General features: G+C 34.8%; 3 protein-coding genes across 3 annotated transcripts in view; 2 read left to right on the top strand and 1 right to left on the bottom strand.

The window, feature by feature from the left end:
* Nucleotides 1-10,332: 10,332 nt before the first annotated feature.
* Nucleotides 10,333-30,833, bottom strand: LOC121369199 (LHFPL tetraspan subfamily member 3 protein-like). The gene is made up of 3 exons (XM_041494120.1): nucleotides 30,193-30,833; nucleotides 19,534-19,773; nucleotides 10,333-14,453 (listed from the first exon to the last, which is right to left on the bottom strand). The coding sequence occupies exons 1-3, from the start codon at nucleotides 30,599-30,601 to the stop codon at nucleotides 14,296-14,298; spliced, it is 807 nt and encodes a 268-aa protein (XP_041350054.1). The 5' UTR covers nucleotides 30,602-30,833; the 3' UTR covers nucleotides 10,333-14,295.
* Nucleotides 30,834-31,010: 177 nt separating this feature from the next.
* On the top strand, nucleotides 31,011-45,824 carry LOC121366349 (origin recognition complex subunit 5-like). The gene is made up of 15 exons (XM_041490834.1): nucleotides 31,011-31,126; nucleotides 32,733-32,866; nucleotides 34,247-34,339; nucleotides 35,191-35,385; nucleotides 36,418-36,492; nucleotides 37,075-37,186; nucleotides 37,739-37,869; nucleotides 38,286-38,334; nucleotides 38,781-38,871; nucleotides 39,234-39,295; nucleotides 40,423-40,535; nucleotides 41,491-41,541; nucleotides 42,799-42,909; nucleotides 43,343-43,455; nucleotides 44,347-45,824. Exons 2-15 carry the CDS (start codon nucleotides 32,750-32,752, stop codon nucleotides 44,390-44,392), a joined length of 1,359 nt encoding a protein of 452 aa, XP_041346768.1. The 5' UTR covers nucleotides 31,011-31,126; nucleotides 32,733-32,749; the 3' UTR covers nucleotides 44,393-45,824.
* A 12,325-nt stretch (nucleotides 45,825-58,149) lies between these two features.
* Nucleotides 58,150-70,732, top strand: part of LOC121368895 (reelin-like) — a 78,790-nt gene continuing 66,207 nt past the window's right edge. The window contains exons 1-10 of the mRNA XM_041493652.1: nucleotides 58,150-58,363; nucleotides 59,184-59,418; nucleotides 61,761-61,831; nucleotides 62,174-62,279; nucleotides 62,975-63,071; nucleotides 64,335-64,386; nucleotides 65,698-65,797; nucleotides 66,398-67,502; nucleotides 68,361-68,509; nucleotides 69,304-69,455. Of these exons, the coding sequence (XP_041349586.1) occupies nucleotides 58,162-58,363; nucleotides 59,184-59,418; nucleotides 61,761-61,831; nucleotides 62,174-62,279; nucleotides 62,975-63,071; nucleotides 64,335-64,386; nucleotides 65,698-65,797; nucleotides 66,398-67,502; nucleotides 68,361-68,509; nucleotides 69,304-69,455 (2,269 nt within the window). The 5' untranslated portion in view covers nucleotides 58,150-58,161. The remainder of the gene's footprint in view (nucleotides 58,364-59,183; nucleotides 59,419-61,760; nucleotides 61,832-62,173; nucleotides 62,280-62,974; nucleotides 63,072-64,334; nucleotides 64,387-65,697; nucleotides 65,798-66,397; nucleotides 67,503-68,360; nucleotides 68,510-69,303; nucleotides 69,456-70,732) is intronic.

Genomic DNA, 70,732 nt, shown 5'->3' with positions numbered 1-70,732 from the left:
TCGGTATGCAGTACTCTTTGTAGACTTAGGTAAAAAACAGGCTTCACCGAGGAATCGAAATTCAGCCAATCAGAACACGGCTCCCACTCGGTGTTACTTCTTGTTTATGAAGTGTCTGCTAGTCGGTCCGCGCTTACTAAATGGCTTTTTTCCAAATTCCGCCCACTTCAAACTTTACCCCCCCCCCCCCCCCCCCCCCCCCCCCGCCTGCTCCGGAGTCAGTCACTGGCGAAGTCAGAGGCTAATTCCGCAGTGGGCGTGCCTGAACCTTCGTGGATAGGGGCACGTAAATATAGTTACCCACACCCATACCTTGTATTCTTCTCCTGTGCGGTTTTGTCACCCATCATATTTCTTTGGAATTCTTTTCTCCACTTTTTTCTTTCTCGTTGCTGACCTCTGTTAGCATGTCTACCTTTCACTGTAATCTTTACTGTAATGAATAGTAATCGGGTGTCGGGGCGGTTGGCTGAGAGGGAGCGGGCTCTGACCAATTAGAGGCCGTTCCCTCTATAAACTTCTCCTATTGGTCTGCGCTTTTAGCCAGACAATAATTATTAAAACAACCTAGTGTGAGAGTGGTTGCGTGAATGTTTGTTTTGGTTCCGCCGGGACTTGGCGGTGCATGCGCCTGGCAGCGCTTGTGCCGCCCGCCCCAGGCGGAATGTATGGCTGGGCGTGAATGTTTTAGTTTTTAATTATTTATGGTATACTAATATACTTTTAATTAAGTGTTATAATAAATATGGTGTAGTAGTTGTTGAATTTTCCTCTTAGCAGTTTTAATTTAGTATTATTTTTATATATATGTACCCGTTTTCTTTTAAATCAAACAGGTTTTAAACGGTATTAATTTGATCGGTCAATTTGTATTTATACAAAAAAAAAAAAAAACCTGACCGGTACTCGGAGCCACCCACTTGACGACTAGTGGTCCCCTGGGTGACACCGAGGATTATATAATAATGACTTTGTCATCCGTTTAGGTGACGCACCCGACTGGGTGTAGTGCTCACGAATGCTTGGGGAGAGCGGCGAGGACACCTCACCATATAACTGAATCAGTCCACCAGTCAACTAACAACACCAAAGAATCTTATACGTTTCACCACCACTCCAGACGGCGGCTCGCGGGCTTATCATCTACCATTTTCATATCATTCATATCATCCTAAATACTGGCCCACCTGTGTTACATGGATAACCTGGGGGGGGGGGGGCGGGATGGGGGGGGGGGGACGCCGTGGTAGGGTGCATATTTGGGTGCGGTAGGGCGTTGGCGGTTTTGGCCGATAGGGAAGCCTGGTAGGAGGCCTCCCCCCCCGGAACGCCCCCCCGTGGAAATCCGGACTTACCATAGTGGGCCTCCCGCCTGTTTGATCGCCTGATTGCCGGTGGCGCGGTGCTCCCCGCTTTACGAATCCTTTATCCTCCAGGGCCTAATTAATAAAATAAAAATATATATATATATATAAATATTATTAGTAATTAATTAATTATATTATATAATTATTTAGATTTGCCCGATCGAAATTTTAAGTAAGTGCACCTACTAATTATATATTAAAATAATAGAAAGATATAAGGCTTTTATTTACGGTGCTATTATAAATATGCGAGTGATAATATACAAATATGATAGATCCCTAATTATAATTGATATAACTATTTAAGTTTGTAAGTGGTCATACCACAACATTTAAAAATTACCCCATGCATTTTTACAACTACCCCTCCCCCCCCCCCCCCACCCCCCTCCCGCCCCGGAATCGACAACTGGCGATGTCAGAGGCTGAATCCGGGGTGGGCGTGCCTGAACCCTCGTGGATAGGGGCACGTAAATATAGTTACCCATACCCATAAATTATTATTTACAGACGAAATGTTACCTGGACATTGGGGACTACGCAGTGTTGTTAGTTTTAAATCACTGGCAGGATTCTGCAAGTAAGGTTTTGATTGGTGGACATGAGCTCCAACTGGCTGTCTTTAGATCCACATGTAATAGTGGAGCTAATTTTAATTAGATTGGTCTAGGATCGTTCACCGTCGGTGGACCCATTGGGCTATTTTTCGTTCCAGCCAGTGCTCCACAACTGGTGTAACAAAGGCCGTGGTATGTACTATCCTGTCTGTGGGATGGTGCATATAAAAGATCCCTTGCTGCTAATCGAAAAGAATAGCCCATGAAGTGGCGACGGCGGGTTTCCTCTGTCAATATCTGTGTGGTCCTTAACCATATGCCTGACGCCATATAACCGTAAATAAAATGTATTGAGTGCGTTGTTAAATAATACATTTCCTTCCTCTTTAGTGTAAGTTGATTTATCTGTTACAATATGTTAATTAACTTTTCATGTATGTATAATATATTTAGTTGAGTATGTTTTCAATAGATTTCCTAAAAGAACATATTTTGTACATGACATCATAGCAAAGCAGAAGGCAATTTATAGACATAAACAATTTTAAAACTAAACGTGGAAATTGTGGCAGTTTCATTGCTCGGGCACGATGGCAAATTCATACATTGTAACTCATATATATCGCGATGCTGGTGCCTGCTAGACTCCTTTCAAGTACAGAACTCTGGCGAAATCAGAGGTTGTGTCCACGACAGGCGTGTTTGAACAGTTCTCGTATGGAAGCATGCCAAAAATTACCCACACCCCGCTAGACTATACTTAGGTGCTCCTGCAAAATAAGGCGGAAATGAGAAAACGAGAAATATTGTTCCGGTTTGTCATTCTTGCGGGAAGTTTGTATTGTTGTTATTATTATTAAGGTTTGTATGAAATTTCGTTTTCATTGCAATTTGATCATTAGCAGAAATGTTGCGGAATCTACTCACTTTACGACTAGGTAAGATGGCACATTTGTACAATATGTCTAGATTCTGTATTTTATGCTATACCAAAATTGCCATCTACGAATGTTGTTTTCCGTTTTCGTGACACTATTATAATTATTCAATAAGAGGAACAGATTGATTGCTAACTATTGTCCGAACCAAATTGTTAACAACTACGAAAAATTACTCTCCTACCTTTAATTGCCGTTAGATTTCCTCCAAAGTTTGTCCAGACACAAATCGCAAAAAAAAACCCCACTACAAATATACAGATTCCACACACGAGACTGCAACGATGTTGCTGATATTGTCTTTGCTGAGATTGCATAGGGAAAAATACATGCAGTTTTCTGCCGTCTGCCATCTTGCTTCTTTATGGAATACTCTTCAAGAGGGGTGAAAGCCTCCAAAGTATGTGACACAATTAATATGAAATCGATGATCTCTAGTGGTATCATTAAAATAATAATAATAATAATTTTAAAAAATAATAATAATATGACGTCGTCACGTTTGCTTTTATATCATAACATGTTATGACGTTGTTAGATTAAGTCCTATCCTTTCACCCCTCTTGAAGAATATTCCATAAAAAGTCAAAATGGCAGCTGATACAAAATTACATGCTTTTTTCCCTATGCGCTCTCAGCGAAGTCGATATAGGTGACATGGTTATCATCTGGTATGTGGAATCTGTGTCATTGTAATGGTTTTTTCAAGATTTGTGTCTGGACAAACTTTGGAGGAAATCTAACGGCAATTAAAGGTAGGAGAGTAATGTTTCGTAGTTGTTAACAATTTGGTTCGGACAATAGAGTGTTCTCGTATCATGTCTAAAAGCTTTCTAGACGGTTCTTCCTCTGGACAATTCGTCCACCGGACGATTCTTCCACTGGGTTCAGACAATTTGTCCATAATCCATTGTATTTTCAGAGAGCTGGATGATTTAAAGGTGAAACTTAAAGCTGCACACCCTAGTTCCATCCAGCGAAAATAAATTATAATTTGGTTAATCTACAAACCTGTAACACACTTAGATCACGTTTTTATCAAATGGAGTGAAAAAGCAGGTTTTATATCGATAAATACCTTGGGAATCCCCATGTCCCAATTGCTTGAAATAATTTTGAAAGTTAGTATTCTGATGTCACCGGTAGATGTCGCTCGAAGTACAACAATGCCTACGTCACGACAAATTTCACAGACTTTGGGTGCGTTCCTTTGGTTTCTAGACGTTTCGTACCCAAACCCGTTCGTACCATACCGTTTCGTAACCACTAGCATACCAGTTCGTAACCAATTAAATAATGTCATACATTACACCTAACATTAATATTTTTTTTAAATACACAATTATAATGTTATATTACAAACATATTGTAACATTTAGCAAAAAAATTTGTTGTAATAATCACTCAGTATCTTTTATAAGCATTAAATGGGCAATTATGTGCTGTGCATCACTGAAGCATGCCGTTTCGTAACCAAAAAGCATACCTTTTCGTAGCCAAAGAGCAATTATTTTGTCTTGTAATTTGGTGTCGATTCCACATGCAGCGATGGTGTTTATTTTTATGCATAACCGTTCCGAGATATCGATCGGAATATTTCGCAAGACCGATCCTCTCTTCATACGTATATATATGCTCAAAACAAAAACATTCATACACGCACACGCACGCACATATAACAAAAATATAATAAGATCTGATATCCCATGTTTTTGGAATGTGGACTTTTTTTTAGGTCTAATAATGCCTACATTGTCCAATATAATACATTTTTGATAGAAGAATACAACTTTTTGTTTTAATTTATCCATTTGCTTTAACACATATTTAGTATCTGTCGCAACACGTCCAATCTGCTTTTTGCTTAGTCCGAACGGACATAGAAAGTAATGTGTTTGAAATATATCAACAAATAAGCTGACTTCGCTTGACATGATTCTTCGTGACAATTTCTAATCGCTAATTATTAAAATGCAGTTGGCTTGGATTTTTTTTTTTTTTTTTTCATTAAATAACATGTACAAATGTGGGTACGAACTGGTATGCCGATGTTCCTCTGGTTACGAACTGGTATGCCTTTGGGTACGAAACGGTATGGTTACGAAACGACCTGATACCCGTTCCTTTCACCTCTCCTGGACATGTTCCAACTGTTCTGTCCTGGTTGTATCCCCTCTCCAGATATCGTAAGACTTAGCAAAATTATTGGTTTTAAGGGTTTGTAACGTTTTGTATTGAGACACTTACTTGTCTGAACTTTATTGTTACTGAAAGCAAACGACAACAAATCGGATGTTGATTGCGCGAACCGTGCATGAGAAAACAAACCGAACCAAAATGATAACGGTCATGTGGTATACCAATGTCTGTGACGTTTACACAGGAAGATTCCCTCTAAAAATAGATTGAACCTTGCTTGCTTAACGGTTTTTTCTCGAGTGCGCACGGCATTTTAAGAAAGAAAAAAAATGCATTTCGTGGTTTTACAAACATCAGGATTACCAGGATTACTAAAAAGCACTTCAGGTGAATGGAAATGTGTATTCTAAATAATAAAATGTATGTAAAGTGCAATTTTATTTGTGAAAAAATGGGTTTAATAGCGAAAAACAACGCCGTAATGGTTAACAACTAGCCGTAACTAGGGCGTGTCCCTTTAAAGGGTACTTCAACTACTTCAGACAATTTTGTCATTTTATCACATTGAATCCAAAGCCAGTCATCAATACTTTTTATTATATTATTTTAAAAAAAACAAAAAACCGTTTGAGTCAATTCAATTCAATCATTTATTTCTATATATGAATCATATAGAAGACAATTATGTATAAAATCTACTTTGTTTCATTTATTTTGTGTGTGGACGAAATATACGGTAAATTAATGTGGGAAAAAATCTTGTGGACAAAGTGTCCAGAAGTACTTTTTTGGTCATGGATGAATTGTCTAGAGGACGAATCAGCCGCATTGGTTGCGGACGAATTGTCATCAGTGTATCAGTGGACAAATTCTGGTGGACGAATTGTCTAGGGGACAAATCAGCCACATCCCTTCTAAAACACACAAAATAATTAGTCCAATATATATTATAATAATATCTGCCGTCAAACGGGATTTCACATTAGATTATGGGTTTCACATGTATCTTTAGTTTGACAGCAGATGAGATATATTGCCCTTTTTTTATTGTTAATTTAAGAAAACAGTTGGGCCTACTAAGGTCAATGACACTCGTTCTTTGCACCCTTGTTTTGTCTTTCGTATACAGTAAATATAACACATCTTACCATAATTTCACTTGAAATCCATATTGCGTAAAGGTACAATTTTTTTATCGCAAGCTTTTTTTCAAACACTTTCAGGTGCATTACTAATTAGTAATGTTAAAAAAAAAATTCAATAGCAGTTTTGCGTTGAAATTTTTCCAGCGTTCTTAAAACGGAAGCACCATGTATTCAGTTTATAGTTATTGTAAAGAGATGCAAAGTGATGTCACTGGAATACTGACATCATTCAAAATCAAAATCAGCTATATTATTACAATGCTTCGCCACATTAAAGTGAAAACTGCTCTACTAAGCTTGACCCCTGTCAAAATTATATTGCAAGCAGACAACACTGTTTACAGGTCAGTATGTTTTTATTTTTAATAATTCTGGACAAAATATTAACTTTAAGTCAAATATATCATATCAAAAAATTACCGTTGGATATGTTTTATTTATTGTGTATGAAGCAAAAACAGGGGTGCGAAAAGTAACTGTTGTCAACCTTAATAGTAAAACTGTCAACATAGTTATGAGGTGGAGGTGGGGAGGAGGAGGCATACCAGTTCGTAAAGCTTGCAAGCTTGTGTATAAAAATAATTGAATGATCAAAGTTTTTACTGGTGATTTGGGGTCACGATGGGATGCATTTCTGTAAGTCTGCACGAGACAAGGCATGCTGCAGGATCAATCAAATAGCTCTCTATGGACAAGGTTTTTTCCCTGTTAACTAAGAGTAGCAGCAGCAGTTTTCCCCACTCTATCACAAGTTGTCTCCCTTGTATTGTAAGATACAGAAATGTGAGATTTAAAATACAAGCATTTCATTCTGGACATACAAATATTCTTAAAGGTACTTTGCTCTCAAAAATTTAACACTGACCCTTGGCAGCTGATGAGAAATGAAATTGGAATTATGATACATGGGACACAAATCTATCTGACTGAACAATAAATGACTTGAAATTGGCCAGTTATGTATACATGGTCATGTATAAGTATAATCACTACAATTGTTCTTCACATGACCGATTCCCAACTTTAGAGTCAGGAGGGTATGCAGCCATAACTCTTTCAGGGGCGGGACGTAGCCCAGTGGTAAAGCGTTCGCTTGATGCGCGGTCCGTTTGGGATCAATCCCCATCAGTGCTCCAGCCAGTACACCACAACTGGTATATCAAAGGCCGTGATGTGTGTTATCCTGTCTGTGGGATGATGCATATAAAAGATCCTGTGCTGCTAATCGAAAAGAGTAGCCCATGGAGTGTGGTCCTTAACTATATAACCGTAGTTAAAATGTGTTGAGTGGGTCGTTAAATAAAACATTTCCTTCCTTCCTTCCATAACTCTTTCAGGTTCTTTGTCTGCAGATGGGAGTTGATCTTGACCATGATATACATGTATGATTCCAACTTCATCTGTAGGAGGACTGCCACTTTTATAGTGGGTGCCAAAAATCTTAGCACAAATTAGTTTGACGTCACGCATATTAACTAAATCTTATGAAAACATTACTCTCAGGTATACAGGTCTTGTAAACAAATGACACATTCACAGCAACTAGAGACCTTGCAAATTTGCATATATACCTTTAAATTTGCATACCATTATTAACCTGGTTAATACACTAAATTATCGATTCACATGGGTTTATGACATGGATATCATGGGTAAGTTATAGGATAAATGTCTGTATCCAGTTATCTATAAAATGATCACATCAGTTCTTTCACTGGATGTGGGAAGCAGAATATATGCAGTGGGTCATAGGATCAATCTCTGTCAGTGGATGGGAAATAATATAGTTGGCAGAGTGTTCGCCTGGTCTTCTTGGATTATTAGATTGCACTTCTTTGAGGGATCCATTTGGTGTTCCTTGTCCCATTCGATGCTCCACGACTGGTACATCATGTCCCTTACACGTACATGTCAAAGGCTGAACCTATGTTGCAAATTGTCATGTCTGTGGAAAAATTCATATTAAAGATCCCTTGCTCCCCCAGAAGGAAAATGAGTTAAGTTTTGGGTTAGGGTTAAGAAAATCATACAAGAATGATAAGAGTACTTAATTTTGTCAAAAGGTTAACTTAAAATAAACATTTGGGTATGGCGCCATACCTGTTTTACCTTCTGGCAGAAACCCTGATTGTACGTGTATAATAGGGTTATTTCACATTCCATTCAGTGATGTGTTTCTATTTATAAAAGAACTCTATGCCAGGCTTGTAGGAATGATATTGGAAGTGGGTGAGACACAACCTACTTAGTGAGAGTGAAATTTTATCTTTGATTGGCCTCAATTTTCTAGCATTTGGAGAACAGCATACATGTACAGTTAAATGTGTTCTAAACCGGACACCCTCGGGACCAAGTCAAAAATCCTCTTTTAAGAGGTATCTGTTTTTGTGAGGTTTTCTTCTGGACATATATTTAAAAAGGGATCATGAAAAATTGCAGTTTACAGAGGGTCTGGTTTTGAGAGATTCACTGTACCTGTGAATGTGAGAATCTTTTGACTGACCCTTTGCAGCTGTTTAAATGGTTATAATTTTTGTTTCTATATATGTACACAGGTAATAGGATGGAACATAAATTTTGTGGTCTTCAAGTAGGGCAGAGTCCAACCCCCTTCCTGTGTGCCTCATAGTTGCATGTATATATAAATAAAGGAGTACATGCAGCTTGAGCATGATCACCCAATTTGAGGGCTAAAGCTAGAGGTCAGCTACAGGAGACCAACTACAACGGCTACCAACAGGCCACCATTTGGCAATCTAATTCAAGTTAAGCAGTAGCTCCCCTTTCTCTTTCGATGAACCATTCCAAAATGCACCAAAATTACTGCAAGAAATTTGTGCACATTTTCACCTTTGTGACTTAATCCAATAAATTTCAATAGCACCAAAAATCGCCCCACTTGCTACCGACCCCAGACGGGCTGCTGGTGCTCTCTTACACTTGCCAGCATGGGCAGTCCCTTCCTCCCATCCACCACAACCCTTTTCCTGTCCTAGATGGAGGAGCTGGACCAGGAAGACACCTGTGCCCATGACAACAGCTTATTCTGAATGTGCACGTTAAACCCTACGATTTGAGCTTATGCATCATACATGTTAGTTGTACATACAACAATTGGCTGGAGTGTGATGATCAACAATTTCAGTGAACTCACAGAGTTGTTCCCCGTTTCCATCCATTAATACTCCATGAAAGGTTTGTCAAAGGTGTGGTGTGTGTTACCCTGTCCGTGGGACAGTTACTAATGCACATACTTAATCTGTGTGTCACTGTTACAGCATCAAGATTCTTCTCTCATTCTCTTGATCAAGTTGTGCTCCAGCTTTTAGTGTCTGTATTTCTGCCAGAGGGTAAAACGTGTTTTTGCAGATTTTATTTTTTAAAATGAACTTTTTAACAAAATTAATTACTCTTATCATTACTGTATGATTTTCTTAACCTTAAACATAACCCATTTTCTTTCAAACCCCTATTGTCTGTGGTTGCATTCAATTCCATAGCACCATACCCAAAATTTTCCTACTGGCAGTATAATTTTTTATTTATTTAAACAGCTGTTAACTTATTACTTTGTGTTTAAATTATCACTTTTGGCAAATTGGAGCAGGAGTTGCCTGATGTGCAGTCTGTCTAGGATCAATTCCCGTCGGTGGGCCCCATTGGGCTATTTCTTTTTGCAGCAAGTGAACCATAGTTGGTGTAACAAAGGCTCTGGTACATGTATGTGCTATTGTGTCTGTGGAATGCTGCATTTAAATATCCCTTGCCAGTCCGGGAGGCCTAGGCTCATAAAAATCATATAGGACTCTCTAGCTTGGCTAGTATATGCGGCCGCATAGCTCGTAAGAGTTATTTGTACAAATTACATTGATTATTCGAAATGACACAGTCAACATGTACACATGTATATCAAAATCCTAGGAATCCAGTCTTGAATAACAATCTTTTCCATGATTTCTTGCAAAACATTTAGTGTATCTTCTGTTCTACTGGAGACATATGGCAGGGCTTGCTGGGTTGGTGGTGGGCTCTAAAGATTTGCAAACAGGAAAACCTTATGACACTTAAATTTTTTATGCCCATTATGTGGCGGCAACAGGGTTTTTTCTTATTATCTGTGTGTTAATTTTCATCAGAAAATAGGATCAAAAGCTATAAATCAAGACTTCATGAATAACACATAATATAGAGGTAAGAAATTTATTGCCAAACTTTTATATATTTTTAAATAAAAAATTTAATTTGTTTTCCTAGTTTAATATTACCATAATACAGTACATGTAATTGCTTTTGTGTTTTGTAATGAAAAGGAAATGATACAAGATGAATAACACATTCTAAGATCAGCTGAGACAGTGACTGATTTCAAATAAGACAATACAAGCATATACTAGTATATATTATTATTAAAGAGAAAATTGAAATGGCATCTTTAAACATATGACATTAACTTAGACCCTGCATTCGCATACATGTATAACATTATTGCTAGGTTTTTTTAAGACTGTACACATTCTTTGTTTCGAATTAGTATTGAAAATAATTACAGTAGTAATATCATAAAGTTGTTTTTATTTGATATTTACAGTGTTCACTTTAAAACTTAAATACCGTCTACCTGTGTGTAACCTATAAATAAATAAGTAAAACTCTAGTGGTGTACATGTTACATACATGTTTGTACTGAAGGACAATGGGTTTATACCCTTGGTTATAATATCATTTGTTTTGTGTTGCATAAAAATAAATGTACATGCATACATATCTGTTTTGAGACATATAAATTAGATTAAAACAAAATTCTTATAATTGGGCTTTTACTTGAACATTAATACATGTGTTGCCAGTGCGTTTTACAGAACTTTGCCCTGCATATACATGTATGGGCCATATGACAACATTTAGTTAATTGCAAAAAGTTTTTTTAAATCAATCATTACATTCATACATTGTATGTGTACACACACATATTGCCCGACTCAATGAATTTTACACAAGCATATGGTGCATATGTACTTTATTAAGTTGTCAGACATTGGTATTTTTAAAAACTTGTTATTGATAAATACAGACATTTAAAAAAAAAAAAAAAAAAATTGCATTGAACTATTTAGTTTAGACACATTTTTATACAAAAAGACTAAAAAGTCATGTCATGTTAGACAATTGTTAGAAAAGCACAATTACCTATATATTGACAATCCTGTTTGTTTCAAATACAGATTAATATATCTATATATATTTATGTCAAAGTGACTCCAGAGATTGTAAGCATAAATGAATCTACAAAAATATGACTATATATATATACAATTTTAAAAAACCACAAACTATGCATATGATATGTATACATAAATTTATATATATAAAACAAATGCAGTCTTTGTAGCCATGACTGCTTATTTAAAGCAATATAACAACTACACATCATACAAAATACTTAGCTCTGACAGGAAAAAAGAAAAAGAAAACATTTTGGGTTCATACAAGTTATGGAAATCCTGGAAAGACCTGGAATTTTTAAATATAATTTTCTAGGTCCATTTCCATGAAGCTATCTTAGCACTAAGATGACTTTAAGTGCATAACTACCTTAAATGCTCTTAAGGTGATCTTAGCACCAAGATCGCTTTATAGAATGAGGCCCTGATCTGAAAAGTCATGGAATTTCGAGTGGGATCACAGGAAGTTATAGAAAATAAACATTTATTGAAAAATTATTTTTTTAGCCATGTAGAACAATGTTTGAAAACTTGTTCATCAAGATTTGGTGTCAAAAGATTGTAATGCTTGTACATGCAAGCAGATTTCTGTGCTTTTGCGAATCCCAAATGTATGGTCGGAAGTGTAAGATTGTGAAATTGCATCCCAAAGCATAAAAATTACATAATTTTATTATTCCAGGTGAATCTTTAAATCCCTAAATTCAGTAGTACCTGGTGTATTATTAGATTACATGTGTATGTCCATGATTGCAGAAAAATCCCTGAAAATCTCCCCCCACTCCCTCCAAAGGATAAGGTCATGGAAAATACATATATGTTAAAACTGATGGAATTTGGTTGATTTAAGGATTGTGTGTTATTTCTTTTATGTTCATCGACATCGGGGTATGATTTTTTTTTTTTATCCGCAAACTGTGAATCGGCAAAGCGGATGATTTTTTTGTTCATACCCAGATGAACGTAAAAGAAATAACAGACAATACATGTAATTAAATTTGAATCATACAGGCTAATAATAACACTAAAACATCATACTTTATTTTGAATTATTTTTTATCCATAAACAATAACGCTCGATACGACAACTTGCACATATAAAATCACATCATCAGGTATGACGTTCCATGAACGAAAAATTAAACAAACTCTTGTTGCTATGTCTGGACCAATGGGATGACGTTACGTTGTAATGAATGTAACAGAAATTTAATTATAACAAAATGTTTGAAACCTGCCTATCAATCCCATTGATCTTGTCTAATTATTGGTGTTAAAGCAAAATCTGTTAAAATGTTTTAAAAATATCAAAAACATTTGTGTCAAGTAATAATTGCACTTAAGTTCATTTCCAATGCTTATTATGGACAAAATATTTTATGGTTAAGATAACCTGACAGTGTTCTTTTTAAAAAATTAGCTGGAGGTGCAGGGGTAATTTATTGATAAATATTTAATGTAAAACTCAATATTGTTAACATGTTAAAATTGGAACAAAACACCAGTTAGACATGGAATGTTAATGTACTTTTTTTTTTTAATTTCTGGCATTGTTAGTCTATATTATTTACAGATATTTTGGTCTGCTTGTAATTTGAAACGCCTACAATGTATACATGTATATATATCAAGAACAGCTGTATCCGAGTACCATTACCCGGGAACAAAATGCACTTTAAAAATCACTATAATGCTGTTTAATGCTATGCCGTGTACATACTGTAAGCTATACAACTGAATTTGTGAATTCGACAAGGTCCCAACTCCACAGTGCCAAACTCCATAGTGCCAAATTTACAGAAAACATTATTTATGTTTTAATTTTAATTTCATGAGGTGTAGCCATGCTTGTAATAATTATATTAACCACCTTTACAAAGTGGAGTTGGGATGTTCCTGCACACAATCAGAAAGTAATATCACATACTGTAAATATTGTATTGAATATGAAACTTAAATATCTATATTAAAATGGGTAAATTCATCGATTCAGTTGTGTTCAACAATAATATTGTAGGAAAGTAACAAAAGTTAATATGTCATATATATATATATACATTTTTGGATATTGGAATCAGAAGATGAATCTACATGCAGAACCTAGTCTATTATAATTTGTAATATTTCTCAACTTGTGAACCATGCACTGTGCATCCATTCTGACCTATACCGGTATTTCCAAGACCTCTGTTTTAATATTCACTATATCCTGTCATTTAACCTGCTTGTATGTATAATGCTTATGTATAATGCTTATGTATACATTTCAAATTTAAATTTGCATGTCGGTTTGTCTTTGACCGATAAGTGAATTTACAGGTCCATGTGGCTCAAGAGCATGTAACATTGTTTTACTTTTGATTTCTCATCCTACAGTGACATCTGTTGGGCTGTGAGTGATTTAATATATTATCTACACATAATTTTGTATAAGTAGTGGTTAATTTTTAGTGTCTTTTTTTTTAAATATTCACTGTACAGTTTTTACATTAAATACAGTTTTAATTGAGTTTAAACAAATTGCCATATTGGTGAATAAGTGAAATGGGTTTTTTTTCATTTGATTGAAATAAGTAATTTTTAAAATTGTTCTTTTGGGTTGACTGAGAGAGTTGATTTTACTTCTCATCAGTTTCTATAAAACGGTGTCACAGATTCCTATTTTGAAACATGTCTCATAGTCAAATATATTAAGACTGTCTAAATTGGAGCTTGCTTCAAGGACTCATCTTTAAATTTCTGTGGTTGAGAATCCTCAAGTTTTAAAGATCTAAATTTGGATTTTGTCATGTTGCAGATAACTAGCTCTTTGTAAAATCTGCAGCCATTTTGGAAATGTCTCAAAAGTGTTTTGTTTTTATGTACAGTTTTGTTGTTTTGGTGCCCAACTGGAACGAGTCATTCTGACACATGTTCTATGTCGCCTGTTAGAGTGCGAACCCCTGGTTTCCTGCCAGTCGCGCCTTCCGAGATGGCTGTGAGTACTCAGAGTATCGTTCATCCTGGTTGTCCGGCACCGTCACCACAGGCTGTATCGGCATCGACCTCTTCGACATCGTTTCACCAGAGTAACCATTCAGCTCCGCTATAAAGAAAAAGGGAGAAAAACTCAGATTAAATACATGTATACTATTGACAGTATTCGACAAGTGTTTGAGAATGTCTCTAGCCCTCACAGAAGCTTTGGCTAGTGTCCTATAGATGTATCACAGTTGATCATTTCCAGTAGTCCATACCACAAATTCACTATTCAGGACCGAGGGCTAGTGGGTTTTTGGGGTTTTTTTTAAACTCCACAAACATTTAACACGGAAACAAAGACAAATTTTTTTCTGGACATTACAAACATGGATGATGATGAGATGAATGATGAAGACGCAGTATTTCCATTTTGGTATGGGACTACTTGACAGGGTCATGTTCCACACTTGCTGTCAGTTGAGCTATCTCGGTATCACCTGAGCTCGGGGTACACGGAACCTGCAGTGCATGCCGGGTAATCATCCCCCATGTGGGGTCATACACTGGAGACACAATAGGGCTAGTGGTTTTGTAGTGATGTCATTTAAGAACAGAAATTACAGGTGAAAATTAAATTATAGGCAGCTGTTACCATCTGCTATGGATGTAATGTGACCTAAACATGTTACAAGTTGATACCAAAACCTACCAAAGACACAATTTCATTGGCTTATCTTAAATACTATTAACACCATACATTAACTACTTGCTAATATTAGCCAATCAGGGATGAGTTTTCAAACGCATATCACAAGGCTATAAACAGGCACATATTATAGGAAAATAACGACATTCAATTGCCTGGGAAGCATGTATTCTTTGTAGAACTTCTGTATCTGGTGAATATGTATTAAATAGACAGTGAAAAATTCCTGGCAGCCACCATTTAATGACATCTTGTGTGCTTTTCATTCTGAAATATTCATCCCAGTAGGGATGTGATTTTTATCAGATTGTTATCTGATTTTAGTTTTGGATAAAATCATGTTGATAAAGTACATGTAGACTGGATTTGATCTGAAATCATGAAAAATAATCTGTATTTAATTAAATGTATGCTGTACAGTTTTCAGCTTTTAAAAATTAGTTCAGCCTTGACTGTCAAATGGGTACCACTACCCATTGAGATTTCCTGTGATCCTGATTTGGCCACTCGTCCTATCTTTTACTAGTTTCAGCCTTTTTTTGCTGTCTGCTTCCACATACCAATCCTTGACTTTTCAATTAGAATAGCATTTGCCTCTTGTCACACACCTTATAGATTACCCATTAGCTTTTGCTGTAGGCATAGTTTCTATAGATTCATTATTTTCATGAAAATATTGTAACTCACAATTCTTCTGTCCTTATTCCCCACAACTCCTTTTTAAAAAACCCCACAAACTTCTTTTTGATTTGATTTATAATTTTAATTTAATTCTGATTGACTCATTGCATAAAAAAAACACCCCATAATTTCTCCCTAATTTTGTTATAACCTGTTTAAAATTAAAAAAACATTTTTTATTAAATGAGTTATCATTTTTTAATGTTTTGATGTTATGCTTGTAGTTTGTGCCACCATATACAGTTCCATGTGACAACATTGCATTTAACTTGACGTATGCGAGACATCTTTACTACATGTTGTTTGTGTACGTCAATGTCCTCAGATGCCTCGGGCTAACCATGTCTCAACTTGGTATCCATGGAGACGACGTTAACGTAAATGTCTTGTTCCAGTGTAACGGGCAATAAACGAATCCTGTTGCACAGTTCCACGGTTTATTAGCATATTAATGTAGGTGCGGTTTACACTTATGTTAGGTTGGAGACTAAAGCATTGTAATATTACGTTGTGTTGTGCCCCGAGGTCTGTATCGTGTGACATCAGGTTCAGGACATCAAAATATAATGCATTTGAATTGAATAATATAAACATGTTTGTTTTTACAGAAATATTTGTTAGATTTAAATATATGAACTTGTACCTTTAAATAAGTTTTTAAAGGAATGTGTTTTCAAATTAGTTTCTGAAACAAAATTTTCCCAAAATATGTTTTATACAAATTAGAAATAATGCACATGTATTCATTTTCTGGATCCTTCCAAGGAAGCATTCATTCATCTCAAAGTTGCCATATTTCCCAACTTTTACATGTATTTGTGGTAAATAACTACAGGGAAACCCCACAAAATCGGGCCCTCTGTAAACTGGAATCCCTACAAAACTGGATATTTTTCATGGTCCTTTTTTAAATACATTGTAGTACAGAACAACACCTCTGAGTCTGTAAACCGAATACTCCTTAAAACTGGACTTTTTACTGGGTCTCATGGGTGTCTGGTTTAGAGAGGTTTCACTGTACATACAGGAGATGGTCAGGAGCTGACGTCACTTCGCCCCAAGCTATCCCACTGGACGTCACAAAAACGAAACAAAATGGCTGCCCCCAGTTAGCAGGAATAATCATGTTTTTTTATTAACTCTAAAATTACGCGTTTTTTATTTGCTAAAGTGTCAGTATGTGTTGGTGGTCCGGGTATGCATCTTTCCAACACATAAGACTCATGTTTGAGTTTACTCTCCCTTTAATTGATTCCACATATAATCTGTGTAATATCCATTAAAATAGAAGGGTGGGATTTAGCTCAGTCGATTGAGTGTTTGCTTGAGGTGCTTGTGTCACAGTGTCGAACCACTTTGGTAGGATCCATTCAGCTGATTGTTTTTTCTCGTTCCAACCAGTGCACCATAACTGGTGGTATGTGCTTGCCTGTCTGTTGGAAAGTGCATATAAAAGATCCCTTGCTGCATGATTAGGAAAAATGTAGGGGTTTCCTCTGATGACTTCTCAGAATTACCAAATGTTTGACACCCAGTAGCCGATGATTAATTAATCATTGTGCTCTAGTGGTGTTAAACAAAAATAACTTTAACCATTAAAATAGCAGCCAGTTATTCCTCAATATGAATATGCAAAATAGTCGATGGAAGTATTTGGATGTAATATTTTGTGGACATGTAGACAAGGTATAATATACATTTCACAACATAAATAAATACATGTATATATTTTTTGGTCATTATATATAGCTTTTGAAATTGCCCCTTTAAACTTTTCATTTTTCATTTTAAAATTAAATGTGGTTTAATAACACCACGAGAGCACATCAATTTATTAATCGGTCGTTATTGGATGTCAAATATTTGTCAATTCTGACTAGTAGTCATCGGTGGAAAGCTGCTACATTTTTCTCAGCAATAGATCTATTATATGCTGTTTTAAAGTATTTTATAGTGTGACAGGGATAAACAAAGCCTTAGTACTTGTACTGTCACACAGTGATAGTTTTATATCAGTACAATCATTAGTGTTTGCTATAGTAAGGTTTGTCTTGTTTAACGACACCACTAGATCACATTGATTTATTAATCATCGGCTATTGGATGTCAAACATTTGGTAATTTTGACATATAGTCTTAAAGAGGAAACCCGCTATATTTTTCCATTAGTAGCAAGGGATCTTTTATATGCACCATCCCACAGGCAGGATAGCACATACCACAGCCTTTGATATACCACTCATGGTGCACTGGCTGGAATGAAATGTTTCCAATAGAATAAGAAATTTGAAAAACATTCTTGTTAATTTACACTATATGTGTGTATATACCTATACCCAGTATATGTGAATATTTATGGGGTTTTTTCTCTTTTTTTATTGGCCTTTTACAGATTCAGCTAGATTAGGAGAGACATTTTAGACATTATGTATCGTAAGCAATGATATCTGTATGCTTGGGGCGTATTTATATTCTGATTGCAATGTGGAATTTCATTGCAGCAGAAATACCAGTCCTTGTTCAGTTCATGCATTATGTATAGGGTTAGGGCTAGGTTTATGTATATAATAAACATTACAGATTACCTTTCTAAACTGAACACCTATGGGACCAAGTAAAAAAAACAAAAAATTGTGGGGAAACGCAGCAAGTGTTGCTTTCAGTTTAGTATCAGAAATTAGGGCACCAAGGCAAACTTTTTCCTTCAAAAGAGGGGCATGAAGACAACTTACTTTCTATTAAGTTTTCTCAGACAAAAGTTATTTCATCTTTATGCCTTGGGTTCTATAGCTTGGCCAAGCAATTTATTGGATAAGGATGCTGTTTACTGTATTACCAATAATAATTTTACTATTTCTTACTATACAAAACATGGAATGTGTGGAAAGGGCACAGTGACAAACCAGGTAGGGCATCACAGCATTTTTCTTATTAATATCATCAGATTTTCAGGGCAAAAATGGCAAGTAAGGGAGACAACCACGGAACTAGCTAATGTTGCCATTGTACAGTTCCATCCTTGATTACACTGTGGAGCGGGATTTAGCTCAGTCGGTTGAGTGCTCGCTTGAGGAGCTTGCGTTGCATGATTGAACCACCTTGGTGGATCCATTCAACTGATTTTTTATTTTTATTTTTTCCAACCAGTGCACCACAACTGGTCAAAGGCTGTGGTATGTGCTTTCCTGTCTGTGGGAATGTGCATATAAAAGATCCCTTGCTGCATTAGGAAAATTGTAACGATTTCCTCTGATGACTACATGTCAGAATTACCAAATGTTTGACATACAGTAGCCGATGATTAATTAATCCCAGTGCTCTATATAGTGTTGTTGTTAAACAAAACGTACTTTAACTTTGATTACCCTGCCATCAGTGTGGAGTTTAGGCTGAAGCCCATTAAATATTAGCAATTTGGCAAATTTACTAAGTAAAAATCTGTCGCCAAATCCAAGTTTTATTTAGCCAAACAGAAAAATGGTGGTACATCTATAAAAAAATAGACAATGTTTTAATTGGCTTTTTGGCAAATTAGTAATGAAAAATATTCACCAAATTCCTCTTTAATTTGCATTTAGTGATTTGGCGAATAACAGCTTAAACCCTGGGTGTACTCAAATAAACTTCCATTTACAGAAAAAAGGTTAGGGATAGAGTAAGGATTAGTTTTATGCATAGAATAAACATTCCATGCATACTAAATATACTATTGCAATTACACTGGTGTTGTTCTAATGGAAATAAACTAGAAATATACTGCCAATAGTGTACTAAATATACTTGTACTTATAGAAAGAAAAATGTGAAGTTTGCTTACATTTTGTAACTGTTCCAGTCGTTGAATAGATGTCAAGCTTTGCTCGTTTGGAGGCTAGGAAAAATGCAAGAATTGCTAAGATGGCCGCATCCAAAATTCCTAGAATAGCCAGGATATACGCCCAGCGTATACCGCACTCTCCAAGACGATACTCATCAGCCGAACTGCCGCATATCTTTATCACCTCGGGGTCATTCCAGCCACTTGGGTAGATCACACATGCAAGGAACATGAAGATTGCTGAAAAGGAAAATAATATTGCATTATTGCTATTATTATCATAAGCATACAGGGTGTCAGGGGGCAGCTACCCCACCCCTATCCCCCAGTGCTGGATCAAATATTTGCATTTGGGCAAAATTATGGGTATATTATTCCAAAATGTGCTAGCCTGAAACATCACCATGCATATCCATCATTCTACTCACAGTATTACTTGTAATTGATGTAAATATGTGTAGTGATTAATTTGGAACTCAATATAGATGTTAGGTAGTAATGCAAACATGAATAAACATTATTAGCCTGACTATGGCATTTTCGTTAAGTCAGGCAAAAATCAGCCTGCCTCCACACCCACCCCAAAAATTTGGAGCCCGTATGCATATGATTATGATTTTTGTTCAATGGATGACATTTTACATGTATATGGGCTTTCCTTCACAGAATAAATGATTATTTCATTATTTTACAGTCAATATTTTGAGTGTTAAAAATTAGACTCTGTTTTAGTCTTTTGCCAGTGTAAGAGCTAAACTGATTCCTTACAAATGAACACAACAGACTGAGTCTTACAATAGTCTTAAATTAAATAATGGTCATATAATTTTTTAAATTATTATTATTATTATTTTGAGGGATTATATCGGACTACATTTCAAGCTATCCTAGGTATATCAAAGCAATGCCATGTATTGTCTTGCCTACATGGGGTATGGGAAAGTGCAGACACTTGTTGTTATCTATAAAGGGTAGCCTACATGTACATGAATCTGGTAGTAGCACATTCCGTCGGTCATTTGTAATTGACTTGTAATTAACTATGGCTGCCAGTAGTCAATTAGTGAATATGCTGTGGTGTTAAACACATATATTTCTTTCCATTCAGGGGCAGGATGTAGCCCAGTGGTAAAGCGCTCGTCTGACATGCAGTCGTTTCAGGATCAATCTCCACTGGTGGGCCCATTGGGCTATTTCTTGTTCTAGCCAGTGCATCACGACTGGTATATATCAAAGGCTGTGGTATGTGCTATCCTGTCAATGGGATAGTGCATATTAAAGATCCCTTGCTACTAATGGAAAAATGTAGCGGGTTTCCTCTAAGACTATGTCAAAATGACCAAATGTTTGACATTCACTAGCCGATGATTCATAGATCAATGTGCTCTAGTGGTGTCGGTAAACAAATTAAATTTTAATTTTATTGCTGACCATGATTTCCATTAATTTGGTGGTAGCACATTTTGTCTATCATTTATAATTGAGCTGTTATTAACCAAAGTCTGCCAGTAGTCAACTAGTCATTATGCAGTGGTTTTAAACATATATTCCTGTCCTTTAAACAACACTTAAATCAGGTTAGTGTAGCATTGAAAATACAGAATACAGTTCCAGTACTGATATTTCTGTCCCAGGTCAGATCACTGGCTATTCAGAGACTAGACCCAGGATGGAGACGCCTGAAACCTTAGTGGTATAGGGACATGTAAAAATACTCCTAAGTCAAAGTCCAGGGCCCGTGCTTATAAAACCTAAAGTCCAGACTTTAACATAATGCTATTTGGGGTTGCCATGACATTAAAGTCTGGACTTTAATATATTAAAGTCTAGACTTTAAGGTTTATAAGCACGGGGTCAGTACTGATTAAGAAAAACAAATGATGTTGGTATGTTCCTGTAGCTAGGCCCTGAATTATGTATACTTGTCATAAGGCATTAAGTTCTTAGCATTAGTTACTGCCTTTCTGTGAGCAAAGCCTGTTAAAGTACCTAACAATAGGTAACGTTGTTAGTGTGTGTGCGTATTTCCTTAAACAGGTTCTCAGGTCAGATTCCAGTGGACAAAGCAACTGAGAGTTAATGGTGGCCGAGCCCACTGGGAGCTCCTTAATGTTGTTTCATGATTATACATGTATGCATATGCTGAATCTACCATTAAGACCTCCTTATATAACAGCCACCTGTGTATAAAGAGCAATTATGTATATGCATTCTGTTCTGAACACATACATTTGGGTCATGGGAATCTTGAAATGGCATTGAAATCCTGAAAAGTCATGAAATTTGTGAATGTCATTTTTCAAGTTTGAAAAGTCATACAGTTTGTAGCTGGAGTCATGAAAAATTAAATTACTTGATGATTATTTTTTTCCAATATAAAATCAGACAAGAAGAGATTGGCAATTTATAACAAAACATTGTAATAAAATAGTATTAGGTTATGTCGGTGACTGCAGAAAAATATTGAAAATGCTAGAAAAAAAGGTGATAGAAAATGTCTTTTAAAGAAATGGAAAGTCATTGAATTTGATTGATAATAAAGTATGTGAACCGTGAAGTTTACCTCAGTATAAATGTCATCTGCTCATGAAAACATGTTTTTGTAGGTAACTTTGATGACTTTATAGACATCTGTATGTGTTCATAAATTTAAATCATGAAAACTGATATTTTAATGACTGTTTGGTATCTAATACACTTGGTTTAGAAGCAGGCAGGACAGAAGCAAATAAACATTGGGGGGGGGGGGGGGGGGTAGAGGAAGGGCTGACTGAGATCAAGTGTGCAAAGCAAAGTTTCTAGAGGGTTTTGGGTCCTGAAATGCATTCTACAAGTAAAATTCATCTCTGCCTTTAGAATAGAATAGATGTTTAACAACACCCAAGCACTCTGCCTTTAGAATAGAATAGATGTTTAACAACACCCAAGCACTCTGCCTTTAGAATAGAATAGATGTTTAACAACACCCAAGCACTCTGCCTTTAGAATAGAATAGATGTTTAACAACACCCAAGCACTCTGCCTTTAGAATAGAATAGATGTTTAACAACACCCAAGCACTCTGCCTTTAGATTTATTACCATTATTTTTATTCAGAATTATGGGGGGAGGTGCTAGAGCCTGTTTCCACCACATGGACTTCTACAAAATAGCAGCATCCTTCGATCTTTTATAAATACGTTGTCCTTTTGTTTTTAAACATTATATACATTATATTATGTTAGATCTGTTGTTGTTTTGTTCCTTTTGGGGTGTGTTAAGTAAACAAATGTGTTTTAAGGTTAGTCCTATTTACAGAATGTGGGCTTCCTTGTGTAAGTGTCAGAATTCAGTATTTTGTACCCATCAGTGGGTAGCAGGTATCGGGTACAGGTGACTGTTATACGGTGAATCGTTGAATCGTGATTCAGATTTATCACCAAAGGCTTCACATCTTTTCATGCATTATGCAAAATGTTTGCTAAGAGTAAATACAACTTTCGTGATATTGTTACCAAGTAAACTGAGGTTTCTCTTTAAACAAAATTTGCTGCAATGTTAACTGCTGTAAGTATTCTTTCTTTGGCTAGTATCAGCATGTACGCACTTCCTGATTGACAGTAAGGAGTCTTTTCTCTCTCTCTCTTTCTCTCTCTCTCTCTCTCTCTCTCTCTCTCTCTCTCTCTCTCTCTCTCTCTCTCTCTCTCTCTCTCTCTCTCTCTCTCTCTCTCTCTCTCTCTCTCTCTCTCTCCATTTTTAGCTTATAATAGTAATTTTTTAACAGTAGTTTTAGTTCAGTTAAGATAATTATATTTGTGTAACCTAATCACGTTCAACAAATCTTCTTTAGTTTGTAGCTTTTAATTTGAAAACATGTCATGGTTTGCCACGTTGATATGAATTTGAAAACATGTCATGGTTTGCCACGTTGACATGAATTTGAAAACATGTCATGGTTTGCCATGTTGACATGAATTTGAAAACCTGTCATGGTTTGCCATGTTGACATGAATTTAATATTGCGGGACGTAGCCCAGTGGTGAAGCGCTCACTAGATGCACAGTTAGTCTAGGATTGATCTCGATCATGGAACCATTGGGCTATTTTTCGTTCCAGCCAGGGCACCATTACTGGCATATCGAAAGCCATATTAAAGATCTTTTGCTACTAATGAAAAACTATAGCAGGTTTCCTCAGTAAGACTACATGTATATGTCAAAATTACCAAGTGTTTCACATTCAATAGCCAATGATTTATAATAAACAATGTGCTCTAGTGGTGTCACATGGAATATTCTGTGATAATTCAGAACACTGATGGGGGAAAAAACTAATTTATTCATCTGTAGATAAGACTGAACGTTTTGAGTGGTAGAGTGTTGCTGATTAAACATCAGAAATAAATTCCCACATGTTCAGATGTGAAAAACTAGCACTAGCCAAATGTTTGGCAAAAACAACTTGAAATATTGTAAGACTACTTCAGTACATTTAAAATAAAATGATAATGGAATGGAAGATGACCATCTTGCGTCAATAAAGGGGGATTGGTGCTATGACCTGTCACATCTCAGGCAAAGGCATATTCTACTGAGTCACATGCCACACCCTTACAGATTCTATAATAAAACACAATGTCAAATGATAGTGGAATGGAAATTGTAAACTGATGGTATGTTTTGTTATATGATTGGTTAATAGACATTGTTTTGTGGGCATCAAGTAGATAATAACACCTGCAAATTAGTGACATCATTAGAATGTGGGATAGGCTTCATGCACTTTGTAAATAGACTGAATGAATCAGGCAATTTATATAAATTGCCTGAAAATTTCAGTCATTTTACAAATTGCCTGATTTTAGACTGATTGTAACAACTGTATATATATATATATATATATATATATATATATTCAGGTCTTAGTACTTTATATCTGATGAGTTAACTGTTCAAGGGTCTAAGGTTAATGATATAAAACAAAATTGGATTTGCAGGTGTTAAATTGTCTATTTGATGCCCACAAATGTCATTTTTTATGAAAGGAGTTAGCCTGGGGTCAAAAATGAAACATTTGCTGGCAACAAATAGACGATAACGCCCACAAATCTGAAAACCTTGTATGAGTATCTTTGAAATAAAGTCATCTGAGTCGATTACAAGGAAACCGAGATGAAAAAACAATTTTTCCAAAAATCCACATTTTAGTGCCACCTGAAAACTGTTCATCTCCTTCTTTGAAGGAAAGCTCACAATAATCCCCTGCTTACTGGTTGAGACATTGAACAACTGTCTGGGTTTTTTAGTTGATTTTCATCTTTGGAGAATCAATCCTATAACCTTTTGCACTTGAAACACCTGCTGTAACCACTGAACCTTATGTAAGGGAATTGTTGTCATTTCTTCTATACCCTCCTGCCCCGGAATTGGTCACTGATGATGTCAGAGGCCAAGTCCAGGGTGGGCGTGCCTGAACCTCCGGGATATGGGCACGTTAATAGAGTTCCTTTCCCTGTCATTTCTTGTACAATAACTGAACATGCAAACTAACACCCTATGTTACTGCTACTGTAGTGCTAAACTAAATGGTTTTAAGTTGGCTCACTACTGCTGGGCGTTTAAAACCAGTGCACTTGAAAGAATGGGAATTTTGTTTAATGTCACCTCAGCACATTTTTTACTTGGTGATTATTGTCCGACACACAATTAGAGATAATTTTCCCATTTGCATAGATTTTCAAACTGGGGTGTCATTAAGCATTCATTCAGTTGGTCATTCATTCATTCATTCATTCATGCATTCATTCATTCATTCATTCATTCATTCATTCATTCATTCATTCATTCATTCATTCATTCATCCATCCATCCATCCCTTCCATCCCAAAGTGGGATAAGCTAAATTAACTGCTTACGGGTCTATGGTTAAACATATCAAGTTTTTAAATTTGCAAGTGTTAAAAGTATTGTTTTGATGACCACAAACATTATTTCTGATGGAAGGAGTTCACCCTAGGTCAAAAATGAAACATTTGCAGACATCAAGTAGACCATAACACCCACAAATCATAAAACTTTATGGACTGAATTTACGAAGCCTGTGTTTCTTAGACACAGGTGTTTAAGCATTGTAGTTACACACATGTAAGACATAAACAGGCTTTGTAAAGTCAGCCCTATATGGCTATCTTCTAGATAACCAGTTAGGTCAATTACTTGGAATTGGAAATGAAATTCATGTTGTAGTGCCTGCCACTTGAAAACTGGTTTTCTGGTTTGATGGAAAGCTCACAATAACGCTCCCACCCACACCACCCACCTCTGCTTACTGTTTGAAACATTACAAAAATTTCAGGATTTTTGTCTTAATTTTCATCTCTGGGGAATCAATCCTATAACCATTTGCACTTGAGACACCTGCTGTAACCACTAAACCCTATGTAAAGGAATTGCTGTCATTTCTTGTACAATAACTGAACATACAAACTAGCATCCCTTCTTACTGCTGCTGTGGTGGAAAACAAATGGTTTTAAGTTGTCTTATCACTAGGGTGTTTGAAACTAATGCATTTGAAAAGAAAGGAATGTTTCGTAATGACACCTCAGCACATTTTTTACTTAGTGATTATTGTCCGACCTACAATTATAGATAATTTTCCCATTTTTGTCATTCATTCATTCATTCATTCATTCATTCATTCACTCTTTCACTCTTTCACTCATTCATTGATCCATCCATTTTATATTTTTAAATGTGCATATTATTTATTTTTAAAAAATAAGAAATTCTGATGGTACCCAGAGAAAGTATGTTAAATATATCCTTAAGCTTCCAATCTGTAAATGTTACACAATGAAAATGTCCACATATAATAAACCTCTTTTATACATGTATACATGTAGTACCAGCCCATGGTCTAATACATGTGTGTTTATCTACAATAAGTGTCATTGTTAGAATGATGACATCTCTTGACATCTGAATACTGTTTTTACTGTTTTCACGTGATACACTATAAATGTCAGAAAGTGATTCATGATCAATGGGTGATACTGCGTACATGTGAAATGTATACCAGTATATTCATTTGTATATGCACTGTTAATATTATACAAACGTGCACATAAAGTGTATATTTCAGTTTTATTTGACAATTTTAATGCTTATAAAATGTAGTTTTATTACAAAATAAGCATTAACTTCAGTATTTGATTTTCAGTATTTTATTGTTTTGAGTGCTGCTTTATGACTGAAAACCCACACACAATAATACATTCAATTTTTGTTTTGCAAGCAGATATTTGTATTAAACAGCTACTTGTATTAAACATACCTGCATTAAACATCAACCTGTAATAAGCAGCTACCTGAATTAAGCAGCTACCTGTATTAAACAACTACCTATAATAAACCGCTACCTGTATTAAGCAGCTGCTACCTGTAATAAACCACTACCTGTAATAAGCAACTACCTGTAATAGCAGCTACCCTTCAATAGCAGCTACCTGTATAAAACAGTTACCTGTAATTAAGCAGCTACCTGTATTAAGTAGTTACTTGTAATAAGCAGCTACCTGTAATAGCAACTACCCTTTAATAAGCAGCTACCCTTTAATAAGCAGCTACCTGTTATAAGCATAAACGGCTGCTTGTAATAAACAGCTGCCTGTAATAAACACCTGTAATAAGCAGCTACCTGTAATAAGCAGCTACCTGTAATTAAGCAGCTCCCTGTATTAAGTAGTTATTTGTACTAAGCAGCTACCTGTAATAAGCAGCTACTTGTAATAAACAGCTACCTGTAATTAAGTAGCTACCTGTATTAAGTTACTTGTAATAAGCAGCTTTATGTACCTGTATTAAACAGCTACCTATAGTAGGACTAGTCTCTTTTTTTCCCCCCTGGAATTAGTAACTTTTCTAGGCTAGTTTCCCAGATCAGTGAAAATGTTTCTTAATTTCTACACCTGATGTTTTTACCTGAACATGTATATGTACCTGTATGTATTTATCTACCTGTATGTATGTATTTATCTACCTGTATGTATCTACCTATCTATCTGTATGTATTTATATATCTGTATATATGCATGCATGTATGTATGTAAGTACATACATATGTACGTACGTACGTACGTACGTACGTACGTACATATGTATGTATCTACCTGTATGTATTTATCTACCTGCACTTGTGTATATCTACCTATCTACCTGTATGTATTTATGTTCCTGTATGTGTGTATGTATGTATGTATGTATCTACCTGTATGTATTTATGTACCTGTATATATCTACCTATCTACCTGTATGTATTTATGTACCTGTATATATCTACCTATCTACCTGTATGTATTTATGTACCTGTATGTGTGTATCTACCTATCTACCTGTATGTATTTATGTACCTGTATATATCTACCTATCTACCTGTATGTATTTATGTACCTGTATATATCTACCTATCTACCTGTATGTATTTATGTACCTGTATGTATCTGCCTGTGTTATGTAAACATGCAGCAGAACAGGATGTATGTTGTGTCATACTGGAGTACTTCCCATCTTTAACGACAACAGTATGCAGTGTCTGGTAGTGTCTGGTAGTGTATGGCAGTGTATGGCAGTGTCTAGTAGTGGTAGTCCCACCCAGTAGCAGTCTCACTGGGTCACATGACAATATTGTCATTTGCATTTCTTTTAAACATTAAATATTAAATTTAATATAACTTTTCTGTGGGCCGGGCTTACCCCCCTATCCTTTCCCTTGCCTCTGGGGACTAAATAAAATAAAAAAATTAAAATAAATTATAATTTTTGTATTTTTATTTTTAGACTTCCCCATCTAAATTTGCGTTAATTTTAAATAATTATATAGGTGTAGAGTAGGGATTTCTGTATTTCTTTTGGGAACGCATTCAAAATTATTAATGTCGACATAATATATTTACTCTTTTTGACCTCCAGTTTAAAATTTCAAAATTTTATTATAGTTAGGTTTTTCCTGCCCCGAGTCAGACCACCGATTATATCGGAGGCCGGACTGGGGATAGGCGTGCTCGAAACCATAGAGGTATGTGAGCACATTTAAAACATATCTAATCTAATCTAATCTAATCTAATCTAATTTTAAACATATTTTGTAATAAATCTAACAGTTGTTAATATTTTAAAAGGGAGACATGTTCTTTCACACCCTGAATTCTTTGGAATATTTTCTTCCTTGATTTACATGTGGATTGAACACATACATGTAGTGTTTTCCCTAGCTTGTTTTAGCATGGTGCAGCACCATGCCTCAATAGTCTAGCACCGTCTTGCCTTAATCAGCACCATGCTGCCCTGAGATTAAAAAAGCCTTTTTCACTAATTAATTCTAAAATTGCCTTTATAAAACACCCCAAAAGGTATTATTAATTAATAAAATATGCCTTTTATATCTTTTGCCATTCATTTATTAAAGCAAGCACATAAATTACATTAATGTTTTATTTCAATTAATTTTTGCATATTTTTAATGAAAAACAAGTGCCCCGAAAATGGCGAAAATGCCCTAAAAGTGTTTGGTCTACCATGCCTTGCCAAATTTCTTGGAAAATCACTATACATGTGTGATGATATCTTAAAAACTACAAAATTAGGGTATATTTGTAAATAAGGATTAAGTGAAATATGTATAGAACCAGTATAAACCACACAATTATTTTTCAATTGGGTATCTCTGTCATCCTATGGTAATGAATGAAATTATTTTATTTTGTAATAAATTTCTGTGCAAATAAAAGATATATATATAATTATATATTCAGGGACCCCAAATTGGGTGTTAGTCTTGCAGTCTATGATAATGAATTATAAACATGGAGTCTTGGATGTTTGTCAGTGACAATCAATGAATTATAAACATGGGCTCTTGAAAGTTGAATGTTAGTCTGATAATCAATGGAATATAAACATGGCCTCTTGGATGTTAGTATGTATGATAATCAATGAAATATAAACATAGCTTCTTGGATGTTAGTCTATGATGTTCATTGAAATATAAACTTGGATGTTAGGCTATGATAATGAAATATAAACATGGGCTTTTGGATGTTAGTTTATGTATGATATTCAATTATATATCAATGTAGGTACATGTACTTGGATGTTTGTCTATGATAATCAGTGAAATATAAATATAGGTGCTGTTATGATCAATGAAATATAAACATGGGCTCTTTGATGTTAGTCTATGATAATAAAATACAAACATGGGCTCTGGGATGTTAGTCTATGATAATAAAATACAAACATGGGCTCTGGGATGTTAGTCTATGATAATAAAATACAAACATGGGCTCTGGGATGTTAGTATATGATAATAAAATACAAACATGGGCTCTGGGATGTTAGTCTATGATAATAAAATACAAACATGGGCTCTGGGATGTTAGTCTATAATAAATGTTTAGGTGTTAGTCTACAATAATCAATGAAATAAAGTTAACTTGGAGGAAGTAACCCTAAACCTAAGCCTGAATGAACTGAATCCTGGAACATTCGGAAGTCTTGCCAACTTCAAAAATGGATAATAATTGTACACATGCTGTAGAAAACAACGCAGAATAACATAACAGTTAAAAAACCATATAACATCAGTAACGAGATACATTTCTGTGACAGAGTTTAAACACATACCTGAGATAAGCTGTAGGATTCCACAGAAGATAAAGACGGCCGTTTTCTTGAAGCAGAAGAAGAGCAGCAGTGCGGCGACGGTGATGAGCATGAGGAGGGCCGACACGCCGACGAAGAACGTTGTCGCACGGAAGGAGTCGTTGAGGATTGTATCAAAGTCCACGAACGAACCAGAGCAGGTGTACTTTGACAGAGCATCGTTTGGGTAACAGTGGGCGTACACCCCAACGTATCCGAACCCGGGCGACTCCAGGGTATCCCCGATCCACTGGGGCTGGATGAAGGTGACCAGGTTGAGAATACACCAGATGATGGACAGTAAACCCCAAAGGACGGCTACAGCTCGGTACTCCCTCATGTAACGGAAATAGTAGATCTTGGCCGTCTCTGGGTTGTACGTAGGGTTCATGGTGGACTGGTCAAAGGAAGATCTAGCCTGGCAGAAAGTCCTGACGGTCCACGGTGATGAAACAACAAGCACACAGCACACACTCACAAACACAAGCAGTTAATTAGTAGGTTTTCTTACGTTTTGGAAAATCCTGACAGGGTGAGGCTGAATACCGGCAATAGAATTCTTGTTTCCACCCCTGATCTGCAGTTCCCAGTTGTGTTGAGTTGTTAACAAATATAGACTAACAATGCAAGTTGGGTGAAAACCTGTCTGGCTGGTTTGACAGTCATGCCCAGCCATGCTGCTTTGACAGAAATTATGCTAAATATAGCCGCTCCACCACTCATGCATATTCATGTTGATAACTCACACACAGGTCAAGTTGAAAATGATTTTTATAAATGGGTAGGTGGGATTGTGTTGGGTGAATGGTTGGCGGGAAAACTGAACAAACACATGGTTGGGCCTTGTTTACAGCAGAATGTCATTCATGGTTCATTGATTCTGTTGTTTTTAGATGTTAATGAGAGCAGTACCTTTGTAAGCCAGAAAATTGTTTTACTAATTAACAGTAATATTAATTAACTTTGTATTGTGGTTTGCTGTAAAGCTTTTGGCCTGCTGGTCAGAATGTTTTTCAGGATTAGGTAGTTATAGTCTGGTGGTTAGAGTGATTGGCTTTAGTTTTTCCTTGATGGCCGGTTATAAGGGTTAAAACTTAGTGTAGTTATTTCAGGATTAGCCAGTTTATAGGCTGGTGGTTAGCGTGCTTGACAGCATTTTTACCCTTACATGTGTTATATCTTAGTGTAGTTGTTTTCAGAATTAGCCACTTTATAGTGATTTAAACACCATCCCAGCCAACACAAAATGTGGGGTGTTTTTTTGTCTATAATTTTAGTTTGACTTTGTGTAAAAACAATTATAAAAAAAGAAAGAAAAAAAAAGCCATTTTCAAAATAGCAAAACTATTCTATTTTTGGTTACATTTGTCAAGATAAAAAAAAGAAAACAGCAGTACTTAAATTAGTTAATAATACTAATAGTCTACTCCACCAAAAATAAAATTGTTTTATTGATTAGTTTATCCTACTAAACGTTATATTTAATATTTTTTTGTTAGTCTGTGTTTTATAGTTGGGGATATGTTTTGTAGTATATATGTGTACATATGTATTCTAAGGTATTGTATTATATTTGTATCCATCACAATTCACCTTGGCATTCAGCTGTGTTAATGTAAAAGCTGAAGCATTTCAATGACTTAAGTGAAGTGATACTTGTATAGATATTTAAAATACAACGCTAACTAAAGGCAAATCATATTAATGTTTAACTGAATCAAACTGCTTTTGCCTCAGCGAATATTTTAACTGCAGCAAACAGGTTTTGCCTCGGTGATTGTTTTTACTGAGGCAATTTTCTGAGTGGAAAGGGTTTATGTTAAACATTCCTTTCTTTTCCAGTCAGCAGTGGAGCATAAAGAGAGATTATTATATGAGCTTGTGTGTCGTACTGATATTATGAAATGAGTGTCAGGATTCTTGTATTACCCAAGCGAGAGCGAGTGTAATACATAAATCCTGACACGAGTTTCATAAAATCAGTACAACTCACAAGCTCATGTAATAATTTCTTTATTATCCATATTATGATTGTTATTTTTTTTACGAACAACAAAGGCCGTCTCAAAACTAGAAGGAGACGACGAAATGATGTCATATTTCACATGCACAGTCTGAGCTATGACTGAGGAAACAATGTCATGTTATGATGTCGCATCCCAAAATTACGTCATTACACTTGTTATTACACGTGTGCTTCATATGATTTTTATGAACTTGGTTATGTTGAACTATGTAGAATATAATCTGTGTTATATTTTCAGACAGTAGACCCGGTACAATGACTGATAGTGGTGTGTACTGTTATATTTTCAGACAGTAGACCCGGTACAGTGACTGATAGTGGTGTGTACTGTTATATTTTCAGACAGTAGACCCGGTACAATGACTGATAGTGGTGTGTACTGTTATATTTTCAGACAGTAGACCCAGTACAATGACTGATAGTGGTGTGTACTGTTATATTTTCACAGTAGACCCGGTACAATGACTGATAGTGGTGTGTACTGTTATATTTTCAGACTCTAGATCCGGTACAATGACTGATAATGGTGTGTACTGTTGGGGGTACAGCCCCGAGGTCCTACGCAAGATACAGTCGAAGACGCCTTGTAGAAAACCACAAATACAGGCACTTCTACAGCTCTTCGGTGAGGTAAGCAAAGAGTTAAAAGTTTGTTTTATTTAACAACACCACTAGAGCAAATTGATTTATAAATCATAGACTATTGAACATAAAACATTTGGTAATCATCGGCTATTGGACATAAAACATTTAGGTAATTCTGACATATAGAGTTTGACAAAACCTGTTGCATTTTTTCCATTAGCAGCAAGGGATCTTTTATATGCATTTTTTCACAGACAGAAAAACAAATACCACGGCCTTTTGTATGCCAGCCGTGGGGCACTGGTTGGGATTGGGAAAAAACCAGTCAGAGAATGGGTCCACAGGGAACATTTTGTTTTCAAAATCTTTTTAAGCAATATTTCTAGTCAACTGAAAATTGTTTACCAACTACTGTTTAGTGTTTTAAAATTGCATAGTGATCTCTAAAACTTGTGTTGTGAATTGTGACGCAATCCTGAACAAAATGGTCCACCTAGGAGCTCTGATCCTGTGACCATACTCCTCAGGTGAGGCGGTCTACCAAATAAGGTAGATCCCACCCAGTTACAGAACATGACACAACAATAAAGGCAACCAGCAGCCCATAGTTGGTTTTTGAAGTCACTGTTTACCTAAGCTGAACATGGGTATGTACAACAGTATTTACCCATTGACTTAGGGACTTACAGTTGTTGGTTCATTTCATTATGTTTGTGTTGTTTTATGACACCATTAGAGCACCATGACTGGTACATCAGAGGCCGTGGTATGTGCTATCCTGTCTATGGGATAGTGCATATAAAAAATCCCTTGCTGCTGATCGAAAAGAGTAGCCCATGAAGTGGTGACAGCGGGTTTCCTCCCTCAGTATCTGTGTGGTCCTTAACCATATGTCTGACGCCATATAACCGTAAATAAAATGTGTTGAGTGTGTCATTAAATAAACCATTTCCTTTCCATTAGAGCACATTGATTAGTTAATCATTGGCTACTGAATGTCAGACATTTGATAATTCTGACACATACAAGTAGTCTTAGAGGAATCCCACTACATTGTTCCATTACTAGAAAGGGATCTGTTATATGCACTTTACCACAAATAAAATGGCACATACTGCAACCCATGATAAACAAGTCATTGGGCAATGGTGGGAATGGGAAGAAGTTGGGGGGTGGGAGGAAATGTATCTGCCAATGATGTTGAATCTTATGACCTAAGAACGTCAGACAAGCGTTCATTCAGAAATGAACACAATCGGTTTGCAAGGCCTGGACCAATGGGACGCCTTTAAACTGTATTGATTGTAATGGAAATTTAATTATATGGATATCACATCCTTGTTAATTGTTAATTTGAAGTACCTGCCTTCCTGAACTAAGACAGTGGTTAAAATTGTGGTTACATTTTGCACTTTTTCCTTGTAGAGGCATCACAGTACGATCCCAAGTCTATTTCTGTATGGCCACACTGCCACTGGGAAATCCTATGTCATCAACACCTTATTAACAGATCTTCAGGTAAGACCATACTTGTGTGTTTATTAATATTATTGTTATATTATGAAAAATGTCAGTGAATTTAACATCAGAAATTATTTCACAAATGACAGTAACCACAATAGTATTGCTAAATAGGATAGCATTCAAAGAAATTACTAAAATAAAGTTGGAATGCTACATGTGTGCGCAGTTTTGTAATTCCTGTTTCTTGTTACCGGTATATTATTTTCAGATTTCACTTGCCTTATGTCTGTATCAATTATAATTTCAGTTGCCATATTGCCATGTGAAATCTACAGCATGTTATTTGTTGTATTTAATGTTAAAATTTTTTGTTGCTTTAGTGGCCACAATTATGTGTAAACTGTGGAATGCTCCACACAGTTTCTTACCAATTTAATGTTACCAGTATATATTTTTAGGAGTTTAATTACCAAATATATGTATGAACTGGATGGTGTACTGTGCCACTTCTTGCTGGTACTAATACTGTACTGAATGTTTTATATTTTTATGATTTCAGTTGCCTCATGTGCATGTGAACTGTGTGGAGTGCTATACAGTTTCTTACTAATACAGTATTTAATGTCTTATATTTGTCTGACTGATTTCATTTGTCATGTGCGTGTGTGAATTTTGTGGAATGCTATACAGTTTCTTACTAATACAGTATTTAATGTTTTATATTTCTGATTTCAGTTGCCTCATGTATGTGTGAACTGTGTGGAGTGCTATACAGTTTATTACTAATGCAGTATTTAATGTTTTATATTTTTCTGATTTCAGTTGTCGCGTGTGTTTGAACTGTGTGAAGTGCTATACAGTTTCTTACTAATGCAGTATTTAATGTTTTATATTTCTGATTTCAGTTGCCTCATGTGCGTGTGAACTGTGTGGAGTGTTATAACCCCCGGTTTCTGTACGAACACATTCTGAACAACCTTCCCGATGGCAAGGATGATGATGACGATGTCACATTGACCTGCGACAATATGAACGACTTCGTCCGCATGCTCGGCCAACTGGTTCACAACAGAAAACTCAACATTGAGACTCTGTATCTGGTGGGTGTAACAAAAGAAATGTTTGTTTGAGCGTTTCTCAGCTCATGCAAATAGTTTAATGAGCAATTTGTTTAAGAAAGAAAAATGTTTCAGGACATCCCAGCACATTTTTATTATTTTTGTATCTATTATGTATAAGAGATGACTTGTTTAACTAGCAGCACCCCAGCACATGCAAATAGTTTAATACGCAGTTTTTAAGAATGGGGAAAAAATACATTTAATGACACCCCAGCACATTGTTTGAATCGACAACTAGTAGGAAAGGAATGATATGTTTAAAAAGCTTTGGTACATTGTAAAATCAATAATGAGAAAAAGCAAAAGGGATGTTTATTACAAACACCCCAGCACATTGTTTAGTAGGTGGCTATTACATAATATTAGGTGCCTTTTTTTCTTTTTTTTTTAAAGTAGAAGAAATCAACTACCTCCCTATTCATAGCAGCATGGGTGTTATGTGCGCTTTTCTCACATATTGGGTAGCAGCTTTTTACTTTAAAGCTATACCTAGTAGATCATTTTTTATCATCCATTAAAGGTTTTTGTAGGAGATATCCCTGGCACTAATTTGCGATATCTCCTGTGATATTCACTTCTTTTTGTTATGTCACTGTGTATGTTTCAGCACTAAACCTATCATTAGTGACGTCACGCCACTGTTGTTCTGCTAGTTAATGAGTACCGCTGCCAAATATAATGATATTCAACCCACAATACTAACAATGTTTACAATTGTCGCAAATGAAAAGAATGATAATGGATGATAAAAAGTATACCCACCCCCCTCGTGTCTTGTGATATCATAATTTATCAGCATTTGTTGATAAAAGTATAAAAATACTCTACAAGCCTCTGATTTCATACTTTTATCAACTTGTGCTGATAAATTATATCATAAAACACTCGGGTAGTATCCTCTATATGTCATTGGTGAATTAATAGCTCTCCTTTTGTACATACATATAGTATCAACAGTTTGTTTGTGGTGATGTTTTAAATTATTTTCTATATTTGTGTTTGTACTTTCAGGTACTTGATAAAGCTGAAAGACTCCGGGAAATGGATGCGAACATCTTGTCTGCACTTTTGCGGCTACAAGAGTTAGTAAGTACAGTAGTGGGTTTTGTTTATGACTGAAAAAGGAAATAACGGAAACGAATACTGATCTTATTTCTGCATGTAAAGTATAACCAGCTGTTTATTGTTTTACCATGGTATGTAATGTCTTGCATGCAAAGTACAATTTGCCAATGTTTACATTGTGAAAAAAAAAAACATTTATGGATTGTCCTTAATTATAATCAATGAATTATTAAAAAAGTATTCACATTAGACACCCAACTCTTAAGTGGGTGAAAATGATATAACTTATGCTGTATAGACTGCACTGTATTTGGGTTAAACAAAAGACAAGAAACTTTGAGTCATCAACTAGTCTGATATATAGAGTTAATTTTGTTTAACAACACCACTAGAGCACACTGATTAATTGATCGTTGGATGTCAAACGTAAAGTAATTCTGACGCATAGTCATCAGAGGAAATCTGCTACATTTTTTCATTAGTAGCATTTTCTGTTAGACAGGAAAACACTAACCACGGCCTTTGACCAGTTGTTGTGCCCTGGTTGGAACGAGAAAAGATAAATGAAGAAATGATGTGTTACGATCACCATGTCTGTTTCAGAGTGAACTGAATATCTGTGTAATTCTGGTCACTGAAATTGTGTGGGAGAAGTTTCGGACAGGCACCGGTGTGTGTGAGCCATATATTCTACACTTCCCAGACTATAATATAGGTAAGTGATGTCACTGTTGAAATTTCTGCTTGATGTTTGAAAAACATTCTTTAAGGTTTAATTTGATTTTGGTGACAGACTTTGATACAATTAGCTTTCAGTGTTGGATTTGATTAAGAATACACTTTGAATACCTTAACATGTAACAGTTTTCAGAATTTATGAAATATGGAAAGGGTTAGAAGGATAACTATATATCATAGTTCTATGCCTGTCATATATTTTTTGAAATTCAAAATAATTTATATAAGAAATTTTGTTAACCAGTTATCTCTCTTTGTGCTTCTACATTACAGTAAAGGAGAATTTATTTTTAAAAAAGGGTCTCAGTTGAAAAACCTTTTGTTATTTCAGCTACAATTTAACATTGAAAATTACTTTTTTTCTTACGTAAAAATTGTCTCCCCTTAATTGATTTTGAGTCCTTTTTTTTAAACAACTGAATTACTTCCCTTTACTTTGTATACTGCTACAATTTTGTTTTTAGAAATGATTTAACAGAACACCAACTATTTTACCAGTTGAATAATATTTCTGTTTTTGTTTTTTTAGATGAACTTACAGAGGTTATGTCTCTCGACTGCCCCGTTAAATACCGTAAAGATTTCTTCATGAACTACGTCAGTTTGGTTTTGTCTGTCTTCCACCTGGTGTGTCGTGACCTTCAAGAACTCCGACATATAGTAAGTGGTGCACGGTTTTTTAATATTACATGTTTGTGTAATTTGACATGTGATATCACATAAAATATAATATGCATATTTTATACAACAAAATAGATCTAAAAAGTACTAGAAAAGTGTTAAAAATACTGGTTTAAGTTACTAATAGAATTATGTTCATCCAAAGTGTGGAATCTTGTGAAAACCTTTTTTTGTATATATCAGTATTAACAATGCACAAAGGCTTCTGTGTAGTTCTATCAATAGAAAATATGTAAAATAAATGACCTGAAATATAAGTATAAATATGTTTTTAATTTTATCTTGTACAAAGATAGGTTTTTAGATACACAATTTTTATCACTTTTGGTATACAAGCCAGATATATTTGAAATGGTAAAAATGTTTTTAATCTTTTCTTTTTTTTTCTATTTCAGGCCCTGTTAAATTTTAGCAAATATGTTGAACCCATTGAAAATGGCGAAGGTACTTTTAAAAATTATTCTTCAATTTATTGATTATTATGGTGTATGATATTGTTTGTTATATGAATTATTTACAAAATAAGTTTTAATTTAGTTGGTAAATATATATATTTTTAAATGTCATTATTATCTGTAGATATCAGAGATGATATGTATGTATGTATGTATTGATGTATGAATATCTATATATTGTATGTATGTCGAGGTTGACTGTTACATACATAGATATTAACGCACTGGCACAGGGGATGTATGTATATGTATGTATGTTTTAGTAAGCAACAAAACAAGTTTCAAATCTTTATCTGCCATTTTAATTACACAAAAAAAAGAAAAAAAAAGAAGATAAATGTATCTGACATGATTTTTAAAAGGAAATTTGCAGATCATGATATCATGAAATTTATTTTGTTTCAAATACTTAATATGAAAGTTTTTATATTTCAGCTAAAATTGAACATTTCAGAAAATTATGGAAGAATATAGAACCTCATCTGAAAAAATCTCTACAGACAATCTACTTACGGGAAATTTCTAGGTTAGTGTACCAGTTCATTCATTGTTAAAGATTTTTGAGAAAACATTCCGTGTTGTGTGTTACATGTTTATACCTGTATTGGGATGAATACCATTAGCTATAATTTGTAATTCCAGTTTTTCCCTTAATAACTTATACAGACATCATGCAGAATCTCAGAATTTTCAAAAGTCAGTCATATAAATCAGAATCTTAACAGCAGATATTTCTTCTGTTTTTCTAAGATTTGTTTTTTCATTAAGAATGTTAGTAAATAGAGAATGTTTTTGTCAGATTTGTCGGATATCTTACCTAGTGACATCTGCAATCATTTCAACTGAGTAGTTGTTGTGTGACAAATATAATATACTTTTGTTTTTTAGTTCTCAGTGGGAGAGGCTTCAAAACGAACAGTTGAAAGACTCAGGAAATGCACAGAGTTCAGGTAAAACTAGTAACTAGTTGATTAGTCATCAGTATCCCTCTCAGTAATCACCTCCTGTACCTGCGCCAATGTCATGTTTTATTTACTAAATGGGTTTTTTAACTCATAGGGGAGGTTATTATTTATTTTGTTAAGTTGCATTTAAATTATTGACTCTGGCTTTTAATTAATTATAAATAATAAACATTTAATAACACCATGGAACAAACCAAAAATCTGTGAACTTAATAAATGAAAAATATTTAATAAATTAAGATACATGCACTGACACTATCATGGTATACTATATTTGTTTATTAGAGGGATGATTTGTACCTCTGTGGTACAGTGTGCGTCTGAGTTGTGAGGGGTTGCAGGATTGATTGCCCTCGCTTGAACCAAGTTTTTTTTATTCTGTTGCAAACAATTACCTCTGACTGGTTCATTAAAGGCTGTGGCACATGCTGTCCTGTTTATCAGAAAATATATCTAAAACCTTGATGATGTATTAATGGGAATAGCCTATGTGGTTGAAGAAGGTGCAATAAAGGATTTAATATTTATCATAAAGTCCTATTTTAGAGAAAGTATATATCAAATATTCTGTAGTAGGAGAGCCTATGTTGCAGCAAAAGTCTCTCTCTGTGTCTCTGTCTCTCTCTCTGTGTCTCTCTCTCTGTGTCTCTCTCTCTTTCTCTCTCTCTCTTTCTCTCTCTCTCTTTCTCTCTCTCTCTCTCTCTCTCTCTCTCTCTCTCTCTCTCTCTCTCTCTCTCTCTCTCTCTCTCTCTCTCTCTCTCTCTCTCTCTCTCCTTCTCTCTCTTACTGGCGATATTGCTGTAAAGAAAAAAGTAACAACACAACATACAAAATGAATTCGGCAAATGTATTTGACTACAAATGCAGCAGCAAGGTAATTATTCAAGAATCAGCATGGTTAATAAGCCTTAGTTTTATTGCTTTTTTTTAAAAAGGAGTTTAGAAAAACATTTATTTAACTACAGTACATATTTTGAAACACAATTTTTTCTATTGCTAACAGTATTTTCTAAGTTTTTAATAACCATATGTCAGATACCAAATAGCCATAGTTTAAAATCTGCTGAGACATTTCGTTAAACAAACATTTGTTTCTTTCTTTTTATGTTCAGTGATGTCAACACGATCTCATGTTGAACTACCTTACTACAGCAAGTACCTTCTGATAGCTGCATACCTGGCATCATACAACCCGGTCAAGTCGGACCGCAGGCTGTTTGTCAAGGTAAGTTTCATACAAGAGGATGTGACAATTTCTGGTGGATTTCTGTATCATCTGTTGGGAGTAGACGTAGTCCAGTGGTAAAGTGCTCGCTTAGTGCGTGGGATCGATCCCCATCAGTGGGCCTATTGGGCTATTTCTTGCTGTGACTGGTACATCAAAGGCCGTGGTATGTGCTGTCCTGTCTATGGGATGGTGCATATAAAAGATCCCTTGTTGCTAATTAAAAAGAGTGGCAACAGCAGGTTTCCTCTCTCAATATCTGAGTGGTCCTTAACCATATGTCCGACGCCATGTAACTGTAAATAAAATGTGTTGAGTGTGTCGTTAAATAAAATATTTCCATTTGCTGTTGGGTGTAAGAGGTGGGATGTTTGACATCCAATAGCCGATGATTAATAAATCAATGTGCTCTAGTGGTGGTGTTAAATGAAACAAACTTTTCTGTTGAGTGTATGACTTTTTGTTCTAAGTAAAGTTAATAAAAGGCAAGTATGTGAATACAAAACCTTTAACACCAGACTGTAGGTTATTTGTTCAGATCGGTTTTGCTTTTTAGTGTATTTCATTAATTTGGTACATAAATTTAGAGTGACTGAAGTTAAGCTGAATTGACTTCTGATCGTTTAATTTTGAGTACTGGTACACACTTAATTGCCTTAGTAAAGTTCTATTTATTTATTATGTAGTTTACAGCAGTTAACAGTTGCTCAGGCATTTAATTGTGGGTGCTACTTTTAATTAAATGTTCTAGCTAAATTTAATAAAAAGATTTCAGAATTTTCTAAATATTTTACTCATTAATGACAATTTAACTATCAACCACAGATAATTTGTGAATGGTCTCATAAAGTCTTATTTAATTTTTACAGTCCCAATTGCATGTAATTATGTTTAGATAGACAAATGGGTGGCAATAATGTATATTGTTTAACATAACATATGTTGTGTTTTTCAGCATACAGCAAAGACATACAGGAAGCAGAAAGCAGTGAAGAAGGCCGAGAAAGTATGTATGAGCCTTTAATTTACATCCTTTAATTTTAACATAAAGTACATTTTTTATATTAGGTTTCACATTTTTAAAGAACCAAGAATTAATACTTTTGTATGTTTGTTACCTCTTTCATTATATGTATTTTAACAAGTTCAATTTATTTTAATATAATTAAATTACTGCTACATCCATTACAGTATAACGTCATCCCAATGGTCCAGCTGTAGCAACGGGAGTTTGTTCATTTCCTGATGAACGTAAAAATTACGTCATCACTGAACGTCATTTTATATTGGTAATTTGTCTTACTGAGCGTTATTGTTTTAAACAAAAAAATCATTCAAAATAAAATATGAACTTTTAATGTTATTATTATTAAGTATGTTTCAAATTTAATTATAAATATTGTCTGTTATTTCTTTTACGTTCATCTGGGTATAAACAAAACAAATCATCTGCAAACGTATGTGAGAATGGCTTCTCCGATTCACACAGTTTGTGGATTTTTTTTATATATATATATACCCCAATGAACGTAAAAGAAATGACAGACAATCCTTAAATAAAGTGTTTTTATTCTAAAGAATCAAAGCATTACCTGTATCTGTTAACATTTTTGGTGTATATTTTAATATATTTGTTTGTCTAAGGATTGTCTATTATTACTTACGAGTATGAACAAAAAGCTGTGCACAAGCTGTATGAATTGGTAATGCCATTCATATAGAAGTTGCCTTGCTTTTGCTTTTAGAAGGGGGGGGGGGGTAGGAAAAAAAACATACTCTGTATCCTGGTGAAAATCTTAACAGTTGTGAATGGTCCCTTATGCATTTTGAATTTCTCACAGCTTAGACACGTAATATTAATGACTGTGATGTCCTTGCATGATATATTGTTGAGGATTGTTTGTTATTTCTTCTACATTCATCGGTGTATGAACAAAACAAAAAATCACCTGCAAACTGTGTGAATCAACGAAGACAATACTCACAATTAAATTTTAATCATACTTGCTAATAATAACACTAAAAGTTCTTATTTTGAATTATTTTTCGTCCGTAAACAGTAATGCTCAACAAGACAACTTGCCCATATAAAATGACGTCATCAGATGTGATGTTCCCTGATGACAACTTTTACATTAATTAAGAAATGAACAATTGGATGACGTTATATTGTAATAAATGTAACGGAAATTTAATTATTTAAAAATGATCATACTGCAAGAATAACTATATAAGTAAATGATCTATGTTGTTTTGTTTTCAGTCAAGCAATCATTTATTAGGACCGAAACCTTTCCCCTTGGATAGACTGTTTGCCATTTTCTACTCCATTGTGGAAGGCAGAGTAGCACCGACAGCTCATATTTACTCTCAGGTGAGTCGGTTTTCAGGAAATTTTAAACATTCTAGGCTCTACCAGTCATTCAAATGTTAGTTATTGCAAATTTTCATCAGCTATCAACACTGTTAATAGAATCATGTCACCATTTTTTTCTATGCTTTCTCTACATTATTGGCTAAAACTGAAGAAAGTTTAAAATATTGCATTTGAAATTTGAATTTGCATCTGAATTTGAAATTTAAACAATATCATTTAAATTTAACTCAACCTCAACCAAACCAATAGAAACTTGAGTTTGTTTTTATCTTCCTTATACATTACCAATTTCAAATTAATCCACACACTTAACCTATAATATGAAAATATATAGGATTGATTAAAAAAAAATCAACCTTTATCAAAAGGCTTTGATTTAAAAATTGTTGTTAAATAAAACAAACTAACTTTTTTTATTTACATATTCCAGATTACCTCCCTTGTCAGTCTTCACCTGCTTGGCCCAGCAGGCAGTGATGATCAGATAGACATGCCAAAGTACAAATGTCTGGTTTCTCTCGACTTCATCAGATCCGTTTCCAGGTAGACAATTATTCATTTTCTTATATCTTACGTTAAGAATTTACCTTAATAATATGGGATGGGATTTTGCTCAGTTGGGGGGGATTTAGCTCAGTCAGCTGAGTGCTCGCTTGAGGTACTTGCATTGCAGGATTTTTTCTCGTTCCAACCAGTGCACCACAACTGGTCAAAGGCTGTGGTATGTGTTTTCCTGTCTGTGGGAAAGTGCATATAAAAGATCCTTTGCTGCATATGAAAAACGTAGCGGATTTCCTCTGATGACTACGAATCAGAAATACCAAATGTTTGACTTCCAGTAGCCGATGATTAATTAATCAATGTGCTCTAGTGGTGTTGTTAAACAAAACAAACAAACTGGTGTTTTGCTCAGTGATATAACACTTACCTTTAGGGGCAGTGTGTTATAGGATCAATCACCCTCAAGAGATTTTGTTTTTCTGTGCCAATCAATACTGGTATATCAATAGCCATGGTATGTCCTGTCTGTGGAAAAGTGCATGTTGGATCAGTGGTTTACTCTCACTCATCCAAATGTTGACATAATCATATGTGAGACCCTGAATAGCTGTAGATTAAAATGTATTGAAGTATTATTAATCAAATATTTCTTTCCTTTCCAAAAAGAATGAGGGCTTTAGAAAAAGACTTTATATTCCAAGTCATTTTATGCCAAACTTGAAATATGAATGACAGGCCTATTTATTTGGTTTAGCATATTTATAAGCAGATTTTAAAATAAATTTATGCATCTTATATATTTTAGATTTAGATGGAATTATAGACTAAATAAATTGATTGACAAAGCTATAACTTTATTAAATTTGAAAGAAACATTTTATACATAAACTCTTACATAATACTTATATACGTAAACTCTTGTTTGTTTTACAGGACGGTGAACTTTGATGTGATGCGATATCTGTATGACTTCATGTGAATTGTCCAACCAGTCCTCAAGGTTATGGCATGTGCTATCCTGTGTAGAACAGTTCTTATAAGAAAACCCTTGATGTTATTGGGAAAGAGTATCCTATGATGATGACAACAGATCTCTTCTATACCATTCTAGACCATACCATTCTAGACCATACACCGTCACTAAACACATATTCTTTTATGTGAATGGATTTTTGATGCAGCAGGGGCCTGTTTCACAAAACATCGTACGTTTACGCCTGTGACTAGCAGTTATACCGGACATACATTTACACGTGTTTGACATCTATTTCACACACAAAATTACATTATTACGGAAGATGGAGCATTTTAAGGACAACAGAAAATGACATATGTGTACTTAGAACTATATTTGTTGTACTGTAATAGTAATAAAAATTGTGATTTTGTCGTTTACGTGCAAAACTAGGCTTACGATGTTTTGTGAAATTGGGCCCTGGTTAGAAAAGAAAGGAATAATTTTATACTGCTCTATCCCTATACTGCGATACTGCCATGGGCAATATCAAGACAAGCTGAAAATCACTCTCCTGAAATGATGATAGGTGAGCAGTCACATGATGTTTCAAGTAAAAATTATAAAAAATGTATTGCCGCTCTCCTAAAACTTTCCAAGTGGGAGTGAAGGGGAGCTCGAGTGATCACTCGCCATTCCTGGCAATGACTGGTACTAATTCTTTATTGCTGAAAAAACAGCGATACTAACATTGTCCGGGGACAAACTGTTGTTAAACCTAATTATTTTACACATGGACAGAAGACCTGCATACAGTATTAACATCTGTCACTGTTTCAGGCAAGTAAAGACAGATGACTTGCATATGGTATTTTACTCTGTCGTTGTTTTGGGCAAGTAAAGTTTATGAATGATTCGTTGGTAAGCCGATAATATAAGGGAAAAACAAGGATTTCAATCAAGTTAATTTTGTTCACTAATGCACTCGGTGTAACTGATGTTAGCTAGAATGTGTTTCTGCATCATTTTTTTTTTTTAATTATTGTGTGTGCGCGTGTACATGCAGATGCATATTTGTGTACATGAATGCTCATATGTGAGTATGAGTGTGTGTGTGTACATGCTTGTGTGTGTGTGTGTGTGTTTGTATGTATGTATGTGTGTGCATGCATGTCTGCTCGTGTGTGTTTGTGTGTGTTTGTATGTATGTGTGTGTGTTTGTATGTATGTGTGTTTGTGTGTATGTGTGTGCATGCATTTCTGCTCGTGTGTGTGTGTGTTTATATGTATGTGTGTGTGCAGGCATGTCTGCTCGTGTGTGTGTGTGTGCATGCGTACGCACATGTGTATGTCATGGTTTTATGAGTTTTGTCTGTAGCATCTTGGAATATTATCTCTGTCTGTACATCTTGTGACCACAAATAAAACATATTTTTGCAATAAACATCACGATAAGCGAGTTTTTTCTTAATCACTTTACAGCTTACTGTGTAATGCTGTCCAAGTAATGGGTGTGCTATAATGAAATAACCAAAAAAACACAATGGAAATGCTATATGCTGAATTATAATGTTGAGTTGATTAGGTTGCACCACGACAGTGTGTAATGTCTTTACAGTTACATATAGGTGCAATTTTTATTTCTGCTTATTAAGGTAAGATTACTTTATGGATGGTGTAAAAGTAGCAGGGCATGCATTATCTTTGAAAATTGGGAGATGATTGAGAAAAATAGGAAGCTATATAATTGATACCAAACAAAGACCCCTACCCAAAAACAAATGGTACTGAAAATTCACAATTTCATGTGTAAATATTTCAGTAATTATGTCCATTTAAATTGATTTAACAATGATGCATAGAGGATTCGCCACGAGTATTTTTTAATATGGAAAATATCCACCGAGTCTATGTTAATTGGTATTTATCGAGGCTCTGCTGAGATAAATACTGATTAACTTCATGAGGATGATATTTTACATATTAAAAAACATGAGTAGCAAATTGTATTTATCCTATAACACTTCTAAAATAACATTTTAATTCAATTTTTAGTAAATCACAGTACTAAAGTCGCCGCCATTGATAATATAACGTCATCACGATTAGCACAAATTAGTTTGACGTCACGCATTTTAACTAGATCTTTAAAAAAGTTACGCTCAGGTATACCATTATTAATCATGTTAATACACTAAATCATCACATGGGTTTATGACATGGATATCATGGGTAAGTTATAAGATAAATTATGTTATTCAATGGTCTAAAAACAACATCCCAGTTAAGATTAAATCTTGCTAATTTTCCCAATCTCATCAGACATGAGACCCTGCTGACAATTCCTGCATAAATCCCTGTGTATTCAGTATGGTGTATTGTAATCATGGATTGTCTGTTATTAGTACCCTATCGGTCCAACCAGAGGGGACTATAGGTTTCATCTCTGTCCTCTGTCTTGTCCGTTCATTTGTCTGTCCAACATATAGTTTTTCTGGATGTTTTTTCAGAATGCCCTGAAATATTGAGCTGAAATTTTGTTCATATATTTATTATGTACTGTTACAGATCAGGTTTAACTTTCATGGCGACTTACCTATTTTTCACAGAATTACAGCCCTGAATTTAGGACATGCAAGAATCATGGGTGGGAATTCTCCTTGGATCTGCGGTTTTCCTCTCATGGAACATTGCGTTTCCTCGCATTTTAATCGTCCTTGCCCCCAGACCCCTCTAGATTTCCTCTTTTTTACAGTTTACATTTACCTGTACTTTGAAAGAATTATTCCATGATTTTTTAAAGGTAAAATTTGTTCAGTTCCCCCATTTCGTGCATCTATGTTACACAACCCATTAAAAAGCTACCATTTCCTTCTAAAAAAAATTTGTCTGTTTAGCAAAATCTGAAGACATGTTTAAAACCAAGTAAACAAAACTAATTTCAAATTAAAAAAAAAAAATTGGTGGTTTATGTTTTTTTTTTTTTTTAATTAATATTTGTCAGTATTAACACTGACATGGTGTAAGTGTTTTTTAAAACATTCAAATTATCATAAGTTTCATGTCAAAGATTAAAACAGGTTAATTTTGTAACATGTTTATTTCACTGCCAAAGAGTAAATCACCAGTAGCCAAATGTTGTTTACACTTGCTGAAATTCCATTCAGGTTTTGTCAACAAGATGCCAGATGTGAAAGTGTCAGACTTGCCAACTGCTGGGATGGGATAAGAAAACACTCCCAAGACATTCCACCCAAGAGTGGAGCATTCCAAGCTGTTAATGCTGGAAACATTAAAAACACATTAAAAGATTACAGAATGTTTGCAAGCCATGACAGAGGTGATATTTTGCATTCTTTCTTTCTCTCCTTCCCTCCCTCCTTCCCTTTTCCTGTCTTTTCTTCAGGAAAGCGGGATATAGCTCATTGGTAGAGTGCTCTCAATGGATTGGGTTTTTACCCTGTTCCAACCAGCGCCTCATCAGTGGTGGATCCAGAAAATCCATTTAGGCCGAAGGTCACAAACATTCCCGAAGTGATTCCTCGGATTCTCCAACGTAAAAAATGAAATGAAAGTTTGTTTTGCATAACAACACCACTAGAGCACATAGATTTATTAATCATCGGCTATTGGAGTCAAACATGGTCATTTTGACACAGTCATAGAGAGGAAACCTGCTACATTTTTTCATTAGTAGCAAGGGATCTTTTATATGCACCATCCCACAGACAGGATAGCCTTTGATATACCAGTCGTGGTGCACTGGCATGAGTGAGAAATAGCCCAATGGGCCCACTGATGGGGATCGATCTGAGACCAAGGGCACATCAAGCAAGAGCTTTACCAATGGGCATAAAAAAAATCAAAGACGATTGAAAAATATAGGCCCCCTTTAGATCTGCCACTAGTCATGACTGGTACATAAAAGCTGTAGTATGTACTGTCTAGTCTATGAGAAAGTAAATTTTAATATAAGGGATCCCCTGCTGCCTTATTGGTAGGAGTAGCCTTTGTGGGTTTCCTCTTTTTCTCTCTGTTGACTAAATGTTCGACATGTTCGACACTAAATAATTACAGTTTTAAATGTGCTGAGGTGTTGTTTAACAAATATGCTTTTTCCCCCTCATTCCTTTCATGGACCAGTGATAAATAATTTTTTGATGTGCGGTCAGTCTGAGATTGATTCCCATTGGTGGGCCCATTGAGTTTTTTTCCTCTGTAAGACTATGTCAAAATTAATAAATGTGCTCTAGTGGTGTCGTTAAACAAAACAAACTAAATTTTTGATGTAAATGAATTAAATCCTTTAATTACAGTTTGTCAAAATATTTTCAAAAAACGTCCAAGACAACGGATTACTAATGATTTAATAGTGTAGCAGTTTACACTTTGCTTTATAGCAGTCGTCTTATTAGCTTGTTGGTTGGAGTGTTTATTTCCTGTTCATGCTGCCCACATGGAGTTACTATATGTAAGAACTCTGTTAGCCTACTGCCATACTCACACCGTACCTGGTCATGTTAGCTGTAATTAACAGACACAGTCAATGCTGTTAATTTACCTTCTTTTCTTATGTGTATATGTTTTTTGTTTTTTTTAAATTCTGTCATTATTTAAGTTTTAAAATTAAAAAGATTTTTTTTCTTTTTTTTTTCTTTCTTTCTTAAATTATTATTATTATTATTTATTTGTTTAATTATTTATTAATTAAAAAAAATTAAGTTAAAAATTAAATAACTGCCAATTTGAAAGTACAAAGGTAACAACATTAATTGGAATTAATAAAAATATTTCTTAAAATATTGTCTTTTATATTAAGGTAAAAAGAACAAATACTAAATTAAATGTTTCCCAGTATATAAATAGTAAAATATCTCAAAGCATTGACCTATTGATTAGCAGCAAATAATATTTTATTTATACAAACCTTTTTCCACATACATGATGGTACATACCATATTCTTTGACATACAAGTCATAGACCACTAGCATTTTTAATTTGTTCACTAGTACTTTTAATTTGTTCATTAGTACTTTTAATTTGTTCACTAGTATATTTAATTTGTTCATTTGTATTTTTAGTTCAGTAGTATATTTAATTTGTACACTTATATATATTTTAATTTGTTCACTAGTATTTTTTAATTTGTTCACTTGTATTTTTAGTTCAGTAGTATATTTAATTTGTGCACTTATATATTTTTTTAATTTGTTGACTAGTATTTTTAATTTGTTCACTTGTATTTTTGACTTGTTCACTAGTATTTTTAATTTGTTCACTAGTATTTTTAATTTGTTCACTAGTATTGTTAATTTGTTGGCTAATATTTTAAATTTATTAACTAGTATTTTTAATTGTTCACTTGTATTTTTAATTTGTTCAATAGTATTTTTAATTTGTTCACTAATATTTTTAATTTGTTCATTAGTATTTTTAGTTCACTAATATATTTAATTTGTTCACTAATATTAAAAAAAAATTCAATAGTATAGTTAATTTGTTCACTAATATTTTTAATTTGTTCACTAGTATTTTTTCCAGTTTGTTCACTAGCATTTTTAATTTGTTCATTAGTGTTTTTAATTTGTTCACAAGTATTTTTAGTTGTTTTCTGGCACTTTTTTTGTTTGTTAAATTGATTAGATTTACCCATGAGATGAGGAATTTAGTTTCTGTGTGTGTGGCACTTGTGAAGGAGTGCCAGTAACTTTAACCCTCTGTGGGATGTAGAAATGGGAGACCAGGGTTGACAGGCTTGCTGTCGTCACCAGCGGTATTGCTGACAGCCCAGCCGATACATGTACGCACATGGACAGATGTAAGTTATCAGATGATCTCGGCCATTGCACCTATACTTCACAACTTGAGAACTGCAGCACTGGCGTATACTTTGTCTGTACAGTGCAAAAGGTTCATATATACTCTTCAAAAGAAGAAACGCAAAACCACATTGTCGTAACATTTGGAGAATTGATTTAATTATTGAATGGTGAGTCTGATAATTACCAAATGTTGCAGGATTGTTCACAATTCACTCTAGTCCATTGTGAGTAAGTGATAGGACACACCACCAAGGTCAAGGTCATCTGGAGTCAATACCGGGTGTGGCCTCCGCGTGTGTTGACAACTGCCTGGCACCGCCTGCCCATTGAAGCAACCAGAGTACGGATGACGTTCCGGGGGATGGTGGCCCACTCGGCCTGCAAGGCTGCTGCCAGCTCGGGCAGGGTCTGGGGCTGTGGTTGTCGCTGTCGGAGGCATCGGTCCAACTCGTCCCATAGATGCTCAATTGGGTTCAAATCCGGTGATGTTGATGGCCAAGGAAGGACATTAATGTTGTTGTTCTGTAGGAAAGCCGTTGTGAGACGTGCTGTGTGAGGCCTGGCGTTGTCATGTTGGAACACTGCGTTGGCGTTGGCCATAACTGGAACGATGTGTGGCCGGAGGATCTGGTCAATGTAGCCCTGTGCATTCAGGTTGCCCTGCACGTGGACCAGGTCAGTTCTGCCAGTGTGTGAGATGGCTGCCCACACCATGACACTAGCCCCGCCGAATCTGTCCACTTCCTGCACGCAGTTTGCCGCATAACGTTCACCATGACGCCTATACACGCGACATCTTCCATCATGACGTCGGAGCAGAAATCGGGACTCGTCACTGAACCACACCTGTCTCCATCGCAGTTGAGGCCATTGTCGATGAATCTGGCACCACTGCAGTCGGAGTCGACGGTGTTGTGGTGTTAAGATGACACCTCGAACTGGACGTTAGGCGGTTCCGTATGGTCTGGTCGGATATCCTGCGCAAACCTGGTATTGCTGCGGCTGTGGAGGTGGCAGTAGTCAATCGTTCCCGAAGGTGGCGTACCCGGATGTAGCGGTCCTGCCCGGGGGTAGTGACCCGTGGTCGACCGGATCTAGGGAGGTCACGTGTTGATCCATGTTGCTGGTAACGGTCCCACAGTCTGGAGATGGTGCTTGGGGACACATGGAATGCCCTGGCAACGGCCGTTCTGGATTCGCCTGCGTCTAGTCGGCTGATGGCATTGTTTCTCTGCGGTTCACTGAGACGTGGCATGTCCTGGATTGTCAACTGTCGGCCAGATACAGAGGCCAGGCAAGCGAACACCCTGCACTTTTATACTGTCGGTGTTCATGTTGCACGTTTTTGCGAATATTCACATTTTGGAACTTTATTGTACAGTAGCTGCGTTTTATCGAATGTAACCGTGGGAATGTGTTTGGGACATGCAATGACCTTATATTCACAAAGCATGAACCGGTAGGAAACATAAAATCGGAGTTATAACCCATTTGTACCCTTTTGCGTTTCTTTTTTTGAAGAGTATACATTGTTTAAAAAAGAAGTGATAAATTGTTATTCTTTTCTTTAATAAAGTTAGGATTTTCCTCAAGAGTTTAAAAAAGTTGTACTTGTATCTGAAAAATGCAGAGCTTTTCTATGCTTTGTCAAAAAAAAACACCCCAAAAAACCCAAACACCCCCCCCCCCCCTCCAAAAAAAAAAAAACCCACAGCAAAACAAAACATTGCACAGGCTTACACATTATGTACAGAATATATGTTAAAATGTGATTTTGTTCTGAAATAAAGTTTGTGTTTTCTTGAGTGTTGTAAAATTGTAAATTGAAAAATGCAAAACTAGTTGATTTTGTTAAAAAAGATAACATTCTTGAAACAAGAATTGATAAAAGTATGATTTCTTTTGTGAAATAAAATGAATTTTAATCATAGTTTGGATACATTTAAGTTTTATAAGCCATTCACACATAAGTTCACAGTGTATTTTTGCCTTCCCCGATGAATGTAAAACAAATAACAGACAATCCTTATAATTAAATTTGAAACACACTAAAAAATAACACTAAAAGTTCTTATTTTATTTTGAATATTTTTTTTGGTTCCTAAACAATAACACTCAAAAAGACAAAGTACCAATATAAAATGACATCATCAGATATGATGTTCCCTGACAGCATTAGTTTATCTTCATCAAAAAATGAACAAACTTACTTTGCTACGTCTGAACCAATGAGATGATGTAATTGTAATGAATATAATGGAAATTTGCATGTGTATTAATGTTGTTGGTTTATATTAGATGTTATTAGATGATGTGTACACAGCCAAGCTACAATTGTATCCTGCCAAATATTGCCATCTTAAATCATGCTTTTGTTGTGTTGAATTTATCATACATTAATTCAAATTTGCTTAAAAAACTAAATATCTGTTTTTCTAGTTTGAACTCCAGTTTTTTTTTTTTTTTTCAAATCCACGTCTTATTGCAGACATAAATCTGTGATAAAATATATATGTAATATGTACAGTTATTGACTAAATATTTGCAGTTTCCAAGAATACTTTTTCTTCTGTTTTTAACTTATTCAAAAGTGACACTTATCATCCTGTTTGTTTCATAGGTATGTTCTTGAAATACATCCATGTGTGTTTTGTCGTCTTTCTATATTAATTTACTAAATGGTAACACATGTCCTGTTTACTTCTTATCTGCTTGTTAAAATTACTTAAGTATGTTTTTTTCTCCAAATGTTGTGTTTATTGGAAAGTGACACATTTACTGTTTATCCAGATCTCACTTACAAGGACATCTGGCGTCAATGGAATGCACATAACAGTCCACTACTGCTGTGGTTTGGTTCCTGGAATTTTTCTTCAAGACTTTTAAAAGTTGAAGTAGATATTTTGTGTCTATGGTGAACCAGCAAGAAGTATGGAAACCCAAAAGAGATGATATTGGATGTGTTTTCTGTTTTAATATTTAAACTGTTATATGTTTGGTAAGTACAGTATTCTCTTAATATAAGATATTGATTTAAGGTTGGTGGTGAATGTAACTGTCTTGGTGCTAGTGCTTAATAATATGCAATTAAAAAAAATAAAATGATTCAGTTTGTAAATGATTTTGAATTATTATTTTTGTAAATGATTTTGAATTATTATTTATGTAAATGATGGTTATTTTGTAAATTATAATATTTTAAATGATCTAAAATGGCAAACATACATTTACATTTGATATCATATTACATAATGTAGTACATAATAAATATATTTAATGAATGTATGATACAGTGGTATACATCTGTGTACATTTTAATATGCATAGTAAACAGTAAATAGTACAAGTACAATGGTACAAGTTACTTTTTTCAACACTAAATGCACATCTCGTACTTTTCTCAACATGTCTACATGTGTATGTTGACCAGCTAATATTTCAATTGTATAATATAGTCTTTATATAGGCTATGCCTGTTGACCAATCCCATCTGTTAATATAAACAGAAATAAATATTGTTTAAACCAAATTACATTGTATGTGATGTGTATTTTGATGTATGTTGGTGTTATGGTACATGATCTGGTCAGTTCTTTTTGTCTTTGGTTAAACGTTATATAGCAAAATTGACCAACAATTGGTGTTATATGCTTTGGCATTTAGTGGAATGAGTCTTTGCTTGACTCTAGTTTCCCCCAGTTCTAACCCATGCCCAACAGCTGAAAAATAAAAGATACCTTGCTGCTAGGAGTAATCAGAGTAACAGCTGCGGATTTCTCTTTCTCATTTTCATGGGTCTAAATAAATCATAAGTGATTAACACACATTTGTTTGAGATGCTTGTAAACTGGAAAAAATATGACATATTTATAGTATGTTAAACAAGCTTCCATTTCATGTCATGGTTATGTCCCGAGTGAAATAATATTCAATTGTTATGAGCTTTAGCCAAGTGACAATGAAATTTATTTCACAAGGGACATAAACATGATACGAAATGGTAGCAAGTTTACTATCCTATTTATTACCCATAATCAATCTTAATTTATATCACTTATCTCGTTTGGTTGACGTTCCTGAAGATTGTAGTGTGCCAGTCGATGACGTCATCGAGTGACGTTGAAGTGTTACGTCACACTTATCACTTATCACTTTGACATGTACCAAGATACTTTTAACCAAACGAGTAATAAAATCACGTATCACTTTGACATGTACCAAGATACTTTTAACCAAACGAGTAATAAAATCACGTATCACTATGTACCAAGATACTTTTAACCAAACGAGTAATAAAATCATGTATCACTTTGACATGTACCAAGATACTTTTAACCAAACGAGTAATAAAATCACGTATCACTTTGACATGTACCAAGATACTTTTAACCAAACGAGTAATAAAATCACGTATCACTTTGACATGTACCAAGATACTTTTAACCAAACGAGTAATAAAATCACGTATCACTATGTACCAAGATACTTTTAACCAAACGAGTAATAAAATCACATATCACTTTGACATGTACCAAGATACTTTTAACCAAACGAGTAATAAAATCACGTATCACTTTGACATGTACCAAGAAACTTTTAACCAAACGAGTAATAAAATCATGTATCACTATGTACCAAGATACTTTTAACCAAACGAGTAATAAAATCACGTATCACTATGTACCAAGATACTTTTAACCAAACGAGTAATAAAATCACTTATCACTATGTACCAAGATACTTTTAACCAAACGAGTAATAAAATCACATATCACTATGTACCAAGATACTTTTAACCAAACGAGTAATAAAATCACGTATCACTTTGACATGTACCAAGATACTTTTAACCAAACGAGTAATAAAATCACATATCACTATGTACCAAGATAGTTTTAACCAAACGAGTAATAAAATCACGTATCACTTTGACATGTACCAAGATACTTTTAACCAAATGAGTAATAAAATCACGTATCACTATGTACCAAGATACTTTTAACCAAACGAGTAATAAAATCACGTATCACTTTGACATGTACCAAGATACTTTTAACCAAACGAGTAATAAAATCACGTATCACTTTGACATGTACCAAGATACTTTTAACCAAACGAGTAATAAAATCACGTATCACTATGTACCAAGATACTTTTAACCAAACGAGTAATAAAATCACGTATCACTTTGACATGTACCAAGATACTTTTAACCAAACGAGTAATAAAATCACGTATCACTTTGACATGTACCAAGATACTTTTAACCAAACGAGTAATAAAATCACGTATCACTATGTACCAAGATACTTTTAACCAAACGAGTAATAAAATCACGTATCACTTTGACATGTACCAAGATACTTTTAACCAAATGAGTAATAAAATCACGTATCACTTTGACATGTACCAAGATACTTTTAACCAAATGAGTAATAAACTCCTACATTTATCGTAAATTAGGGCAGGATCTACATTGTAGCTCAGTGGGTAGAGCACTCATGTCTGAGGTACTTTGATCATAGGATCAGACCCGATCAGTGGACCCGTTGTGTGATATGACTGGTATATGTGTCATTGTTGTGGCTTTGTTTGTTTGATGTAAATCAATTAAATCCTTTAATTAGAATTTGTCAAAATATATATATTTTTAAAAAGTGTCGAAAAAAAAGAAGAAAAAAAAAGTGTCCAAGACAGATTACTAATGATTTAATAGTGTAGCAGTTTACACTTTGCTTTTATAGCAGTCGTCTTATTAGCTTGTTGGTTGGAGTGTTTATTTCCTGTTCATGCTGCCCACATGGAGTTACTATATGTAAGAACTCTGTTAGCCTACTGCCATACTCACACCGTACCTGGTCATGTAAACTATAACTGTATCACAGGTAATGATGTTGTTTGCCTTCTTTTCTTATATGTACATGTGGTATGTGCTGTCCTGTCTGACAAAAAAGACATTAAAAAATCCATGCTATTAATGTAAAAATGTAGCAGTTTTCCACTGAGACTGTATGTCAGAATAATCAAATGTTTGACATTCAATAGCCTATGATTGAAAAATAAATATGTTCTAGTGGTGTAATTAAACAAAACAGAATTTAAAGTTTAACTTTATTTAAGCATGTAATTAACCCATTTATTTATTGAAGCCCTGTCCTTGAGTGATTATATTTAGTCTAGCTATGTCATTATCTGTTTGGTCCTAAAGCACATATACCATATAACTGTAATTAAAATATGTTGAGTACATCGTTAAATAAAACATTCCTTCCTTCCTTCCTTCCTTCCTTCCTTCCTTCCTTCCTTAACAGGAATATATCCACAGGGTTCATGTATGTTGGGGGTGCATACACTCCAAAAATATAAAATGACCCCAAAAATACAGTGTTAAACAGATGGATACATATATAGAACTTCACATACGTTTTCGCTTCCTATTTATTGCATGAGTTTATTTTGTTCAAGAATATATACCACGAGACCGTGTAGTTGTTAAATGGTATGTTCTTACACAAAATAAACGAGTGCAATAAATAGAAAGTGAAAACAACGTACATGTACATGTATATAAAGTTGTGTATTTAGTACATACCTTCTTTTATTTTTTTCTTAAATCTACCCTGGTATAAATCAAGTAATCCTCCTTTCATGAGAATTATGTAATAACTTAGTCAGCTTAAAGGGACATTCTTGAGTTTGCTGCATTGTAAAATGTTTCCAACTAATAAAAAATTTCTACGATTAAAATTACATATTAAATATATTTTCTTGTTTCGAATATCATTGTCTGTATATTCAATGTGTTTCTGGTTGACTTAATATTTGTAAGAAGCCCAAACTGGATTTTGTCTTCAAATAATAATATTTTAGGAAATAAAATGAAATTTAACCTTGTACAAATATTAGAACGATCAGAAACACGTTTAATATACAGCCACTAATATTTTATGTAGAAAAATATATTTGATATGTAATTACAGTCATTAAAAAGTCTCTGTTAGTAGATAACATCTTAAAAATTGCAACAAACTCAGGAATGTCCCTTTAATATGTCTGTGGAAGTTTTACCATATAGACAGAACATGTTAGTGTGTTTTGAATACCATAAGTGCCCTTTTAAACCTTGCATCCCCCCCCCCCCATAATATAAAGGTGCTCTTTTCAAACATTACACCCCCTTTCTAGAAAAATCTTTCACACCCCTGCCATAATATAAAGGTGCCCTTTTCAAACATTACACCCCCTTTCTAGAAAAATCATTCATACCCCCACCACCCATCCCCCCACAATATAAAGGTGCCCTTTTCAAACATTACACCCCCTTTCTAGAAACATCATTCATACCCCCCCCCACCCCCCCCCCCCCACAATATAAAGGTGCCCTTTTCAAACATTACACCCCCTTTCTAGAAAAATCATTCATACCCCCCACCACCCTCCCCCCAACAATATAAAGGTGCCCTTTTCAAACATTACACCCCGTTTCTAGAAAAATCCTTCATCCACCCCTGCATAAAATCCATCGAGTTTAAAAAAACAACAACATCAAAATCCTAAGTGAAGCATGTATGATGTTTTAAAAACGGAACTACTTGTTATTGAAGTCGATCAATGCTGCAAGTGATTACGCTAATAAACACACTTTCCTTGAGGTCCACCGTTAATAAACACTCTATCCTTGAGGTCTAGCGACATTCCTACACAGATCAACATCCTACATGGTGCATGTGTGATTTGTCACTACAGGAACTGGCTTCTTATTAACGGCAATTAAAACCACATTCATTACGTCACGCACAGCTAATAACTTACATAGCAGATATTTACTTCTTTCAAGTGTTTTGGTGTTTGTCTTTTCTTCGGTTTTTTTTTACTTCTGTTGGAAAATGACTGTTCATTATACAAGACTTAAAATATTTTTTCATTTCAAAGTGATGTAATTTGTGTGTTTTCAGATTGTGGGAGTTAAAATGCAGTTGTGGCATATTCTGGCTGTGATTGTGGGAGTGTATAGAGAACTGTCTCATGGATTTCTTAACGTTTCCCCATTCTTCTTCTTGTGTAATTACCATGGAAACGTACAGGAGCTTGGCATTGACAGTGGAGAGGTGTCCATTGGTGTAAATATTGCAGGAAATCCACATTATTACATACCTGGACAGTTTTATGAAGGTAAAAAACTTTATTTTATTATTTCGTTTTCCTTCCCCCAGAAAGGACTTATATTACCAAGGTTGATATCAGTTTGCAAGAAAGTAATATTAATGCAGGATTTTAACTAATTTTTATAAAATTGAAATCGCTTTTATTAAAAATGAAAACATAATTATGTAATGTCATCTCCTATTTGACTACAACTTGGCAGAAAATTTGTTTTTTGTCTGGTTTTATCTTAAAGTTAACCTTTAAGAACTATTTGTATTAACTATTATTATGTTTACTGGAAACACTTATATTATGAGGCTCTTCCAAAAAAAACCCACCAATATTTATTTCCAGTGTTTGGAATGGGATTGGCAAACAGGCAGTCACCTGTATTAACACCCTTCCGTTACATTTTTAAATATACATTTAATAATTGAAACTTGCTTTTTTGTTGAACCTAAATTTATGCATGTTACTTTTTATTTTAAATTTAAATTTTAATTATAATACTTCAGCATTTAACTCAATTATAAATGTTGTTTACAAACAATAAGACCTATATTTAATAAAACTTGGATTATAATTTTTATTTTTGAATGTTCTTCATCAACTTTCAAAATTTATTAAATTAAAATATTTTATCTTTTGTTTTTTAATTTTTTAAAAGTTTATTTTCTCTTTACAATTTATTTATTTATATATTTATTTAGTTATTTATTTATTTATTTATTTTTAACATACACTAAGATGAACATCTTTGGATGCAACTATAAGTGACACCAAATAAATACATTGTAGGTGCGACATTTAATTACCCAAAATTCTTGTTTATTATATACATTTTTAGTTTCTGTGACTTCAAGCCTGAACTTTGACGGGTTTCTTCTGACCGGCCTGTACACGGTGACTGACAGTGTCTTAAAGAACGTGCTGGGGCGGGGAATGGGTCTGTACGGGGCGAATCCTACCGGTCAGAACCTTATGTGTTCCATCGTGCACAGTCACCTGGGTCGACACCCCCAGCATCGCCTCACCTTCATGTGGATGGCGCCGCCCGAGGGAACGGGATGTGTCAGCTTTCTGTAAGACTCTTTTCACATTTAGGGTGGTTTCTAAAACGGGTTGACGCTAATAATTTTTTAATGTATTATTAATAATTTTTATTATTATAGTATTTTCTATGTTTAATGTAATTGGCCTAAAGGACCTGACCATGCTTAAAACAATGGGTTGACCATAATAAATTTTTTTATGTATCATTGTTAATAATTTTTATTATTAATATGTAGGTGAAAAGAGTATATACATAGCATTTTGTCTGGACTCATAGGGGTGAAAGTAGTAAAAACAGATTTTAAAAATATTTTGTTTAAGCCAGCCTACCATATCAAATATCTGGAAGGCATGTTCCCAGAACACATCATTTGTTTTGGCCTAAAGGCAATGTCACATGATACGAGTGAATTGTACAAGAAGAGCCCCTAGAGTAGCTGATTGACAAGACAAACATTACAATTTCATCAGTTGCTATACAATCAGTTATCCTCATGGCTATTCTTGTAGGAGGCACTCATATCGTGTGGCATTGCCTTTAGGCCAAAACAAATTGTGTGTTCTGGGAATGTGCCTTCCAAATATTTGGTATGGGAGGTTGGCTTAAAAAAAAGAGGGTTTTTTTATTTAATTTTTTTACTATTTTCACCCCTACGAGTCCAGACAAAATGCTATGTATGTACTCTTTTCACCTACATATTAATAATAAAAATTATTAACAATGATACATAAAAGAAATTATTAGGGTCAACCCGTTGTTTTAAGCATGGTCAGGTTCTTGGAAATGCACAATGTTTTTTAGGCCTATTACATTAAACATAGAAAATACTATTAGAGTGACAGTTGTATCATTTATCTTATGGCAAGTTATTTTAAAATTTAACGAGAGAAGGCAAATTTGATATGTTTTAAGCAATAAGTTGCAATATAAAATTAATGGTATTGAAATAACACAATTATTGTTACAGTAGTATTTGTTTGATGAACTAATTATTTAATGTCTTTTCCATCTGCAACTTGGTTATGGTACAATAGCATGGCACAATTAACTTAGGCAAAATAGAACAATCAGTTTCAGTAATGTTAATTTTATTGGATTGTGTGGCTTTATTATCTAGGTCATAACCATGGGACAGCCAATTGAAGATCTTTAAATTGATCTTCACACGTGATATTGCTGTGTCATACCACAATTGCATAAGCTGTGAGGGCACCTTGTTTAAAGCTGAACTAAGTGCTACCATAGGCATATGGGCTCCCATTTTTGTAGGGCGGCAGGCTGGCTTTTGCCTGAATTAAACAAAAATGCTCAAATCTGCATAAGAACATTTATTCATATTAGTATTACTGCAAAGTATGCATTTTTACAAAATTACAACTAATTTTGAGGGTAAAATTATGAAAATACATGGTAAAAAGGTCTCAGGTTAGCACATTTTCCCCGAATATCTGTATAATTTTTGCCCGAATTTGAGGTTATGCTTTAACACTAGAGTGGCAGTTCCTCCACCCACCCACCCACCCCTGCCTCCTTGTCTCGCACACTTATGAGTGCTAAATGAAAACAGTTTCTGTTCTTTGATGATTAGTTAACGTTTATTTTCATTTCATTTTATCTTGATTTTCATGCTTAGATTCAGTTGTATTTAATTAAGAGGCAAGGACCCATTTTAGATAATTATTGTCTTCAACGTATGTTAAAGATCAGTTTTGAGATTTTTGATTGGTTGGTTCATTGTGATTACCTGGTCACCACAGTCATACTATCTAATGAAATAAGCATGATCAAAATTGATTGCTTTGTGACATATAACTTAACCTAAAACTAATCATGCAATTGCAAATACCAGAAATTAGTTTTATTTGCAAAAGATGTTTTAATTTGATTTAAACCCATGCCTCTGAAAATTGCGATAGTAATAGGGGTTTTTTTGCTCGTCACTCGCATAAGTATGGTTTTGCATAACCCATTTTTCATTCGTGGATTCTATTTATGACATCATTTACGTGGTCATGATGGTTTACGTCAAAACTAAATGGGTTGCCTGAATTTGTTTTTGTGTAACCCATAAATGGTTCACACACATTTTCAATTCTCAGAGAACTGTTAAACCTGCTTTTGGAACATAGAATAAAATAGAATAATACATTCATGTCCGTTAGATACCATTTATCTTTTAGCTCATTTAAAAATGTATCCAACTCACTTTTTTTGTTAGATATGTTTTAAAGAAACTCATAAGATAAATGGTATCTAACGGCACTCATGTAATATTTTTTTATGAGAAGAATTGAGGGTTTTTTAAATTAATTTTTCTTTAAAGAAAAAAAGTAAAAATAAATTAAAATGTGTATTTCTTTCTTTACTCAGGGCCACTGCAACTCTTGGACAGCAGCTGCTGTTTAAAGATACGACAGTCTTTCAGATGTGTGAGGAAGGAGGTATGTTTCAACTAGCTTCAAGTAACTAAACTGACTTCTTGGCTAGTATCTACAGAATAGGCTTGAGCTTACAACAAACAGTTCAGAACTTAAAAATTGTTCAGAACTTAAAAATGATGAATAGAATATTAAGTAAACAGATGTTCTGGATAATATTTTTGTTAGAGGGGTGGGGGTTCTATGAATATAAAAATTACACTTTTTAAAAGTAACAATCGAATATCATAGATTTAAAAAAAAATAAAAAAATCCATGATTTACAAATAGCAATGCTTTTCTTCACTGTGTAGAATAAATATGATTAGTGTTGCATAGTCACTGATAATAGGTTTGTATTTTCAGTGAGCACAACATCACCAATTCGTCCTGAACTGGCAGAAATCCACTCTGATTCTGTGATTCTTAGAGATGATTTTGATTCTTATCCGGATTTCAAACCAGAACTTTGGTTAGTACAATGGATTTGTTTATTGTTGTTTTTTGGGGGAGTGGGTTGGGGGGGTTGTCAGATCTTTTTATAAAAAATTTGTTTGTTATTCAAATAACCTTAAAACAATAATTGATTTTTTTTAAATCTCAGGTCACTCATTAAGAACTGTAGACTATCTTTTTCAACTCATTTAATTAATTTCTTCACCCTTTTCTTCCATAGGTATTTAATTTTTAAAAGTAAAACATAAAAGTAAATTCCACCTTTCCAAACCACTATTCCAAGATAGGATGGATTATAACAAAAAAGTATTGTTATGGTGATTTGGATGACTGGCATCGGTGGTGTAGTGGTTAAGCCATAGGACATAAGGCTGGTAGGCACTAGGTTTACAGCCCGGTACCAGCTCTCACTCAGAGTGAATTTTAACGACTTAGTGGGTAGGTGTAAGGATACTACACTGACTTTTCTTTCACTAACCCACTGTTCTAGACAGACAGCCCAGATAGTTGAGGTGTGTGCCCAGGACAGTGTGCTTGAACCTTAATTGAATATAAGCATTGAAATAAGTGGAAATGAATGAATGAATGAATGAATTAATTAATTATTTGGATGATGAGTTATAACACACTGGAAAAGATAATTACAGAATTGATGAGTTTTAAAAATGATAAGAGGTTTTTTTAATTAAATGATTTTTACTGCTTTTCCAGGCAGAGTCATCAAGGTGCAACAGTCAGTGATGGTTGTGGTAGGGTGCTGTTTGGGGATGCGGCTCTGTTTTGTGAGAAAGTGGGGCATAGAGAATTAGTAAGTGGTGTGATGGTATTGGCTTATAGTTATTAGAAAAAATGTACGTGGAATTTGTGGTTTAAGTTAAAATTGTTCTTTCCAACTATTTTAGATATATTCAGGAATGAATGAATGAATGTTTAATGACACCCCAGCACGAAAAATACAGATATATTCAGGGTGATCAGAAAATTTACCAAATTGTCTAAAAAATACAAAACTATAGCTATTTTTCAACAAAATATTAATTATTATACCTTTTGTTTTTCGCCAAATTAAAATAAATTTTCCAGTTGTTCTTAAAATTTGCAATTGGCTGAAATGTCTCTTGTAAAATGTATTTGGCAAAGTTTGTCTTTGTAACAGATAATTAACCTCAACTGTGGGGATTTAATCTACGTATCCTCTGCACGAGAGTCCAGTGCTCTCCCAACTAATTCCCTTTGAGCTCAGTTGGTAGAGAGAAAGAAAGAAATGTTTTATTTAACGACACACTCAACACATTTTAAATATGGTTATATGGTGTCAGACATATGGTTAAGGACCACACAGGTATTGAGAGAGGAAACCCGCTGTCGCCACTTCATAGGCTATTTTCGATTAGCAGCAAGGGATCTTTTATATGCACCATCCCACAGACAGCGTAGTACATACCACGGCCTTTGATATACCAGTTGTGGTGCACTGGCTGGAACGAGAAATAGCCCAATGGGCCCACCGATGGGGATCGATTCCAGACCGACCGCGCATCGAGCGAGAGCTGTACCACTGGGCTACATCCCACCCTCAGTTGGTAGAGAGCTGGACTCATTTAAAGGGTCCATGGTTCCAATCCCTTTAGAGGAGGTTGATTTATCTGTTATATTTGGAGCCGATGTAGGGACTGGGTGTGTTCTTAGCACAAGAATACAATTATAATCCAGTCGGGGACTCCTAACAGTACAACTGCCCATGACCCACTGCTCTGGGGCATTGCTTCACTTGAGGGGGAAGTATGTAGTAGTACTGGTATAAAGTGCTCCTACTGGTAAGTGCTTGAGGGAATTTCCCTATTAGCTTAGTTGATAGAGATCTGGAGACTTAATTTAAATAGTCCATGGTTCAAATCCCTTCAGTGGAGGTTGGTTTATAGTGCTGGTATAAAGTGCTCCTACTGGTAGTTGCTGGTAGCTAATGATTAATTAATCAATGTGCTATAGTGGTATTATTAAACAAAACAAACTTTTCTTTTTTAAAACTTATGACAGTCACTTTAAATGTATAATGTTCGTTCCATTGTAGACCAGTGTTCCCTTGAATACCACATCAGCCCGTGTGCTACAGTTTGCCTTGTGTAAGTATTTCACTTTCATTTCATTTTATTTATACCTATTTTCAGGCTTATATCCAATTAAGGTTGAAGCACGCTGTTCTGGGCACATATCTCCATTATCTGGGCTGTTTCACCATGCAGGACACTGGGTTAGTGGTTAGTGAGAGAGAAGTCGGTGTTGTGGCCTTACACTTACCCACTGAGTCATTAAACTCGCTCTGGGTGGGAGCCAATACAGAGATGTGAACCCAGTACCTACCAGCCTTAAGTCTGATGACTATACCGCAGAGGCTGGTGTTTCAGTTTTATTTAATTGCTGGAAGGAACACTGTGTGACATTTGTGGTAACACACACTGATATCCACACATGTTGGAAAGAAAGAAATGTTTTATTTAACAACACACTCAACACATTTTATTTACAGTTATATGGCATCAGACATATGGTTAAGGACTACACAGATTTTGAGAGAAAACCCACTGTCGCCACTACATGGGGTACTCTTTCCGATTAGCAGCAACGGATCTTTTATTTGTGCTTCCCACAGGCAGGATAGCACAAACCATGGCCTTTGTTGAACCAGTTATGGATCACTGGTCAGTGCAAGTGGTTTACACCTACCCATTGAGCCTTGCAGAGCACTCATTCAGGGTTTGGAGTCGGTATCTGGATTAAAAATCCCATGCCTCGACTGGGATCCGAACCCAGTACCTACCAGCCTGTAGACCGATGGCCTAACCACGACGCCACAGAGGCCGGTCCACACATGTTGGAGTTCAATTTAATGACATCCGGTTGGCTGCTCCTTAGTGGTAATCTAGACATCAAAGCCAAATTGTCCAACAAAACTAACACTACCAAAACTGAATGCTACCTGTTGAACTGTCCAAGTGCAAGCACCGTAAATAAAATTTAGAAAATTAAAATTCTTTTAACCCAGGTTTTCGGTCATTAAATATATGCATGTTTTGAAACAACTCATAAAATCAGTGGTATCTAACGGTCACCCATGTTTTATGCTTGATTTCTGTTGCTAAATATGAATTACTCTTGATTTAAAAGCCACAACCAGGTTAAGTGGTCATTAAAAGGTGAAGAATAAGAAAAAAATCAAGCAGATAAAAAATGGCTGACAGCCAATAAATGTTGGCACTTGGAGGCTACACACAAGAACATTGTACATTATACACATGGTATAATATTGTTCACAAAACTTTTAATTTATACTGTAACTATCATAATCCTTAAATCAAGACAACCAAGTTATTGTTGCATTAAAAATCAATATCTGCACAAGATAGAGTCCAAGGGATATTTATTTTATTCTTCAGCTGCGGGAAACTGTGGTCGCGAAGACAGCCAAGATAAAGACATTGTGGTGTTGTTTGGATTAAACCACTGCACTGATTGGTTTGAAATTGAAAGAATAAGGTCTGTGTTATAGATTGTTTTTAACTCTTATTTATACACTATGTTGTTGGAACACTACAAAAAAAGTTTTTTTGTAAACATGGGCCGAATTTACATGCATGTAAACACATGTATTTAAGTAAAACAGGCTTCGTAAATTCAGCCTATTTTGTTTGATTGATTGATTGATTCATTCATTCATTCACTTATCCCTTTGTTCTTTTGTTTGTTGATTTGTTCATTTGATTGTTCATTTGTTTTTCATTCATTTTAAAGTTTTTAAAACACTTTGATTTCTATACAAAGTTTTAACATATACCTTGATTTATGTATTGTATTATACTTTTCCTCACAGCTCCATACACTGTGGTTTTACATAATTATATAAATAATAGTTGTATAATACTTACCATTTGTGACGCCCAATAGCCTATGTGTATTTTTGTGCTGGGGTGTCGTTAAAACATTCATTCATTCATTCATTCATTCATTCATTCATTCATTCATTCATTCATTCATAAATTCATTCATTCATTCATTCATTCATTCATTCTCCATTTCTAGTCCATTAAAAAAACTATTGATTTTTTTTACATTAACATGGTTTCCCTGTATTTTCAGACCACCAACTACACAGAATACTGAAATCCATTTGTTAAACCTCCCTCTAGAAGCAAGAGATGTTGGCATCTGCATCAAGTGGAAGCAGACACCATTTCCTTTAAAGCCCCACCATGTTCCTTTCAATGACCCAGCATCACACACCACATACCCACCAAAAACTTCAGTAATACCTCAGTCGACTACCACAGCATCAAGAGAAACTACAGTTACTGTAGTAAGTAAACCTGTAACTGTAGAAACAGAAAAGACTGTTCCAACAACGAAATCCAAATCTACACCACCACAACCTATGTCAAGCAGTGGTATCTCTGTAACTGAGGAACACGAAACAACAGTGCACAAAAAGATGAGTTCCACGACAGAAACACCAGAGTTGATGACAACATCGGATTTGTCCACAGACACCTCTTCTGTTGTTTTTCCTACAGCATCTGAACCTCCTGGACTCAGCTCATCACCATCACCATCGCCATCACCATTTTCAGATCAGCAGTCAACTGTGACAATGCACAACTCTTTCACTTCCGCTGTAGAAAGAGACTTCAGTACAAGTAGTGCTACATCTGTGGATGATTCTATAGCCACTGAGACTTTAGATTCTGTTGAAACATCAGCAATTCCTTCTCTTGGTGTTGTCCTACCACAGGATTCCCCGGTTAATGGTTATGGATTCAAAACGAAAACAGGATTCGGAACGAAAACAGGATTCAGAACTAAAACAGGATTCAGAACAAAAACAGGATTCAGAACAAAAACAGGATTCAGAACTAAGACTGGACTGGGGACAAATACTCGAGGCTTTCCAGGATTAAAGAGCCGGTTTAAGAGATCTGTGTCTGGGGATACAGTGTGGAGCAAGAGCAAACCCCCAGTGGTTGGAGACTCTGTGGTTCATAAGACTCAGACATTCAAGAAACCTGTGGCATATTCACCCGATGTGGAGGACGAAGCTGGTGGTGAAGCTGTAGTATCCTTCAAGAGCTGCTGGGGGGTGGACAACATCGTCGTTGTTAACACAGCATCACCTCCGTCTGTCCTTGAGGATTCATTTGACCCTGTTGACCCCAGCAACTGGATATTCTTTCCTGGTGCTAATATCAAGGTTGGTAGTACCCATGTGTATTTGGTGCTAATCGAAAAATGTATTGGACTAAGTCTCAGAATTACAAGATGTTTCACTTCCAATAGCTGATGATTAAGCAATCATTGTGCTCTAGTGGTGTTGTTAAACAAAACAAACTTGTCATTTCAGACAAGCACCCTACATCCAGGTTGTTGGATAATGAGCAAGAGAAAGCTTTACTAACCTACCAAACAAAGAATAAAATTAATTAATTAATATTGAAACATTATTCAAAGGGCATCAAACTTTATATTGGGTTTGGGATTTAGTTCAGTCAGTTGAGTGCTTGCATGAGGTGCCTGCATCGCAGGATTGAACCACCTCAGTGGATCCTTTCAGCTGACTGGGTTTTTTTTTTCTTGTTCCAGCCAGTACACCATAACTGGACAAAGGCCATGGTACACATGTATGTGCTTTCCTGTCTGTGGGAAAGTACATATAAAATATCACTTGCTGCATTAGGAAAGATGTAGCGGGTTTCCTCTGATGACTATGAGTCAGAATTACCAAATGTTTGACATCCAATAGCCGATGATTAATTAATCAATGTGCTGTAGTGGTGTTGTTAAACAAAAACAAACTTTATATTCAATTGATACCTTCCACATTTCAATTTTTAAGTTTACTGTTACCGGAGAACATTTTGTTTTCAAAATCTTGAATAGCGATATTTCTAGTCAATAAATTTTTTATTAGCATCTGCTGTTTAATGTTTTTAATTTGTGTAGTGATCTCTGAAAGTTGTGTAGCAAATCGAGTAATGCAATGACTGTTAACAACCTATCAGGTCAATCCATATTATAAGCTATTCTTTGTCTTCTTTTTAATGATCCACAGCAAAACTGTCACTCAGACAGTAACATCTTGTCATTCAGTGATGAAAACCAGACGGACAACTTTGTGGTGACACGTGACCTTGACCTTCAAATACCAGTTGCAGCAGACACTATTTTAGAACAGGATTTTGAAACGCATCCATTAATTGGGTGAGTTTCATTTTAAAATTGTTGCTATATTTAATAGGATATCTATTACTAGTTAGTTTTAACTTATAACTGAAAGTGACTGTTTATTATTATATGAATTTTTAAAAATAATTTATTGATTTCTGCAACAGGTTGGTGGTGATGAGGCCATTTTCATTAAATTTTTTACTGCTTCACCAACAACATTCATACTACATAGATTGTGTATGTAGTAGTATTATTATATTGTTTTGTACCTTAATTTTAAATTTGATACAAAATACTAAATACTAAACATTATACAAAACAGCACAGTCATATTAAAAACCCCAAAACATTAAGCATGCAGACAAATGATGTATTGGTAACAACTGTAATTGAAAGAGGATCTTGTTTATAAAAAATGGAATAAAAAGTGTTTAAAACAAGAAAAACACAACTTAGTGTTTATTGCAACAACACAGCATTACATATGAAAATCCTTTTGCACTGTGTGCATTGCTTGCACTCATTTGCCAATAAAAGATGTGGGTTTTTTCTATATGCCATGATTACATGTAAGTAATGCTGAGAAAAGACTAATTTTTTGGTACTTTTTTATTTGTTTCAGACACATTTTATTCAATTTGTTTTCAATTTGAACAATATCTCTATCAGTTACAGTTGTTACCAACTGATGCATCATTACATGTATGCTTACCGTAATATATATGATATGATATAGCAAAATATTCAGTGAAATATGCATTGCATTATTTATGCCTCTTGGTATAAGGAGACATTGTTGTGTAACATTTTCTTTTGTTTATTAATAGGTGGGAGGTCCTAGGAGGACAGACAAGTAGAATTTGTGGTGCAATTAAAGAGGGAAAGTCTCTCGTTTTCACCGGCCCCAAGAAACGACACGCCTGTACTGGGTTTTTTCATACACAAAGAGCAGCCACCCTACAGTTCTTCTTTGCTATAGGTATCGTGTAATTCTATATTTACATCTATTTTCTTCATACACAAGGAACAGCCACCCTACAGTTCTACTTTGCTATAGGTATCGTGTAATTCTATATTTACATTTATTATATAACATTTAGTGAAATATCTTAAAATATCAGTGAAATAAGTCACTCAGTGATGATAACACATTTTAGAGTGAACATTTCACTATTTCACTCTAAAATGTGTTATCGTCACTGTAGAAAGTGTTATCTTCACTATAAGAAAGCCGGAACTATTTTGCTGCTGGCATTTTAAAAATAAAGGTAAATTGACAAAAGTTATATAATAAATAAAAAATGTCATGTTTTTTGTCAAATATGATTTATATCTCATCTCGTGAAGCTTGCAATCGTATCACACTCATCGCGCAAGTGCGACTCGTGAGATATGATTGCAAACTACACACGATGAGATATAAATCATATTTGACAGAAGATATGAAATATCCTCTATTTCTTCATGCACAAGGAGCAGCCACCTTACAGTTCTACTTTGCTATAGGTATCGTGTAATTATATATTTACGTCTATTTTCTTCTTGCACAAAGAGCAATCATTTTACAGTTCTATTTTTTATAGCTACATGTATAATTTAATTTATATATTTAGATCTATTTTCTTCATATCCTGAAAGCACCCATTTTACGAAAAAAATTTTTTATAGTTATAGGTTAATTTGCATATTTAGATCTATTTTCTTCATACACAAAAAGCAGCCATTTTACAGTTCTACTTTGATAAATGTAGTGTAATATACAGGGATGTGATTTTTTATCTGATTTTTTTTTTTGCATAAACTAATTTTCATAAATTTCCATGCTTTTGGACTAAACTCTAATAGTTTGAGACTAACGTCATGACAATGCCATACAAATTGCATGCGTGTGACGTGATTAGAGATTGGAGTCCAAACTCTAAAGTTTGATAAGCACTGGCCGAAAAATGTTCTTCATTTAAATATAATAAAAATATAAAGGTTTTTGAAAGGTTTCTTCATATGCCATTTAACAGTTTTACTTTGTGATTAATATAGTGACATGTGTAATGCATATTCACATCATAAACCAGGATTAAACATTTTACGTTTTTTGTTTATAATTATGAAATAAGTGCAATATTTTTTTCAGATGAGGATATAGTGCAGATTTAGTTTACTGTAGGTAGATGTATATGCATTTATTGTGATATCAATCTATTACAAATGTTTTTTTGTTACAGCATTATAGATTCCAGAAATTTATACTAATTACTT

Source organism: Gigantopelta aegis, chromosome 3, assembly GCF_016097555.1.
Source record: "Gigantopelta aegis isolate Gae_Host chromosome 3, Gae_host_genome, whole genome shotgun sequence".
Classification (NCBI taxonomy): Eukaryota; Metazoa; Mollusca; class Gastropoda; order Neomphalida; family Peltospiridae; genus Gigantopelta; species Gigantopelta aegis.
Note: the sequence above shows the minus strand (reverse complement) of the source record. Positions and strands in the feature narration are given on the sequence as shown.

Bases quoted from the DNA above. Each gene is read 5' to 3' on its own strand.
- LOC121369199 (XM_041494120.1), bottom strand. From the start codon at position 30,601: ATGAACCCTACGTACAACCCAGAGACGGCCAAGATCTACTATTTCCGT. The intron at 19,774-30,192 runs GTATGTGTTTAA...TTTCCTTTTCAG, and splicing joins AATCCTACAGCTTATCTCAG to CAATCTTCATGTTCCTTGCA. The intron at 14,454-19,533 runs GTAAGCAAACTT...TTTTCTTTATAG, and splicing joins GACTGGAACAGTTACAAAAT to CGGAGCTGAATGGTTACTCT.
- LOC121366349 (XM_041490834.1), top strand. From the start codon at position 32,750: ATGACTGATAATGGTGTGTACTGTTGGGGGTACAGCCCCGAGGTCCTA. The intron at 37,187-37,738 runs GTAAGTGATGTC...TTGTTTTTTTAG, and splicing joins CTTCCCAGACTATAATATAG to ATGAACTTACAGAGGTTATG. The intron at 37,870-38,285 runs GTAAGTGGTGCA...TTTCTATTTCAG, and splicing joins TTCAAGAACTCCGACATATA to GCCCTGTTAAATTTTAGCAA.